Genomic DNA, 72,089 nt, shown 5'->3' on the forward strand with positions numbered 1-72,089 from the left:
TAAAGTAGTGATGGATCATGCATGGATGTTATTATATATGTACTCAGTCTATTTGGTAACTAGTATTTTAAATTTCCTATCATCATCTCTCCATTATGCGAGGACATATATCTGCGATGTTTCTTAATATCATGTTTTCCTATTCCCATTAACTGTTACTAATGCGTAGGTAAAATGAATTTCTTACGGAGTTCGTACAAGGGGAAAAGATCTTTGTTTGAATCGGGTTCCCCTGCACGAGATACATCCTCCCCTAAAAAATCATCTGCAACTCCGAGTAAACAATTTGGTAGCCCAAGTAAGAGAAATGCCACACCAAGCAAAATTAGAAAAAATACAGGTAGTAGGAAATCTGGTCGGGTTCAATAGACGGACCAAATGGACAATGCACTAGTGGATGCACTAGTGGAACAAGTGAATCTTGGAAGAAAGAGTGATATCGGTTTCAAACCTGAGGCCTACAAGACCACAATAAATGAAATCTCTAATAGATATGGTGTTCATCTAGAGAACAAACACATCTCAAATCGCTTGCGTACATTGAAGAGATTTTATTGGGCCGTCCAAGACATGCTCAACGCTTCCGGGTTTGGCTGGGATAGTCAGATGAAAATGGTGAAAGCAACTGATGAAGTATGGGATGGGTACATTTCGGTAAGTAATAGCTATAACTGTTTTGTATTATATATACTCAATAGAAATTGCTGAAAAGTTGTTAACGAGACCACATTAACTCTGTTTTGCAGTCACATTCATTCGCTGAAAAAGTCCGTGGGAAACATATTGAAAGATACATTGATCTAGTTTTCATGTTCGGCAACGACTGTGCCCATGGCTCATTTGCGAACACCGCTTATTCGTCACCATTGTCTGGTTGTCGTCGATCTAGAAATGAATTCAATACTGACTCTGAATTCGATAATTATGAGATTGAGACAGTTTACCTTTCCTCTGATTCTGGGGATGACCACGACAGTGGTTTAGCCTTTCGTGCCATCGATGGATCACAGCGGCTGCACAATGTTAAAACAGTACCTGTAAAGACCTCTAAGAGCTTAAAAAGCACTAATTCAGCCGCAACAAGCTATACCCGATAAAAAAAGGGAAAAGCCGAATGATGTCATCGGTGACAGAATGGGTGAAGTGACTGAAGCTGTCAAGTCCCTTACTATCACAATGTTTCAAGGTAAAACAATGACTAAACTGCAGAGACTGTTGGACATACTTGAAAAAGTTGATGATCTCAGTTCCGAAGACCAAATACAGGTTGCCCGGTTGATGCAGGGGAATCTTGTTAGCGCTGGATATTTCTTGAAGATGGGCCATGAGAGGAGAAATGAGTGGGTACAAAAACTCCTTGAACGTAGTAGCCCAATCAGATAATAGAAATTGCGTTTGATAAACATTAGTAAGGAAGTTGATGAAACTGAACTTTTACTTTGTTTTTGTTTGTTTTGCAAAACTGTTATATTAGAATGGGTTTGGATGGATAGTGAAGGTGGATTGGATGGGTTCTTATTGGAGCACAGATTACTCTGGTTATTTGTTAATTTTGGATTGTGGTCATGCTGATGGTTGCACCATCAGTAATTTTGATGGTATATATTTATATCAATCTGTGACTTCTTATTTGCATAGATGTTACTACATTTCAATTGACTTAATATGATATACCAGGCAATGTATGTAACTTGGTTAATGCACTGACTTGCATTTAAGTCTGTCTGAATCTATTGCAGAGGTTCTACCTATAGTTTTGGAGATGTTGGATCTATTACAGAGGTTCTACTTGTTATTTTGGAGATGTTAGTTCTTATAATGTTTCATTCATATATATTAGTCAAATGCTATGGTTGTTATAATCTTAAATACCTCTGTTGATTTTCTGCATCTGATCAGTGTAGGTTTTTAAGACTGATTTCATATCATCTTAGAGGAACTTGAATAATTCTTCATTCAAGTAAGCGGGGTCTGTAATATTCTTTTCACAACAATCAGGATTTGAATCCATCCGTCGAATGGGTATTATTATGTTAGTTTGGGTGTGAAGGGTCACTATCAGGTGAGAAAGACTTTATTTTGTACATAGAATTTCAATTTGGTTTTTTTGTTTATAATATTCAATGCATCATTTTCAAGAGAGATGTTTTTATATCCGTATTAGTTTGAAAAGCATAGCTTCATCAGTCATTGCACATCCAAACTGACGGTAATATAGTTTTTTATAGGTACAAATGGGGAAATTCTATGTGGTATTTGTCGGTAGGGTCCTTGGAATTTGTGAGAATTGGGAGCTTCTTCGGGCACAAGTAGAGGGATATAGTGGGTGCAGACACCAATCATTTAAATCGTACGCACCGGCTGTGACAGAGTGAACGAAATTCAAGGTATGGATTTTACTTTCTTCTACATTGGTCTGTTTCATTCTTCAATATTTTTTTGGCTATGACCAGCTTTATATATCATATGATATAACAAAGTAACAGATGGACATTCGGCTTCAATGATTATAGGCCACTTAGCAGAATGTTAGATCTTCAACCAATCCACTTACTCCGTACTGTGCATCAGCAATTAGGACCGAAGGCCACACCAAAAGAGTCAAAAAAGTGAGTCTGCTTCGTTTCATCGTTTGCCTTCAAGACCTACAGATGAAGTTGGGATGCACCTTCTTCATGAGCTGAACTCGAAAGACAATGGGGTTAATACAAGAGGGATAATGCATGCCATTTTCAAGGTGCTTATTGGAGTGGTGCTCATATGCGCAATGATATCTTGGTTTATTTCCTCGCTTTCATGATAAGGATGTGGAACAACTGCTTCGCTGGACGACTGGGGCATGGAACACATAATGTAAGGACTCAAAAATAGCCTTTTTGGGTTTAACTTATGATGAACTTTTTTTATCTACTTTTTTGTTTTAATGTTTTTTTTAGTTAATGGAAATACGTAATTAGGTATTTATATTAAATGTATTATATTTCTGTTATTTATAATCAGGTAATTATTTTTTTTTTCTGGGGTTATCTATGTGTTGTGGATCGCATGGAAATTAGCCGGTTTTTTGTGGCTCACACCCTGACATATGTGCTTCAACCATTGATCTTCGTCCGTACAACACAGTCTAAATGAAGGATTCATAGGAGAATCAGCTTGATCCAGATGTTTTATGACCCCAGCATGTTTTCTAAGGTGTCGATTGATTGAGCATTGCATCGTGGACAGTTTGGATGAAACACATACATCATGTTGGTGCCCCCCTAGAGCATTTGAGACCATCCATTGGCTGGTGTCAAGTTTTAGTAACCAATCCGTGGTCCATAACAACTATACATGTGGTCTGTGTTATGGACTTTTCACACTAGGGAGTCCGTTCCTTGAACAAACATTGAATTCGGTATATTCGCTGATTACATTTCCAAGGTCACTCCATACCAAATATTCTATTGATCAATGATAATACTCATGAATACAGTGTACAATGTCCAGAGTATAAGCGTTGTGCAGTATTACATCGCAATACAATACTATACGTGAATCTAAACACGCCTTTAGGGAGGAAGTACATGATCTTTGTACGTGGTATTCCCTACATTTTGTACAAGTGGCCCATGTCTCGGTGATCAAGGCCATTGATATGACGGAACAACCGGACGCAGTTTGGCTAGTGACGCTGCCCTCAGCTAGGTGGCTAGTGGTCGACTGGTCGGTGCTATGTGGATCCCACCCTGATGTACGTGTTTTATCCACGCGGTCCATCCATTTTGAACGATAATTTTATGGCTTGATCTAAATCTCAGATGGACCACACCATGACAGTTCTGATTGAATATCCACCATTAAAAACCTCCTAGGGCCCACTGTAATAGTTATTTGACATCTAACCTGTTGATTAGATCATACAGACTTGGATAAAGGGAAAAAATATATATCAGCTTGATCCAAAACTTTTGTGGCCCCAAAGAAGTTTTTAATGGTGGACGTTCAATCAACACTGTGCGGTCCATTTAAGATTTGGATCAACCTCATTTCTGGGATCAAATCATAAAATGATCTGGAAGAATTGTTGGACGGCATGGATGAAACACACATATCATGGTGGGGCCACAGAGCAATGCTCTACTAGCCATTGGCTTAGGCCCTTCTTCTCGTGAATTACCGTGCCCTCTGCCGGGAGGTACTAGCCGGAAGCTACGTGGAGCCTACCGTGATGTCCGTGTGAAATCCACTCCATCCATCAGTTTCACTGGCTCATGTTAGAGATGATTAGAAAAGAAGAGTTAGATCCAATACTCAAGTGGGGCACGTTATAGGAAATAGCTGGGATTGAAAGCCACCATTTAAATATTTTTGGGGCCAAGTAAGTTTTGGATCGGGATAATTTTATTATTTTTCAGTTCATCCCAGTAGGAATAACCTTATTAACGGTTTGGATGGCACATAAACTTCACAACAGTGGCCCTGAATGGTTTCAACTGTGGGCATCTCTATCCCCTTTCTTTCATATCTTGTAGCCCACTTGAGATTTGAATCTGTTTCATTTTTAGGCTCATGTGTTAATTTGAGCTGGTGAAACTTTCGGATGGAGTAGATTTTTGAACGACTTCCCGGTGGAGCTCATATTTCTTCTGCTGCGGGGTGCACTATGGTCGGTTAATTGACCTGGGTTGCCCACGAAACTGAAGAGCTATGGATGGCTGAGATCTATGGTGGAAGGAATCCTTAGGCACTCACCAAGCGTACGTGTGGCTGAGATTGCTACATTAGGTAAACTTGCCGTGACCTAAAGAGGGTCATCGTGTGAGGAGGCCGAACTCGTGTTAGTGATCCGGTTCGATGGCATACGTGTCAGCATGGTATTAAGAATCCGACTCGTCGAGTCGAGTCCATGGACCTGTTTGGGAGCCTGGATGTGGATTTGGCACCCTGGATTGGATTGGGAACCCCTTGAATTTGGATTCCTCCCATGCCGTTTGGCACTTGGATTTAGAATTTCCGATAATCTAAAAGTAATTATGCATAATATATTTATAGAAATTTTAATTTAATTACTAAATTAATTTTAAAATCTCTAATTAGTGTAATGTTTAATGCAACGTTGTGATAAGCCTGTTGAAATATATACTATGCTAAAAAAATAATGAAATTTCAAGTCTCAAATGTGCCACAAGCACAATATCAAATTTGAGTGACTAACCAACGTTTTTTAACTGTCAATTTATATGGATAATGTTTGGACAACATAGATTATCTTATTAAACCAAATACAGTGATGTGGTTGATAATATGATTGTTTTGGGATGTTATAAGTGGGCCATGTGCTCAATAAATTAGTAACCTAGTGACACACATGTTACTTACACAACTCTAAAGGATTTCAGGTGTAATTCAAGCTTACACCTTGGATTTCAAACCCTATTGGATTTCAAGCACCAGGTACTTTTTGGTACCGATTATATAAGGGGATTTTAAATTCCATTAAATCCCCCAAATTGATGGTGCCAAATGACCGCTGTTGGGATTTGATACCACCTGATCCGACTCCATTGCCAATGGTCACCCTTGACTTAGGCAAGTCGGGCTGATTCGGCTGACTCAGGTGCATCTTGACTGTCCAAGTCATTGGCTCTTGCAGCCATATGAGTCATTGATTAGGAACATGCCGTGGACCAAAAATTAGGGTAGCATGCATGTCTCTTGGACTTGGACCGCCGGACTTTTTCTCTAGCTGCAACTTTTCCTGACCCGCCTGATCTGCTGACTTTTGGAACAAGGCATGTTTAAGCGTACCGTAGTTGATGAACGACCCGGACCTCTAACATATCTTGCCATCTACGTCCTTCATTAAACAGAATCCAACTTACATAAATGCGATGGATGATACACAAGTAATTAAAAATTCCTTAGAAATTGCATATGCAGCATTCCAATAAATCAAACTTAATTGCCTATAACATGGGTCCAATTTAGATATATCATGAGGACGAAAGTTACGGTTGTTTGACCATAAGAGTTGGGCTATTTGATAACACGTATATTTGGGTTAATTAAATGACCTAGATGTCTAGAGTTGTCTTCAAACCTCTAATACTGTGATTAGTTGCTTAGAGCGGAGATCCATTGTTGAAATTTTGATATAATTGTTCAATCTTATATGTAGAATTGCAAAGACCTTGCTATGCATCGGATATAGAGATCAAAAGAATTAAATAGCATACCTTATTATGACGCCATTATTGTAGACCGGATGCTGATGTCTTATTTTCCTTGTACCCTTGTGAAGCTATGAAGGGATACTTGCTGCTATGTTGAATTGGAACTAGCTCTAATTTATAATTCAATAGAGGAGTTTGAAACCTATCAAAACTCTTCTCCCCAAAGGTTACTCTCAAATTGCAATCCTAATTTCCAATTAAATGCTATATTTGTGTTATAGCTCTAGCATTTCACACCTACACAAATTTCTGGATGTATTATAATTTAGTGAAATCCACTAGTATTCTTAATCTCATTATCCAGCCCTTAGGACAATCCAAACCGTTGATCAATAAAGCTCACCTTATAGAATTCTTATAATAGCATGTGATTGAACTGGTTGTAATCCATGACATGCTGTTCAACCATAAGATTATCATTTCATAAGTAGAGATCTCGAGGCAGTCCATCGCCCAGTCTTTGTTGTTGACTTCCTATTTTACCATACAAGGCACTTCATATTCCACATAGATAACTTCAAAACATTCTCAAGCTTAAATCTTTTTTTAATTGCAAACTCGTGGGTAGGCTACGGTGGGTGGACGATTCAAACCTTCTTAATGGTCCAAATCGAGTAGAGGTCTTTGTTGTTGAATTTTATTTTATCATGTGAGGCGTTGTACATTCCACACTTGGTCATTAGAGGAGAAAAAACTTCAAAGCTGTCCATTGCGCAGTATTGAATCTTTTGTTTTGGTTGTTAACTTGCGGGAGGACTATCTAGGACCATCCAGACCCTTTGAATGGTACTAATGAAGGAGTAAAAGTCTTTGTTGTTGACTTCTTATTTTAGCATGTGAGAGGCATTTTGAATTCCATGCTTGATCTTTAGAGTAAAGAACTTCAAAGTGGTCCATTACTTGGTCTTAAATCTTTGGTTTGGTTGCTTAACTTGTGGGAGAATTACGTGAGACCATTGAACCTTGCAAGTGAAGATGAGTTTCGAGTTGGTTGTTGGCCGAGCCGAGTTTAGCTGTGCTAACCTTGACTTGACTCGATGTCCGGCTCTACTTGAATTGCATTGTCCTAGTGGCATATGCGATTTTTGAACTGAGTTTATGTGATTATATCATTTTTGGTTACCCCAGCCCCCTATGCCATAGTGGAATTTTAAGTCCCATGTGCTCTTTTCTTTTATCTTTTTTGCTCCAGCTTAACGCATTTAGAGAGTGAGTTAGGCACCAGTGAAGACCAACCTGACCCGATTTGGCCATATGGCCCATCCAATAGGCCAGGCCAAATGACCTGACCGGGCCTGACCTTTGACCTGGTACAAAACATCCATTATATAGTTTTTACTCAAATGAGTTGGCAGTACCTTATCCGATTTTAGAGAGAAGAAAACCCGAATGTTTTAACCCGTGAAACTTCCGTAGGCCCACTATGATATACTTGTTAGATCTCCATTTTTTCTGACCATTTTAGAGCATTATCCAAAGAATGAGGCAGATGAAATCTTAAGTGGACCACACAACAAGAAACAGTAGGAATTGAATGTGTGCTGAGGCCAAAGCAAGCTGATATTTGTATTTCACTTCATCAAAAGTTTGTGTGAACTTATGAACAGGTTAGATAAAAATTAAAAATAATAATAATAATTTTTTTAAAAAAAACATCATGGTGGGTTCTGGAAAGGTTTCAATGGTAGTCTTTCAATCTTGCACTTCTTTCTGTCTTGTGGTCCACTTAAGCTTTGAATCGGATCTAAAATGACCGGAAAAATGGATGGTCGGTGTGGATCTAACACATACGTTATAATGGGCCACAAAAGTTTCACACGTGAAAACATTAGAATTTCGTTATACAGCGCGCAATCCGATTCCAGCTCGTGACAGACGCGGCGGTACACGGATTTCCTTGCGGAAGCTTTTTGCATGGAGTTTTTCCCTTGGATGTGAGGTGGGACTTACCATAAGCTTTTTGTTTGTGGGAAATCTATCCTGTCTGTCCGTTTTAATACATGTCATGTGAAATTAGGAAAAGAAATACTTGCCGTTGAACCTTCCTGCAGTCCTCGTGGATGTTTATATGCCATCCACCGCCGGGATAAAGTGCAAACATGAAAAACTTAGCCTAATACAAAAAAATAAATAAAAATAAATAAAATAGCCATACGAATGTTTCAATGGTAGTCACTGAAAATCCGTTGTTTCCTGTACGGTGGTCTGCTTTAGTTGTGGATCCGTCTAATTTTTCTTTTCGAAAAAATTACCATTGTAGACCCCACCTTCTATCCAGCGTCTTTTACAAAATATCCAAAACTTACCTTCCCAATTTAGACCTTGCACGTACGGACGTTTTAGTAATTTTTTGTTAACTGAATATTTGGAGACATTTATATTTATAACCCACCCAATTGCCAGCTCAGGTTCGACACATGCAACCAATGTACCGAAATCTACATCTTAGGCTATAAGGTATGGATTTTCCGAGTATATATTGAATTTTAGGGAAGCGGATTGCGTCCTGCCTAGTCAGGGGCCCTGTGGGGCCCACCATGATGTATGGGTTTTATCCAGCTCCATCTGTCCATTTTTTTAGATTATTTTAGTCTATAAGACTTTAAAAAAGAGCCAAAGCTCAAGTGGGCCATACCACTGCAAGCAGCGATGATAATGATACCCACCATTTAAACGTTCCTAAGGGCTACCATGATATTTATTAGCCATCAAACCTGATAATAAGCTCGAATAGACCTAGATGAAGGGAAAACACAGATATCTAAAATTTCTGCAGCTCCCGAGAAAGTTTTAATGGTGGCCGATCAATCCCCAATGTGTGATCCATTTGAACCTTGGATCTTGTCTCATTTTTCAGTTCGCACTTAAAAGGTTGGACAGCGTAGATAAAACCCATACGTCAAGGTGGGGCCCTCAGAACCCTGCCAGGACGGATGATGGTCCTGGCAGGGGCAGGACGCATTCTACTTTTGAATTTTACATGGCATTGGTATATGGCGGGCATCTCACTTTTAATAGTAGCACATTAGCTTATGGCCATATCAGGTCGGTTGAGCCCGACCCAGTTATAATTAAATGGGTCAGGTCAGGTTGGGCCAGGGCTCTACTAATTTTAAGTGGGGTTGAATTAGATCCTGGGCCATGGGTTGCAGGTTGGGCTAGGGCCAGGTTTCTTCTCCCATTTGCTAATGCATTGGGCTTAGACTGATACAGGCATTTTTTTTAAAGAAGGGTGCTACCATATCCTGCGCACGTTACTTGCTTACCTAACTACTGCTAATTGAGGGTATACTGGCGTAGACCTTTCATGAGACACACCACGCCCATCAGGTAACATGCCTCATGTTTATGGAACCTGGAAATCATGATGATCCAACACTTACGTAGGCCGTAGGAAAGAGTTAGGATGGGATGTCCACCATTGGTACTATATAGGGTCCACCATGGTATTAATATGCCATCCAATTCACTCATTTGATGTGCCTCAATCTTACTCAAAAATCAATGTTTCAAAACTTAGGTGGGATACTATGTGACTTAGGGCTCATTTGGAAACCACCAAATAAGTTACTTTTTAACTTATGTTTATTAATTAAGTTATTATCTTTACTTAAGTTAGTTTGGTAAGTATCAATGTAAAAGTAACTTAAGTGCCAAAAGTTATTGGTATATTAAGTAATTTTTTTTAGCTTTTTAACTCATGACTTTTCTATCTCTTTCTCTCACGGTGCATGTCCATGGAGACTACCTCACAATCCATATCAAAGGAGGGCCTATATGATGGATTGTCAATATTGAAGGTGGGGATCATATGGTGGACAGTCCACATAAAAGGTGGGCCCCACATGATGGCTGACCTCAATTAATGTGGGCCCACATATGGATGGCTCACATCAAAGGTTGGCCCATAATGATAAAATGCCCACATCTAAAGCAGGTAAGTATGACAAACAACCCATTTCAAAGGTGGGCTCCACATGATGGGCAATTAATAATGGTGGGCCCTAAATGATGGACGGTCCACATCAAGGTGGGCCCACATGATGGGCGGTCCACATCAAAGGTCAACCTTAATTATGAGTGGCCCATATTCAAGGTGGGCCCTGCATGATTCACGGCCCACATGATGGACTGTGGATATTGAACTTGGGTGCCACATAATGGACAATAACACTAATGGTAGGCCCCACTTGATGGATGACCAACATCAAAGGTGGGCCCTATATAATGAATAGTGCACATTAAAGGTCAAGCCATAATAATGAATGGCCCACATCCAAGGTGGGCCCCATATGATAGACGACTCACATCAAAGGTTGGCCCCATATGATGGATGGTAGATGTGAGGACCAAACCAACTTGAGAGATAATTACTTATGATGGAAATCAAACATGCTTTTCTATTTTTTGATTGATAAGTATGTTCGTTACTTATGGATTGAATAAGTAGAAATGAAGATAAGCAACTTATGACATAAGTAGCTTATCCAAAGTAACTTATGATCCAAATGCTCCCTTAAAGTTTTTTAGATAATTTTAAATTGGGTGAGCATAGAGTCAACCACATTCTAAACTGTGGGGCCTGCCGTGATGTATGTGTTATATCTATGTTGTTCATCTGCTTAGCTGGCTCATTCTAGCGCATGATCCCAAACATGAGGTAGATACAAATTTATTGCAAGGGTATGTTAACGTATCATCAAACTGCCTCCTTCATATGAAAAGGCAGTTCAAGTTTAAATTGTTTGAATTTCAAAGTCAATCAAATATTTATTATGAGTATGTCATCCTTATTTACCTGTGTGTGTCTATATATAGACATGAAACTCTTAAATCCAGTGCAGATCATTTTAATCTACTTATACCCTTGTTTACATGATTACCCTTGGAAAATTATTTTTGTTCGTCATCTTTCCTTTAATGTGGATGGATACATATGCTGTAGGCTAAGTGAGCCTCACTTATCTCAAGGGCCACACATTGGCATCTATATTTTGACAGGTTTTTAGGTTCTTTGTAATGTTGAGCTTTTGTAGGGTAATTAGGGGCTGTCAAAGGGGTGACTCGAGCATGGTAAAAATCCAAATTTTGAATAGACTGGATCAAACAGTTTAAAATCTGAACCAAGGCCAACCTCATGCCCGGGTGTTGACAGCCTTACGGGTTGTGTTATTATTTTCTTTCTTTCTTTGTTTTTGTAAGGTTCTTAGAGCTAGTTTTGATTGAGGGTTGGTTGTAATTTGTTGTTCTATTAATACTATGTTTGAGGGATTGTAGAAGGCTTTTCGAATCTTAAAATGAAAGTTGATTCTCTCATCTGAGTAGAGAGAAAGAAGAAGAAGTGAGAAGAGATTTCTTCTCTCGCTCTTGTTGAGATTGGGTTCGATCGACGCTTGAGATGATTGGGATTGCCCGTTCTTGAAAATTTTTCAATGGTCTGTGCTAAAGCCGCTCTCTGAACTCGAATTCCACGCTTTGGAAAGCCGCACTGTGGTTTCAACACCAGTAAATTTTGTAATGCTTTGCAATTCTTTACACTCCTCTTTCTGAATCCACCTTTAAGGGCCTCTTTGGAATGGAAAATTCTGAACTTGTTCAGATTTTTCATACCCAGTTTTTCAGAAAATGTGGTGGTCTGGAAGCACAAAGGAGTGAAAAGAAGCCCTTTCTCCAACTGGTTTCTGTTCATCTCTCGCTTGAAACGTAATGCATGGGATAATACCCTACAATACGACTGACACTACCACATGCTAACAGGCCCTGATTGTTTATATGGCCCATCGATATTATCTTTAACATATCTTGCACATTCAGTTTTCTATGTGCACTCTGATATTGCAGATCACAAGTCACAGAAACTGAACATCTTCAGAGCTTGGGACTCTGCGATTCATCTTTATCTCATGGAGAGGCATCTACAAAGACGGATTATGCCTCCGAGCTCTAGGCATTTCGACGTCAGTTTTGATTCTGCTTGCATGTCTCAGTTCAGCCATTTTGCGTAGCTCAATCTTGAGAACTTAAATGCTGGCCAGACATCAAGATTTCTCAACTCCAGATCAGCAGTGACTTTCATATATCATCACTAACACCGGTGCAATGCCGCTCCTCCAAAACACTGATTATGCCAGAGGTTATGTTAGGCTCATGTTGGCTTCCCATTTAAGTCATTTTGAATATTTTTCTTGGTTATGCCCTTTTGTCACGTTTAAACACATTTGGGCAGAAGGGTTTTATGCCTTTCCCTTCTTTGCTTCTATATTACCTTTCATGCATAAATCCCTCATAATGCATGCTTTGGCAAAGACAGATTTATAGTTAAAGCTCTGGAAGAAAAAGAAAAAGAGAAGAAGAGAAAAAAAACAAAATAATAATGCATAAAACAATAATGAAAGAAGGCTAATTCGGGACTGAACAGAGGCCATACAACACAGAATATGTGCCAATCTAATGTTATCTGCAATTTGTTTTTATTGGGAATGCATGTTCTTCTCTGCAGAGTAGATAAATACTAGAAAATTAATTGTATATACCCACGACATCCAGTTGTCCACGCAAAGGACCAGCTATGCAGAAATGAACGGGTCCGGCAGCATGCATGTCATATCAAAATTTTGAATAGGCCTACCTTTACCAGTTGTGTGGCATTTCACTTTAATAGCGGTTTTACTGATATTGCCAGAACACAATACCGGATCAGGTGTTTAGAAGGCTAAGTGGCTAGTTGTGGTATGCCTCTTCACACTACTCAGAGAAATGTTCTACTTCTCAGTATCAAAGCATTTCTTCATTGATGATCCAACTCTTATTTGGGAAAGAAACTCAATTTCCATCTCCATTAAGCATACGCAAAAGGGTTGAGGTACAAAGAATAAGCAGTAAGTGACATGGCCCACTAAAATGGGCCACTCACATGAAGGTGCATTCAAGCTTTTCAAATCTGGTGACCCAAATATTATCAAGCGGCTGCAGTTGACTTGCTAGCTTCAGTTGCAGGGGCATGCCCGAAGTTGAGTATGCTTGCAAGGCCTCGTCCTTTGGTGGCCAAGTGCTCTAGCTCCCCAAACTTATGTTTAAGAAAGTCTACTTCTCTTGCTAAATCTTCATTTTTTTGTCGCATTGCCTAAATAACCAAAAAGGTAAGATAAGAAGACGTGCGTATATCTAAAAGAGATGAATTTGAACACCTTGCGGAGAAGGAATTATATGATCTTCAGCCTGAGGAACTTCAGTATCCTCAGGTTCTTGGATTTTACAACTGGGCCCCATGATTCTATAAGCCTACAGCGGATGAATCATGCCTCAAACATCTCCCAGATTGGGATATAATTGCCATCCAAGCTTTGGGCTCTCCTGACCTTATTTGTCCTCATATTTGACCTGATTTTCCCACCAAGGCATGGTCCACCCATGGTGGAGGTCAGCAGGCCAACATTCTGATCACCAAACCATTGGGCCCACTTGTAAAACTGGAAATCCAAGCATGATATGCAGAGCCTCATGTCATGGATCGTCATGAGCAAATCCAAATTCTTTGTAGAGCAAACTGATCATTAGTTCCCAACCAAGGGGCAAGTGGAATCCGTTATGTCCAAACCAGTGAAGTAACTCCATCTCCAACCGTCCAAAGATATAAATCTTTATAATATTCTGAACCATTCATGAACATCACAGCAAATACAATTAAGATATTTATTTATTGATAAGAAAAAGAAAAAAGAAAAAAAAAATGTTAATGGCGATTGGATTGATGATAAAATAGAATCTTGGGTTGAGAACAGTGATTCGATTGATGATGAAGAAAGAGAATTCTTGGTTCAATTCTCTACCTTAATGACAGAAAAATGGATTGATCAAATTCTATAGAGTCTGAAGAGGAAATTGTGCAGATTTGGCAACTGCACTGACAAATAATAGGGAGGCACACAGAGTGCAAATACAGAATATTATGGACCAACTTATTAAAGACTTTGAACAAATCCCGAGGTTTCAAACTACCTGTTTTGCAATAAAAGCCTACAATTACTACTAATGAACCAAAATCCCCTACCACACAATTGGCTTTTCTTGAACGAATCCCACGATCCTCTCTATTGATTCTTCCTCCTGTTCTTCCAAATGGTCAGTCAATTTGTATGACTATCGAGGAACCAAATGGTCGGTCAATTTGTATGACCATCGAGGAACCTTTCTACTTGTGCATGCATGAAAAATGAACTAAAATCTAGTGAGTGAAAAATGAACCAAAATCTAGAGAGTGAGAGGACGTCCTCAATGAGTAGTTTCTTCGGCAACAAGAGAACAGAGGTAGTGCCGGTAGTAAATCATCTGGCACATGTTGTGTAGTCAAGATGGGTTGTCTTGTATACGTGTGGGCTAAGAAAATCTCTAGACAGATTGTAAGGGTTGAGCCCTTAGCTCAAGTGGATGGAGCTAAATGTTGCAACCTTGCACTCGCAAGTTCAGCCCAAACTTACTAGGGAACAATCATGCAGATTCTCTAATCTGTACAGTCTAGCCACAAGGCCTACTAGATATTTAGATGGAAATCGAAGTTTTATATTTTGATCATAGATTTGAATATCGGCATCATATCAGCTGATACGGCCATACCATATCCATATCAGCATGAGACGATATGCGATAAGGGGCCATATCGGCCCAATATGGAAAAACTGACCCGTATCAGCCGATACGAGGCGTATTGACACTGATACGGGGCCGATATAGGTCGATATGCCCCGATTTTAAAGTTTTTTTCAAATTTTCACTTGTCTCCTCTTCTTGTTTTCATTTAAAACATGGAGGATGCTAAAAAGTCGTTTTAGGCTAGATCTAGACCTATTTTGAAAGAGGGGCGGGGGGGGGGGATTTGACAAATTAAAGCAAAGTGGACTGTTATGGGAGAATTAAAAGAAGGATAACTTCACTTTCTTTTTTTTATATTTTAACCTTATTTTTGTTGTATTTCAATGTAATGGGCCCTAATTCACCAAACCATGTTTGATTTGTGTTGAATTAGGGCCCATTTAGTTGACCTTCAACAAGTCGAACCAACAGACAACATTCTCATCAAAGAATGGTCCGATACACCATCATTGCATATTCAAAGACCAAAAAAATTACAAATTCTTGAATATTTTATTATTCTATTTTATTTTTTTTACTGATATTTTCCTTAATTCTTTGGCTCTAAAAAAATTTGACCGATACGGCCTGATATGGTCCGAAACAGACTGATACCGATACACAACACCCATATCATATCATTTTTGGCTGGGCTGATACACCCCCGATATCGAAAGATTCAAGAAATAAACTGCAGCTTGTTGAAGGTCGGTTAGCAAGATGACCACTTGTCACTTCATCAGTGCAACACCCTATTAACCTGCTAGTAAACTGAAGACCTGTGGGATGACAATGGTTCCCTAATAAAATTTTATCCAAAGCTTTTGTCAAACACCCTGTCACTCTAGAGAAGAGGTTGTACCCCGCAACACTACTTTACAATCTGCAATCATCAATGCTAATAAAGCACCGTAGAATGATCTAACAGAAAATCCTTCGCTCTACTCTGATCGAAACTGATGATCCATATGAATCAGATAACAATCTCGTTTCTCCATCCTTACTAACAGGCAGATTAGCCACAACAGCAGGTCCTTCGCTCTACTCTGATCAAAATCAATAATCCAAATGAATCGGATAACAATCCCGTTTCTCCATCCTTACTAATAGGCAGATTAGCCACATTAGCAGCATTATCACTGTCAATCTATTGTTTTCTCATAGTTCCATAAAAGTTAGTGGGGGAGTACCTCTAGCTAGCACCTTCTAAGCTTCTACATCTCTCACAGCTAGGTATGGGAAGACATCTCCATCTTCAGGTGAACCCTCGTAATTGGAACTCATTCCATTGGTTCAGAACCATAGGTGAGATAGAGCAAGCACCTTCCTTGCCCCTTCGGGACTCTTTGACTCCATTAGAGAACAATACACTACCCGACCCATCCCCCAATTCCTTCCCCACGCCAAAGCAATCCGTGATCTTTTAGCCCCCGAGACCCAATCTGATGCTAACATACCTGGGTCTGGAAAACTTAGTCAAACAGGATCCTCAAGGACAACATATCTATGGAAAATAATTCCACCCCACAAAAACACTTGAAACTTAATCCCTTCCCTAGACTCATAACCTCTGTAACAAGGAGTCAAGATGCATCATTCTCTAAAAAAACAAACCTATGCAACAACCATGGCACAAAGACGTGTACTGGTAGTAGTAATAATAATTTATATAGCAGTATCATAATACAGTAAAGCCAAAGTCCTTCTCACAGGGTTGCCAGCACAACAGGCCCATCCCTCTCAGACAAGGTATTGAAAAACGGCTACATAACAGTAACAGTTTTAACAATTAAGCATTACGTTATGAGGCTGTAATAGCTGTTACGTGAAAAATGGCCCATGACAGTCCATTATGGAGCCGAAAAAGTTTTTTTTAAGGACGTTACAACCGTTATGGGGGCCATAACAGCCATTACAGCCCGTATAGTAACAGTAACAACAGTGGTCGTCAGGGCCACCTCACCCTTATGGAATACCTTGCTCTTGGACCCCCAGTCTATAATGTGGCCAAGACTTGGCTCCCTCATCCATCTATCTACAACAGTGACGGTCAGACAAAATGCTTGGACTTCTGGTCCAAAGTGTGGCTGCAACTTAGACCCGCCACATGCGTGCATCTCTCTTTGTTTTCTGCTGAAGCCTTACACACCCAGAAGATAATACCTACTAGACGAGCTCAACACTCATCAAGGAGCAAGTTAACATGAATTATCGGGCATGGTCTAATGCACTAACTTAATGACCCTAGCCATCTAATCAGTGGTGATGGGGACATTACGCGCACACGCATGCCCCCCTACACACATATGCAAGGAAGAAGAGGGACCCATCATCGATCTGGATCGATGACAACGTCCAGGGAGAGCCTCCTAATTAGATGACTACGTTTTAGTTCCTTGGAGTAGACCGATCGTCATGTGAATCCCAACATGGGTTCTCATGATCGTGGCCCACTATTTGAAACGATCTAGTGCTTTGAGTTTTAGTTATTATTGTTATTAGGAACATCATGGACAATTTAGATTGCTTTGATTAGTTGTTATTTATGGGTACTTCGTCTCTAAGTAATAGGTTGCGCACATGGCACGACTTTTAGGGTATAAGATTTTATTATAAATAGGCACCTCTTGTAGTCTTTTTTTCTCATTGATGATTGAAATAAAATTTCTGCGTTTTCCTGCTCCTTTTTGAGTTGTAAAAACCTCATTGGGTGCGAAGCCCTCCCTTCTTCGAAGGGCTACTACCATGGTGCGAAGCCACACCCATCCCAATTCGCCCCCATCTCCTACCATCCATATTCACCTTTTCCTATAGCCATCCAACCTTTAAATCCATTGTTATTTTGCAGTCAATCCTTCCCTATAGCAAATTACAAGAATTTGGCCCTGCAAGAGGGCTGAAACTTCGGTGGAGCACCACGCACAGACCGGAACTCGGATCAGGCTGAAACTTGGTAGTTGTGTGGCCCAGCCCTGACCGACCAGACCCAAGTTGGGATTTTTTAGGTTCATGGGCCCCACACACGTGCGGACAACCCTTAGCGCACATGTGTCAAGCCTGGCCTACTGTCCACACGTGCGAGCTGGCTTCAGTTCACTCTCACCTCACTTTTACTCCTTTCTTACTTGAGTTCCCTAATCCTAACCCTATATTGTCTTAAATCCCAATTTTTTATGCCATTTTCTTCGACCCTAAGGTTCCCCAAATTGAAACCTGTGAATCCCTTGGGTTGGGGAAATATTTTTGCGCATGTGTGGATGAATTTACTCTCCTTTGAGCATTGTTTGGTCTATAACTTTAATCGATTCAGCCCTAGCATGTATAGGCCTGGACTCGTATAGATTCCCCTTGATTGAGTGCTTGACTTTATGTGGGATGTGGAATTTTGTGTGATTGTTTTGAACTAGTATGATCTAAAGCCTGAAATCTTGCATATCATGTTTAACTTTCATGTCCTGCATCAAGTGGCCACCAATTGTACTATAGTTAATATAAATAATTGGATTGCCATTAAGCTATGTGTATTATGATGGATAAGTTCTCTAGCAAGCAATCTGTGTATCTTGATGAACTAGTAGGCATAGGCTTGCAATTGGACCAGGCTGGCTATGTCAGGCTGGTCCATTTGTCCTCTAACATAGTACCTAGCTCAATCCAGCTCAACACACCAAGGGCCACAATATGGGGCCCATGTCCGGCCTCTTTTTTTTCTTTTTTCTTTTTTACACACGCACACAAACCCCCACACACTCACGCTGTAGTGGAATTTCACCACCTATAGGTACTCGAACCCTTGACTAGGTGTTGAAACTCCTAAGAGTCTACCACTGGAGGAAGAGGAAAGACCCAGCCCATGTCCAGCCTATTGCAGTCTGAAGCCCAGCCCAAGTGCCCAACACAAACAGTTCTCCAGGCCAGACTTAAGCCCAAGTTCAACCTAAATCCAGCCTGTACCCAATCCAAATCAAAGCGTGTAGTAATGATTAATAATCATTTAATGCAATGCATTTGGACCACCTTGCATAGCTTGTTTCCAATATTCAGCAGCTTGATTGAACCAAGCCTCCGCAATTTCAGAATCTCCGGGTCAATTCCTTTCCTTGGAACCGGCCATTGGGCTCTGGCATGCTAGGTCCAAAATAATCTCCCTCCGTCTAGAAAACAAAGATTATTTGATAAACAGGTTCTAGTTCATTTATGCTGATTAATGTTTGATTTGTGGAGCATTGCTAAGACCAAGCCCAAATGCACAGCTAAACAGTGCCTCACATGCCAATATAACTTATGTGCAGGACATCTGAGCTGTGCATCAATTGAACCCGACTATGTACATAACCAGGCCAAAGAATCGGTCTGGCCATATGAAACTCGGACCCTTAAAAAATTGGAGTACCCAAGTCCAACCTAGGTTGGTACTAGGATAAGGAATCCTCCTTTGCCAAGACTTGAAATCCAAATGAGCAAGACTTTGAACTCTAATAGTAATCAATTATTTAAAATTTGTATTGAATCTCAGATTGAGCAATCCACTCACAATATGGTTATAAAGGTATTTTAACATGATAATGCTTAAGCAATTGCCAATCCTTGCAGTACCCATATCCTCAGAATTTGGCTCTTGAGGATCCACTGAACCTTGATCCTTGGGGTGCCTGATACCTGTAGGCCGGCTCATCAGTTTGGCCACACATGAACGGAAACACTGGATATGTTGAGTAAATTCCCAAGGGTCAACATTCAACATACACGTGGCCACCCACTAAGAGAAGCAGCCTGATTTCTAGCCCAGGTCATCTACAAGGGGAGCCCCACCCAATACATGGCTTGAATGTCCCATGTACATGGCGGGTAGGACGTGCAGTTGCATGTAGAGGTTTGCATGGGCTTAACAAAGCTTTTGAAGTTAAACTTATTACTGTTGGAGGTTAGAAGAGGCAGGACAAAGACAGCCAGATTTCAGTTTCAAGTGGTAATCTCAAAATAACAGCTTTCAATGCTTGCAAGGAGAGGAAAAAAAACCTGCAGTTCTAATGATCAAAACCAAAGGGAGAATCTTGGTATCTAACCTCCAATTCCTGCTTGCGTAGTTCCTCCTTTCTAGCTTCTGACCTAGCACTTCTTTGAACCTCAAAGATCACAAGAACTCCTGCAACCTATTTAAACTAAGGAAGCATGTAAGTAGTGAAAAGTTAATCTAGCATAAAGCTAGTCTGCAGAAATCTGAATGATTACAGAAGAAAAGAAGAAAAGCAACTTCAAGGGGTTACAAACTTCAAAATTTTCCAGACCAACGTTATCTCAACTTTCATCCACATGCAGGCATACTTACATGCACATGCAACAACTCCCAATACACACGAGGTACACACACGTGAACCACCTCACCGAGGGGTGAAAATGGGCCGGAACTGGATTGGTTTGTCCTGGATACTGAGCTGATTGTGTCAGGCATGTCGGGCTCAACCTGTTCAAATTTTTTATTTTGCTCAGCCTGGGCAAGGCCCATCTCTACCCCTAATCAACCCCGCAGAAAGCTGAAGCCACGAGCCAAAACAGAACACCCCCACAATCCAAGCCACCATTCCAACCCAATGGTGTGCTTGCACCCATGTGCGTGTATGGATGAACAGAGAGTCAGAGACATGCAAGAATACGTGCATGCACAAACCTATGCACAAGGAGAAGCAATTTTGAGATCTTGTGACATGTGAAAGGGGCTAAAAAAGAAGAATTCTGCTCGCAAATGAAGATTACCGAGAAGACAAAAAGTTCCCCAATAAGATCTGTAGCAGCTTGGACAGCTTTCTCCGCATCCAAAGGGCGGATCTCAACATTAGTTGCATGACCGTAAATGCGTCTTTGCATGGTCGTTGTGAATCGATGGTTTGCCTGATTTCAATGGAGCATTATCAGGAAGAATACTTTGGAAGTTGTCAAAAGTCACAAAGGTTCTATTTCAAGACAAGCAACCACTGCATAATACAAACATTGCAGCCATCTAACAATGCACTATGTAAAACAAAACACCTCTGATGCAATGGATGAGAGTCGTAAGACCCTTAATAGTCAATGGGAGGCCGTAGGTTCAATTTTCAAGGCCCCCCCAGGAAACACATGCATTTTATCTCTCAGTATTTTGTGTGTGTGTGTGTGTGTGTGTGTGTGTGTGTGTGTGTAACATTATTGCAAATTGTCATTATTGCAAAACACATGCGCATGCCTCAAGACGCACAGAGCATAAGCACTATTAGTGAAAGAAGTATGCCATGTATCTAGCGGCAAATGACAGGAACATGGGTGGTCAATTGACATGGAAGGTAGCTGTCATTTAATTTGAAAGAAAGGGTAACAGACAGCCATACCAATACAAGTCCATTTGAACCTCATCTATCTGATCTACCATCTGAATCAATGCCCAAGATGCATCATTAATCCACTGTGAAAAAAGTTAGGTCGAGTGCACATATCATAGTTTCTGGAGTAGTTGTATTGTATGTTTGTGAATGTCAATTAGTAGCCCCAATAGAGGATAAATTTATGTAGAGCCTACTGCGATGGTCCAGCCACATGCTAAGGAAACCAGACTACCCGAGACAGATTATGGCTGAAGGGTCCGGAAGGAGGATGAGAGAAGACCTTAAAAGGTCATGGATTGAGATGGTAAAAAGAGATATGAAGAGTTATTCACTTTCTAAGGATAGAACCTTGTATAGGAATGATCAGCAAAACAGGAGCCGACCCCAAGTAGCTGGGGACAAAACCATGATGACAGTTGTAATTTGTATGTTCATGAATATCAATGAGTATTTTAAATTTACCAGGGGAACATGACCATATACCCAACTAGTCACATATGATATTTGGAAAGTAAGAGAAAAAAAATTATTGTTGCTTTCTGACCTAATTGTGTGTAGAGTTCTTGTAGCATTGCCTATGGAAAAGTTCAAATTGGAGGTTGTTACAACCACACAACATATCTTTTCAAGTTATACGCGAACTCAAGCAAGGAGATCCTTGATCTGATGGGGACATCACGCACACACGCGCACTCACGCCGCCCCCCCTACGCACGTACGCCAGAAGAAAGAGGGCCCCACCGTCAATCTGGATTAATGACGACGTCCAGGGAGGGCCTCCTAGCTAGAAGACAAGGTTTTGATTCAAAACAGTAGACCCGTTAGTCAAGAAAAGCCCATCATGGGATCTCATGATCCTGGCCTACTAGTCAAATTGATTTCATATTTAGGTTTTGCTTATTAATGTTATTTAGAACATCATGGACGCTTTAGATTTCTTTCATTAGTTTTTATTTTGGTTTACTTCATCGCCAAGTAATAGGTTGCGCACATGGAGCGACTTTTGGGGTATAGGGTTTTCTTATAAATAGGCACCCCTTGTAGCTTTTTTCATTGATTGAAGATTAATAAAAATTCTGCGTTTTCCTACTCTCTGAGTTGTGAAGCCTAATTGGGTGCGAAGCCCTCCCTTTATCGAAGGGTTAACTACCGTGGTGCGAAGCCACATCCATCCCGATTCACCCCCATCTATCGTCATTTCTACTACCCATCTTCTACCATCCATTCTTCTCATCTCACCCCATCATCTACACTTCAAATCAATCATCTATTGTAGCAATTCTCCTCCCCACATCAGAATTTCAAAATCTGGCCCTACAGGAGGGCTAAAACTTTGGCAGAGCACCACGCACAAACCGTACATCGGATCGAGCTAACATTTGGGGTTTTTGAAGTCTATCCCTGGCCGACCAGGGCCAAGGTGGCCTTTTTTCTGAATAGTGGACCCCACACATGTGCGGCCAGGATCGCACGCACGTGCGTCTGGGTCATTGTTGTTGTCCACGCGTGCGGTACTTCTCTGGTTCGTCTCTCTCCTCTCTTTCACTCCGCTTTCCCCCAAAATCCCTAAACCTAACCCTAAATTACTTAAATCTCCAATTTTATGTCCATTTTCTTACCCCTAGGGTTCCCCGAATTGGAATTTCTAAATCCCTTGGATTAGGGACTTATTACTATGCATGTGTAGATGATTATTTCTTATCTTTGAGTATCGTTTGGTTCATAATTTTTATTGATCCAGCCCTATCATGTGTAGGCCTGGACCCACATAGATTCCCCTAAATTGAATGTTTGGACTTTCATGTGGGATATGGAATTTGTGTAATTGTTTCTGAACTAACGTGATCTTAAGCCTGAAATCTCGCATATCATATTTAATTTTCATGTCCTGCATCAAATTTGGTATCAGAGCCTACGGTTCTTGTAGGGGAATTCATTACATGTTTAGGTTTGGTTGTTTATGTCCATTACGCATCAATTCTCATCATATATGGCTGTTTAGAAGTCCATAAACCCTGACATAAGCTGCTGAAATTTTTTATTATCCCCTTATTTGAATTATTTTAGAAATTAACTTAGCTTTCTATTTCTAGGTTTAGAAACTTTCCTTTTCTGTTTTTTAGAAACTAATTTTTTAGAAACTTTCTTAATCTATTTTTAGAAACTAATTTCCTTTCCTTTTTCTTTTTTAGAAAACAGTTTACTTTCCTTTTTCTTTTTTAGAAACTAACTTACTTTCTATTTTTAGAAACTTTTCTTTTTCGTTTTTAGAAACTAGGTTGCTTTTTTTTGGAAACTTTCCTAACTTGTTTTAAATTTTAAAAAAACTTTCATTTTTCGTTTTTAGAAACTAAGTTATTTCTTTAAAAAATAAAAAAAAAAATCTTATATTTTGACAACTATATTGCTGAATTTTGATTGGCACCCTACACTAAACATGGAACAATTGCAAGAGTCACTAAACAAGCTGTCCCAGAAGTTGGAGTTTTTGATTAAGTGCTTGGAGATGGACCAATGCTTAAGCGCTTGGAGATGGACCAATGCTTTGAACAGCTTGATGTACGCATTACCCGACTAAAGACCTTCGCCAAGACAAACCCCACCATTGTGGTAGATGTCCAATCTTAGGCGGGTGGCCTAGAGAATAGACCAATGAATGGAATTGGTGAAAGAATCAATTATGGGTGTACACCCGTGCACCCAACCCATGAAAGACATCAAGACCACTATTTTGAGGGGTACAACATGTGCGGCCTTGTGGCTGGAGAGAGTGCACTAAAGGCTAGTGTAGAGTTACCCACCGAGACCATTCCGACAATAGATGAGTTACGTGATATCTTTCCTAATGATCTACTGGATGAATCTCCCCCTAGGAGGGATATAGAGCACACTAGAACGTGGGACACCGTAATATCTACAACCGATTTTGTGTTTAATAGTTTTGTCGATAGGTCTACAAGTCTCAGTTCTTATGAAGTCGTTACTGTTTATAAACCTAGGAAACCTATTGATCTTGTCCCCGTGTCACTGTTCCATAAGGTGTCAGAGCCTGCAGAGTCTTTTGCGCATCACATTCATTCATGGCATCAAGAAATCAGGCAGAAGATCACTACTAGTAATGAACATTACAAATTTTCTGCAAACCAACATAAACATTTCAAAGAATTCAATATTGGGGACTCTGTGATAGTCCACATCTGGCTCGAGCAGTACCCTCCAAGGGCCGTTCGTAAGTTACACACGCGTAACGTTGGACCCTTCAAAATTATAAAACGAAACGGTCTCAATGCGTATGGGATAGATCTTCCACCTTCTATGGGAATTAGTTCCACATTCAACATGGAGGATCTAGTTACTTTTCAGGGGACCACTAATACTTTGTCCGGCCCTTCGTCTACCCGTCCTCATTCCCCATATTTATCCCTTGAACCATGGCCCCTTTCCGACCCATTTTTCCAGCCTCTACCTCCCATACCCACTCTTCCTGACCTTTCTTCCCAGCCTCTACCTCCCATACCTACCCTTCCCGACCCATTTTCTCAGCCTCTACGTCTTAAACCTACCCGTCCCGACCCATTTTCACAGCCTTTACCTCCCATATATACCCTTCCCAACCCATTTTTCAAACCTCTACCTTCCATACCTACCCATCTCAACCCATCTTCCCAGCCTCTACCTCCCATACCTATCCTTCCCGACCCATTTTCCCAGCCTATACCTCCCATATCTAACCTTCACACACCCAAAAAGGAAATAGAGGATACCCTGAACCATCAGATAGTTTCAACGTCGGACTGCGGATTTCAGAAGTACCTGGTTAAATGGAAGTCACGCCCAGCTTCAGACAGTACGTGGCTCACTGAAGAGGAGCTTCAGAGACTTGATCCTGATATCTTGGAGCGGTTTAGGAATTTTATTTCGCCAGTGGCAAAATATTCGCAGTCGGGGAGAATTGATGGGGACATCACGTGCACACGCGCACTCACGTTGCCCCCTACGCACGTACGCCAGAAGGAAGGCCCCACCGTCGATCTGGATCGATGACGACGTCCAGGGAGGGCCTCCTAGCTAGAAGACGAAGTTTTGATTCAAAAAAGTGAGCCCGTTAGTCAAGAAAAGCCCATCATGGGATCTCATGATTGTGGTCCACTAGTCAGATTGATTTCATATTTTAGTTTTTGCTTATTAATGTTATTTAAAACATCATGGACGCTTTAGATTTCTTTCATTAGTTTTTATTTTAGTTTACTTCATCGCCCAGTAATAGGTTGCGCACATGGCGCAACTTTTGCGGTATAGGGTTTTCTTATAAATAAGCACCACTTGTAGCTTTTTTCATTGATTGAAGATTAATAAAAATTCTGCGTTTTCCTACTCTCTGATTTGTGAAGCCTAATTGGGTGCGAAGCCCTCCCTTCATCGAAGGGTTAACTACCGTGGTGCGAATCCACATCTATCCCAATTCGCCCCCATCTATCACTATTTCTACTACCCATCTTCTACCATCCATTCTTCTCATCTCACCCCATCATCTACACTTCGAATTAATCATCTATTACAGCAATTTTCCTCCCCACATCAGAATTTTAGAATTTGGCCCTACAGGAGGGCTGAAACTTCGGCAGAGCACCATGCACAAACCGTACATCGGATCGAGCTAAAATTTAAGGGTTTTGGAGTCCATCCCTGGTAGACCAGGGCCAAGGTGGCCTTTTTCTGAATAGTGGGCCTCACACAAGTGCGGCCAGGATCACACGCACATGCGTCTGAGTCATTGTTGCTGTCCACGCGTGCGGTACTTCTCTGGTTTGTCTCTCTCATCTCTTTCACTCTACTTTCACCCAAAATCCCTAAACCTAACCCTAAATTACTTAAATCTCCAATTTTATGCCCCTTTTCTTACCCTAGGGTTCCCCGAATTGGAATTTCTAAATCCCTTGGATTAGGGACTGAATACTATGCATGTGTGGATGATTATTTCTTATCTTTGAGTATTGTTTGGTTCATAATTTTTATTGATCCAACCCTATCATGTGTAGGCCTGGACCCACATAGATTCCCCTTAATTGAATGTTTGGACTTTCATGTGGAATAAGGAATTTGTGTAATTATTTCTGAACTAACGTGATCTTAAGCCTGAAATCTCGCATATCATATTTAATTTTCATGTCATGCATCATAATCCTTTTAAGTACAATAATATGAAGGTAAACACCCCCATAATGTTGACAGAAGATTGAAAAACGGAAAAAATTTTAATTTTTTAGATATGGTTTTTGTTAGATTAGCATGCTATTCTGGAATACGGATGCTATGAATGATATTGAATCCAACATTCTGGCAGAAGGAAGCCTGTTGTAGAAAGATTAAAACCATTTCCTTGTGTACAAAATTTTGCTTCCAAAGAATATGGTTTGCTATATCAGATAAATGTGAGTGCATGAAGCCCTGTTTACCCAAATGGGAACTGTTGCAGAAATTAAAGAGTGCACAAGTTGCAACATCTATTGTTTATTGTCTGCTATGTCAACCCAACTTGAAAGGTTTGTACAACTCATGTAGTAGATTTTGTACACAGCAACCTAGATACTGTCAAAAACCTTTTTCTTATGTTGTTTCTTAGAAAGCTAAAAGCTCGATGAGTCAAAAAAAAAAAAAAAAAAAATTTAACTCATAAAGGAGATGGAAAACTATGGTTGGCCATCATCATTCACAATGCAAGGGACCACTAAGAGAGTCAATTGACGATGGAGGAGAGGATGGTGTCAAGAAGGATTGAGAGAATAAGAAGCAACATCAGGGTTACACAAGGATCGGCCAACTTGAAGACAGATCACCACTATAGCTACCCAAGAGGAAAATATAGCTCGATTTGACTCAGTTCGAAGCTGAGTTCGAGCCGAATCGAGCTGATTTTTTGAGCTCAAAAATGAGTTCGAGCCTAGTTCGAGCAGGCCCCAGCTCGACTCGACTCGGATCGAATCCAGCTTGAATTGAACTCGGATCGAACCAGTTCGGTGACTCGGTTACTTTGCCATTGATGTTGCTCACCAACTATTTGATAAAATGACTCAACGAAATGTGGCTGGTGGCAAGGAAGGTTTGTCTGGTGGCAAGGAAGGTATGTACATGAAAAAAACCCAGAATAGCAGGCACATCTTCGGGTCGGGGGTTATATGATAATCAAAGGCTGAGATTCAATGATTCACGATCTATTTGTGATTGCCAGTTTCAGTTATGGAACTCACCAAGTTGGGGAAACCCCCAAAAACTCAAACGCATACATCACTTTCAATACAATTGATAGGTGTCATATGCAAAAGACAAGGATAGTGGAGGATATGAAAAAGATGGACTATTTGGGTGTACATATTGCAAACTCCTGTGTTTGTGACTCGTCTATAGTGTCTTGAACATGGGATGCACGTGGAAAGGGAAGGGAGTGTCCCAATTTGTCTTTATGAGCGGTAGGGAAGGAAGCCTGAGGGTCAGGACATCTTCGTAAAAAATGGTCCCTATGATGGCTTGGACTGGGCTTATTAATTTCAGGCAGAGAAATCAACCCCAGTTCCAACGGTGGGGTTTTGAAGTTGCAGTTCAGGTGTTTGTGGAAAAGCCTCAATGGCGAACTCGGCTCGATCTTGGCTCGAACTCGGCCCAAGCTGGCCCGAGCTGCTGACCGAACCGAGCCAAGCTGGCCAGTCAAGCTCAAGGACCGAGCCGAGACGAGCCGAGTTCGAGCTGAGATCAGCCAGTGTTCGAGCCAAGTCGAGCTGAGGCCAGCTCGACTCGGTTCGACTCGATGTACGCCCCTAATCATCAGTAAGTACGTCCACCAACATCTCCATCTCCAAAATGTTTTTCTATTGTCAGACTATAACAAGTTTGATGGCTCTGAGCTTCGATGAGGACAAGACATATTCCTTCCTCCTACCAGAATGAGGAAAGAAATTGAAATCTAGTAGAATAATGATCTTCCAAAGGATCTTCGCTTTTTGTCAGGACTAAGATTGCATCGTCTTGACATACAATGTGAAGATTATATGAAATTACAGCAAGCTAAACCAAATCCCAAGCTACAATCATATTGTTCGGATTCATGTTGGAAGTTATAGCATAAGTTTGATGTTGGCTGCCAACTTGACGCAACGCTTCTTTATCCGAGCTTAGGACCTACAATGAGATTACAAAACTCCCACAAGCACAATGTAATCAAGGTATTCCATATAAAAAACGGTGGTTGTAATGGTCACCATCATTACCGATACAGGTATTGGCCATAACGGCCTATATGAGGGCGTAATGACTATTGCAACCCCTATAACAGTTTTGTTTTTTTTGCCCTAAAAATTCTAGAAAAAAATATCTTAAAAAATCCAGAATAATGTAAATATTCCAAATATTATTCTTTTTTTTTTTTAAACATCTTTATGGTAGCACAACCAAATGGCTGGTGAGAAAGTTGTATTGGGCTGTCTGGCGAATTTCTGAACATAGCTATGTCTCTAATGTGTACAAATCACAATCAAGCATTAGAACTAGAAATCGGAAAAAAAAAAAAAAGGCATAAATACTATTTTTTATTTTTTATTTTAAAATGGCCCTCAGAGCTTCTATTCACTCAAATAGGCATAAATACTATATTTTTATTTTTCATTTTAAAATGACCATCGGAGCTTCTATTGGCTCAAATCACTTCAATCTACAGTTTCAATCCTAAAAACTATAGTAAGAGTGGTTGAAATCTGTTATAGAATGATCTAGGAGAGATTTTGGAATGAGAAAAGTGAAAAAATGATGAGAAAAATGGATTTAAATAGAAAAGTGGTCTTTTTTTAACCGTTACGGGGGTAACGGTCGTTATGCCCTACAACGACTATTACAGTATCAAAAAAAAAAAAAAAGATTGCCCCATCTCACCCACATATCGTGTAACAGTCACGATTGTTACCTATACATATCAGTCTTTACGATCGTATCGTAACAGATATGGAACACCTCGAATTTAATAGACTCTTATAGAGGTTGATGACAATCAAGTGCTATCTAATAGTCTACTACAAGCATTGATTACAACAACGAGTTAGTCCCAAGTTATGATCAAACATATCTAATCAACTAATGAAACTAAAAAGGTTCTAGAGAAGAGATGAATCATTCCATTGTATCCTAAAAGAATCCTTAAAGGTCTAAGAAGCATAAGCAATTATAAGGCACACTATGGGGTGCAAGACTGATCAAGAATAACAGTAAAGTGCTCGGAACATTATTATTATTAGTTCGAAATATTTGTTCATTCAAAGCATTTGTTGCAAATCAAAGTAACAAGCTTGTAGCCAATGTTGCTAATTTTCAGTGTAATAGTTTGAAATAGAGCAAGAACCCTTGAATGGCCATTGGGAACCAAAACGGTTTGATCAATGGTTTAGGCTACGTTTAGATGCATTACCAAATTGAATTTCATATTAATTTAATGGATAGTGTTGATGACAGTGGATGTGGGCCGTACAACACTTAGATTATGGCCCACCTAGTCTAAGAGAGACGGGGCATGCAACCCTAATCAAGGTATTCCGTATCAGTATCGGTTGGCGTAACGGTGCCCACCATTACCGATACGGATACGAGGGCATAACGGCCCGTAACGGTGTAATTTTTATTTTTTTTTATTTGTCAAAAAAATGAAAAAATATGGATTAAATCCGGAATATTCCAAATATGGATTCGTTTATAATTTGGAACATGTTTATGGTGGTGTAACGGTCCACTCTTTAGTGAGAAGTTGTATCGGTCTGCCTGATGAATTTATGAACCTGACAACCTAGTATTGGCTATAGATCTTTTATATTTAATTATCTAACTATATAATATCAATATAAATTAATTAGAATGAATTTAATACCAAAATATCTCATATTTCATATTTGTAGGTATTGGTATATTACATACCTTGTGACTTGTGTACGTTTTATTTTAACATACAATCTAGGGACTTTTATGTCCAATCATGTAATTCATATATCCAACAAATTAATATAATTCTTCACAATAAATCTTAACAAAAAATTTGAAATTATATTCAAGTAAATATAGTGTTGTCGATTTAGAGCTGATTTAGTGAATCATTCAATACCCCAAATCAACGTTAAATTCATGCAATTTATTGCCACTTATCTCACTAATGGATTGGTGGATATTTATTGAATAGTGAAGAATGAAAAATATCAAATGATCATATTTCAAAAAAACAAATATTTGCAAATTAATGGTGAGAATCATTTAAACAATTTAATTTTGGAATTGTGACTTGGCAACAATATTGCCATAATTTAATTTATTAATTTTGAGTTAATGTATGCCTCATGGACAATTTTTACGGCCATGTACATAGGGCCCACCATGATGTATGTATTGTATATCAATGACATCCATCTGTTTTATCAAATCATTTTAAGGCATGGTCCAAAATGAGGTAGATCCAGATCTAAGGTGGACCACTAGTGGGTGAGGCCTTCAAATTGGGGTCCACCTTGATGCATTTGTATATTCGTGCCGTCAATCTATTTTGCCAACTCATTTTAAAGCATGATCCAAAAAATCAGGTAGATTTAAATCTTAGGTGGACCACTAGTGAATGACGCCCTGAACATAGGACCCACCTTGATGCATTTGTTGTATATCCATGTTGTCCATCCTTTTTGCCAACTCATTTTAGGGCATGGTCCAAAAAATGAGGCAAATCCAAATCTTTGGTGGACCACACAATAGGGATTGAATTCCCACAATTAAAACTTATATTATTATTATTATTATTATTTTTTAAGTTGCGACATGTGTTTTCCTTGATTCATGTCCATGCAACCTTATCAACAGTTTCAATGGTAAATAAGCATTACAGTGGGTCATAATAAGTTTTTAACTGTGGGCATTCAATCCTACTGTTCGGTCCACTTGAGATCTGGATCTGCTTCATTTTAGGGACCATGCCTTGAAATGATCAAGAAAAACTGATGGGTGGCATGGATATATAATATAACACATAAATCAAGGTGGACCACATGCACAAAAACAATGCAAGTGCACGGTGGACATTCAATCCTACTGTGTGGTCCACTTGAGATCTGGATCTGCTTCCTTTAAGGGACTATGCCTTGAAATGATCAGGAAAAACTGATGGGTGGCATGGATATATAATACAACACATAAATCAAGGTGGGCCGCATGCACTAAGCAGCATGCGCCGCAGACTACTAATACAATAAGGTGCCTAGTGCAGATTAGCTACCTACAGGTTGAGAAGTGAGACACACTACTGAAGTGACGTGACCAAGTTCTGTGGTCCCCACCATAATGTATGTTTTGTATCCACACCTTCCATCCACTTGTAGAGATCATTTTAGGGCAATATCCAAAGAATGAGTTAAATCCAAAGCTCCAGTGGACCCCAACACAGAAAACTATGGGGACAGTTACGCCCACCATTTAAAACTTCTAAATGCCACGAAAGTTTTAGATCAAGCCGATATCCGTGTTTTACCTTATTTCATGTCTTTTTTAACTTTTCAACGGGCTGGATTTCAAATAAAAATTATGGTGGGCCTTAGGATAGTTTCAACGGTGGGAATCACTCTCCCCACTGTTTTCTGTGGTGGGGTCCACTACATCTTTTTATCTGCCTCATTCTTTAGCTCATGCCTAAATAATATCTCAAAATGGATGGACGGTGTGGATACAACACATACATCATAGTGGGGCCCACAGAACTTGGTGACATCACTTCAGTAGCCGACTCGCTACTAACCTGTCAGTATCTAATCCGCGTACATTGACTTGAACGCGGATTGCGTCCTACCCTGCCCGGACGGATTAATGGCTCTGTGGGCCAACGTGGTGTAAGTGTTTTAGAAGGAAAGAAAGGGAAAACGAAAGAGAAGGAGAAAACGAGAGGGAAAAAGAAAGAGGATGGAGAGGGAGTTGCACCAGAGGGGAAAGAAGAAGGAGAAGCAGGAGGAGGAGCTGCAGCGTGCCGCGAGGAGCTGCAACACATAGGGAGGAGCTGTGGCAGCGCCGCGATGAATTGCAACAGCGCCACGGAGAAGAAGAAGAAGAAGAGGAAGCGAGAATAAGGTTAGTTTTTTTTTCTCATTTTTTCTTTTCTTTTCTTTTCTTTTTTCGTTTTTTCGTTTTTTCGTTTCTTTTCTTTTTTACATTTTTTCTTTTCTTTTCCCTTTTTTTTTCGTTTTTTCTTTTAGGGTTACTGCTCGTAACAACTGTTACGGGCTTGTAACGGCCGTTATGCCTTGCAACAGCCGTTACGGCCCCGATTTCTCTTTTCTATTTGCTTTCACTTTTATACAATTCTACATGGTATCATAGAGGATTTTATTATGATTTATCTCTTCTATCTCATAAATTCTTCTTTTTTCCTCTTTGCACTCCATTTCTCTCTTGTGCTAAACGTTATCGACGAAACGTCGGGTTTCTTTTTTCTTGTTTTGGTGTGTCGAACCTTTGTAATGGTCCGTGTATAAGATGGTGAATGTTATATTCATGATCATCTCTCCTCTCGCATTCGATCGGAACATGCATGCTGATTGTTTCGCCAAGTGCAATGTGTGCATCATGTGGAACGTGTAATTAGAGCATTCTTATATCCAACGGAGTCATCCCTAATTCATGTAAAAGCACCATAGGATTCTCTTTATTTTCTCTCCTTATGAAGATCAAGGGTGATCAAAGATCTAAGTTCCTAAATCCATCTGATTTTCTACTGATCAAATAGACTCTATAAAACTAAATGAAGCAAATTATCTCCAATGGTCTAAATCAATTCAAATGTTTTTTTATGGCCAAAGACATTAAAATACCCAACTATGGAGAACCAGATGCAAGTGATAGCACGTACAATTATTGGATCCATAAAAATGCTCAAATCATGACGTAACAGAATGGAAAAATCTATTGGCGGGAATGCAATGTTTCTAGATATTACAAAGGAGTTGTGCAATGCATTATGAGAAACGTATTCATTTGATAAAAATATCTCCCGTACATATTGATTTTTTGAAGAGATTTTTACATTTTAACAAGGAAATAAGTCCCTTGGTGAATATTATTTGAAAATCAAAAGAATGTAAGAGGAGCTGAATGTGTATCAACCACTTAATGCTGATCCAAAGAAAAAACATCAGCAACATAAGGAGTTCCATGTGGCTAAATTCCTATATGCCTTAAAACCATAATATAAGCCAGTTGATACACCAGTGGATCTACATCATAAACTAGTTAGTGATCAATTCCTTCTCTCACAGTTTAAGTTCTCACCCTATACAATTCGTTATCAGCCCTAATGATATGAGATGAGGTTTGGCACAATGTTGAGAATAGTTCACAACATTGGCAATACCACCCATGCATCCAATGCATTTTGGGATGCCCTGTTTCAGGAGCTTTCTTACACATGCTCCAATACTGAGATTTTGAAGCATGATCCCCAAAATGCATGGCCATGAAAATTTCCCAGGCTGATAATTGCATGGACCTTTCTGACCATTATCTCAATGACAAAGAAGAGCATAGGATGTTGCACAGGAGAACACATTGGAAGGTTATAATAACAAGTTCGTGGTTATGATTTTACAGGAAAATGTAGCATTTCATGTTGTAGAACTAGTCCTAGACTTGTTGGGAACCAAAAAAAACAAAAAATCGTAAATTTTGACTCTTCAAGAAATCTATTTGCAATATAATAGCCAACAGATTTTACAATCCAAAACACTGTTAGTGGTCGTTTGGATGACTGTAAATGGTTTACTTTGTTTGGATGCAGAAAAATGCATGTAAATGATTTACAGTCTGTAAATCTTTTACAGCTTTCAGCCCTTTTGATTTACAAACAAAAAGTTGGGATTTCAATTACAGGCTCTCCATTTACGGCCTAACAGCTATAAATGGAATGATTGGCTCTCCATTTACAAGACTTGAGCAATTTATAGGCTATCCAAACACACAAAATCATTTACATGTGAATCATTTACAGCTGACAGCCAAATAGGAGAGGTTGTAAATGATTTACACCTATAAATCATTTACCACTTAAACCATTTATAGGCATCTAAACGATCCCTAGAGAAGTGCTTCAGAAATTTGCGCACTCAATGCCAATGTAGTACGGGTGTCAGATCCAAGCCATTCACCAGTGTCCACCACGAACAAACCCACTTGTTGTTTGGGCCACATGTGTTTGATTGTTTGGGCCACATGTGTTTGAAAATTTTCTGAATTAAAAAATAAAAATAAATAAAAATAAAAAAAGAGGAAACCGAAAATAGGCTTGAATAAGTTTGATTGGAACCAGGCTGAAGCACATATTAGATACGTTGTCCTTAAAGCATGATTCGCCCCCTCCTATGTGATTTGAGATCACTGGCAGGTTGCTAGAAATTGCTTCCAAGATACGACAAGCTTTGTTTAATCTTGACTCCCACGTGCAGCAATCACAAAGGGACCACCTTAGGAACTTGGCTAACGGAGTCAGTTTTCTGGCAAGAGACTCTGTGTGTAAAGGTCTAATCGCTTCTACGAGAGGTCTTTGGCCTTCTGACCCAAGTGCTAAGTAGGCTACTGAAGGAGGAGAAAATGAGGGGTTTGAAGTTGTTGATTCTAGTCTCTGAGGAGATTCGTTGCTTGAGTTATCTTTTTTATCCCAGCATCACCAATTTCTATAGATGGAATGAGTAAATTGTTTCACCTGAGGCCATCAAAGTTCAGAACGTTGCAAAAATGTTTATGAACACAGCGCTCATTAATCCAAACGTTTCAAACCGTTAGATCATTAATATGAACGTTGTATTAAAAATCTGACTGTTACAAAATGTTTCACATGCTACAACATTCTAAGTGATTCTCTCTCTGCAAAGGTAAAAAATTTACCATATACAAGGCATTCGGTCAACCAGACTTTACACTCTTCTAGCACTACGATCGCATTGTCTAGATACGGTTCGCGTAAGGTCGCAAAGGAGCGACCACTCGCGACACGATGCGCATGTGTGAAGTGCACCACTAGCACCTTTACAACTACACTACCTTACTGCCCACACCCTCATCTACGCACGCGCGTGCACAAGCTCTCTCTCTCTCTCTCTCTCTCTCTCTCTCTCTCTCTCTCTCTCTCTCTCCATTTTCTCCAAGTAAGTGAACTATGCACATGATAGTTTATAAATGCTATAAAACTCCCATCTCTAAGCAATGTGGGACAAGTGAAAGATTCATTTTTGCACACTTTTAATTTATTTTTATTTTTATTTTTTAAAAAAAAAAAAGAAAGAAAGAAAGAAAGAAGAGAAAATTTTAATTTTGATTTTGAATTTCAAAATTGAAGTGCATTATTTATTTTAACCAATTGAAAAAGAATTCTTAACAATCCCCAACATGGTTAAATTAAATAATAGAAATAGTTGTAAGAGATTAAATATAGTTCTTATGCATAAAGAAAGATATCTTTCAATTTAAATATTCTCTTAGTGTAAGTATTTCAAAGTTCTATTGAAATCCTTGGTAACCACGGCCTTGAACCAGTTATTCCTTAATGACAAAACCAAAAAGACCACACACATAATTGCATCTGCGTTATATGAGTTCCCTTATATTACTCGGTTAGTACATTTAATGACCATGTGCTTATCGTATTTTATGAACGATTTCGAGAGAAACTCTAACTCTCATTGGAAGTAGCATCACCTCTACGCTCACATAGGTGAAATCCTTTCAATGTCTCCATTACTTTAAGACACATATCCTTTAGACTAGATTCCATTAATTGTTTTATGACTCAACCCTCTACCTATAAAGGCTAGCACTATCCATCCTAAATGAGGTTATTTATTTATTTATTTTAGTGCTAAAACTTTTCATGTATCAGTAACTTGTTTTTACTCATTAAATTTCGATTTAGAGATTTTCTAATGTTTGATTGGGTTTCCAACACCAATGAAATTTTTATTGAAGAGTTTCAACCCCATTTATCTAGATGGTCTCCTCAGTACCTCTCTTGTTAAAGGTTTAATGAAAGGATCAGCCAAGTTCTTACTTGACTTCACAGAGGAGATCATAATAAGTCCATTCCGAATCAACTGCCTTACATAATCAAATCTCATACTTACGTGTCTGGACTCCTCATTATATGTATTGTTGTAAACTCTCTAGAGTGGCTTCACTATCACGATGAAGTGAAACAGCCAACATAGGATTCGCATAGAATGGAATTTCTAATAGAAAATCCCTTAACCACTCAGCCTCTTTGTATGTTGTAGCCAAAGCTATAAACTCATATTCCATCGTCGAGTGTATTATGCATGTCTGTTTCTTGGATCTCCAAGAGACAGTTACACCTCCTAAGACAAATATCTACCCTATAGTTATTGTCCCTTGCACTCGATATCCAACTCGCATCAATATATCCTTCCAATATGGCCGAAAATTCTGAGTAGAATAGTCCTAGTTCTTTGGTTGCCTTAAGGTACCAAGAACCCTACGAACAGTCTTTTAGTGTTTTGTACTGAAATTACTAGTAAACATGCTTTGTTTACTCACAGCGTATGCTATATTCGATCTTGTGCACTGCATTGCATACATCGGACTGCCTATAACACTAGCATACTCAAAGTTGTGTAACTGCTCTTCCATCACTATCTTTTTAGCTTGATACTTGGATTAAATGAGGTATTAGCCTCCTTGATTTTCGAGTGATCAAACTTGTTCAATATCTTCTCAATATAATAAAATTGACACAATGCATAACCCCCGCTATGTTTTTTAACTTTAATCCCTGGATGATATCCACTTGTCCAAGATCGCTCATTTTTAAAGATGGAGGATAGATACTTCTTTGTTTTAGTTACACCCTCCATTGTATTACTGATAATTAACATGTCATCTGCATATACTTACAATGTAACCATTACATACTTTAGAGTATATGCATTTATCGGCTATGTTATCATGAAACCATGAGATAGTACCTTTGAATCAAACTTTTTTCATGTCACTGTTTAGGTGTTCGCTTTAATTCATACAAAGATTTGATAGGCCTACAAACTTTATTTTCATTTCTTGGCAGAACAAACCCTTTCGGTTGCTCCATATATATACCTCCTCATTGAGGTCACCATTCAGGAATGTTGTCTCTACATCTCATTTGATGGATGTGAAGATGATGTATGCACGTTAGAGCGAATAAAATCATAATCAATATTATTCTAACCACAGGTGAATACGTGTCAAAATAATCAATTCTGTCTTTCTGAAAGAATCCCTTGCCTACTAATCTAGCCTTAAAGATTTTTATTGTACCACTACCATCAATGTAGTATTTCCTCTTGAATACCCACTTACACCCTAAAGGTTCAGAACATGGGGTAGGTCTACCAGTTCCCACGATTGGTTTGATACAATTGAGTCCATCTCATCATTAATGACCTCATTTCAAAAAGCATAGTCACTTGAAGACATTGTCTCATTAAAGGTTTTAGAGTCATCTTTTACAATCAAAACTATAGGCATCTTCCTAATAACATTCTCTCTATCACCCTCAACAAGTGAAACGAGATACACTGAGAGTCTATTTTATCATGATCAAGACTCTTTTCTACATTTGTTCTCTGACTTTTACAAGGTTTATTAGGAGGTTCAATCTCTTCTTGAGTTCTCTATCAAGATCAAGAAGATGAATTGTTGTGTCATGGTCACATCTTAAATGATTGTTAAAAATTCATTCTCTATTGGTTAAAATAAATAATGCACTTGAATTTTGGAATTCAAAATCAAATTTCATTTTCCCTCTAAAATCTTTCTAAAAGTTTTAAAAAATGAATTTTTCATTTGTCCCACATTACTTAGAGATGGGAGTTTTATAGCCTTTATAAATTATTATGTGCATATTTCACTTACTTGCAGAAAATGGGGAGAGAAAGCTTGGGTTGTGTGTTCCAATGCACATGGGCGTTGGCGTAAGCAATGAGGCAGTGGTTGTAGAGGTGTACTTCGCACGCGCACATCTTGTCGCGAGTGGTTGCTCCCTCGCGACCTTATACGAACCATCGCGAGAAGGTGCAAGAAAAGTAAAAAGTTTGGTTGACCGAATGCCGTGTATACGGTAAAAAATTTTACTATTGCTGAGAGAGAACCGTTAAGAACGTTGTAGCATACGAAACGTTCTCTAAGGGTTTAATCTTTAATCCAAACGATCAGATCTTTAATCCAACGTTCAGATTAAGGATCCAACGGTCTGAAAAGTCTAGATTAATGAGATAACATTCATAAATGTTTTTACAACATTCTGAACTTTGATATCCTTAGGTGAATTAGTCCACTCCCTCCATCTATATAAACTAATGTTGTTGGGATTAAAAAAAAGATGACTCAAGCAACAAATCTCCTCAGAGACTAGAACCAACAGCCCACTCAGCACTTGGGTCAAAAGGCCAAAGACCTTTCGCATAAACAATCAAAACTTTACACACAGAGTCTCCTGCCAGAAAATTAACTGCATTAGCCGAATTCCTAAGGTGGTCCCTTCGTGATTGCTGCACGCAGGACCAAACAAGGTTTGTCGTATCTTGTAAGCAACTCGCCAGCGATCTCAAATCAAATAAGAGGGGGTGAATCACACTTTAAGGACAACGTATATAATACGTGTTTCAACATGGTTATAATCAAACTTATTCAAGTCTATTTTCGGTTTCTAAATTCATTTATTTTTTTTTCATTTCAAAAATTTTCCAAATAATCCTAAAGAATTATTCCTATGAAAACTGAAAGTATCACCTCGATCAAGTTAATGAATCAAGATTTAATCCGACTTGACTGTTTTAATGGTACAAACTTCACAAGGTGTTTTAATGGTACAAACTTCACAAGGTGGCAAGATAAGTTGAAATTCTTTCTCGTTGCACTTAAAATCTACTTTATCCTAGACTTGAATATGCAACCTTTTCCTCCTGCAACCGACAAAGACACGGCAAAACAAATTGTTGCAAGGAACAAACGAGAGGAAGACGAGCTATTATGTCAGACCGTCTGTATGATCTGTATACAGACACGATCTCTATTAAAGAAATATGGACTGCATTTGAATTCAAATACAAGGCCAAAGAAGAAGGAACGAGGAAATTTATAATCGCCAAGTACTTCGATTTCACGATGGTTGATAACAAACTATTGTTACCTCAAATTCTAGAATTGCAATTGATCGTAAATAAAATAAAGGCCTTAAACTTGACCCACCTAAATCTTTCTAAGTTGGGGCTATAATAGTCAAACTGCCTTCACTATGAAAAGATTACAGGAAGAAGTTATTGCACATGACCGAAGATTATTCATTGGAACAAATCCCAAAACATCTTCGAATAAAGGAAGAATCTCGTGCACGAGATAACAAAAATAATACCAATTATGCATCCTCCTCTGAAGCTAATAAAGTTGAAAGGCCATCCCAGATCAAGAATACCCATGAAAATGATGAATCCCTGAAACCCAATAAGGATCAAGAGAAATTCAGAAAGATCCAAAAGAGTGAGAACGAAAAATTTGAAGTGTGCATATGGTCGAAGATGACGAAGAAACTGTTTCTGAGTGTTGAGAGATCAACTCAAGTGATGGACCTAGTGCACACTAACATATATGAGTTAAACGGCATTCTTACCCAAGGAGACAAAATGTATTTCATATCATTCATAGATGATTGCTTTAGCTATGTGTATGTGTACCTGTTGATACAAAAGATAAAGCATTTAATGCATTTAAAATCTACAAGTCCAGGGTGGAACATCAACTAGATAGATAAAAAATCCTTTGTAGTGATAGAGAAGGTGAATACTTCTCTAATGATTTCTCTAGCTATTGTGAAGAACATGGCATAGTACACCAGGGCACATCACCTTACACACCACGGCAAAATGGTGTGGCCGAGAGAAAAAAAATAGAACTGTAGTTGAAATTGTCAACCCATGCTAATACAAGCAAAAGTTGCCATTTAATCTGTGGGGAGAAGCACTACCAGCAACGTGTCATGTCCTAAATAGGATCCCATCTAAGAAGAACGGGACATCTCCATAAAAGATATGGAAATGAAGAAAACCAAGCTTAGGATATCTTAGAGTATTGGGGTGGTGTACCGTGTATTTCAGAACACCTGATCCTAGAAGAAACAATTTGGGATAAGTGCTCCTTTGTGGGTTATGCACAAAACAGCAAAGCCTGGTCAGATAGTATTTTTCTTACAATTTCCTTTTTATTATAATTTTCGGTTTCTGTTTTCTATCGAGAAAATAAACTCCCAACAGCGTGTGTATGAAAAATAAAAATGGATGGTAAGAACGGTCAAATATTCAGCTTGCGCGCGTGGCCTACCAGATGAATGGACCGTTTTGAATTTTTGGCCAGAGCACGTATAAGGCGCTGGCTCCCAATGATCGTTCCGGATCCCACACGTATTCCCCGTGAGGAGGGAAAGAGAGAGAGGGGGAGGGAGAGGGAGAGGGAGAGGGTTAGACCTGGGCTAGATTGATGATGAGTTGTCGGAACCTGGGTTGGTGGCCAGCCTGTTGCTTGAGCCTGGAAGCGATGGGCTTGCTTAGGGTTTTGAGGACCAGCGATCCCAATTTCACCACTGGGAGTATCATTTTATTACCTCCTCTTCCTGTTGCTTCTCGAGGGTATTTGAAGAAGGTGTCAGGACATTCTAGTAATTTGCATTGCTGCTTTCGAGAAGTAGCGTCAGCTGCCCGCTGCAGCTCTCTTGCAGCCGTTGGGGAGAGGAGAACGATGACTTTTCTCTTTTCTGAATTCCGCCCCCCGGGGGTGACTTCAAAAGACACGCGCGAGGTTGTTTGAATCGTCTTTTGCCGAGTCGCCCGACCCACCGAGGCGAGTGGGACCCTGACTTCGGGGCTCACAGCGATTCATGTGTTTTAAATCCACACCGTCCAACCATTTTGAAAGCTGATTTTACGTCATGATCCCAAAAAATGAAGCTGACTCAAATCTTAAGTGGACCATACCACAAGAAAACAGCCGTGACTGAATCCCACCATTAAAAACTTCATGAATTCTATCGCAATGGTTACTTGACATACAACCTGTTGACAAGGTCACAAACACCTGGACGAAGAGACCACACAAATATCATCTTCATCCGAAGCTTTTGTGGCCCACGAGCTTTTAGTGGTCAGTCACCGTTGTTCCTATACTATGGCTCATTTGGGATTTGGAACTACTCCAATATTTGGATCATGCCCTAAAATAAGCTTTCAACATTTTTGGATCCCATCTTAAAATGAGCTTTCAATGCGGATGGGTGGTGAGGATGTAGTCACATACATCACAATGGGCCGCACAGTAAGGGCCCCACCCACCTTGGTGGATCTGGTCCCGGGGATTAGGTGAGACCTCCGTGGAGGTGGGTGGGGCCGCAGTTGTAGGTTCACAATGGTATACATGTTTGAAATCTACTCTATCCAACCATTTTGAAAGCTCGTTTTAGGTCATGATCCCAAAAAAAATGAAGCTGGCTCGAATCTTAGGTGGGACTTACCACAGGAAACAGCCATGATTGAATCCCCACCATTAAAAACTTTTTGAATTCTATTGAAAAGTTTTTTTTGCCATCCACCCTATTGATAAGGTTATAAACACCTAGATGAAGTGACCACAAATATCATCTTGATCCAAAGCTTTTGTGGCCCACGAGAAGTTTTCGGTAGTGAATTGCCATTGTTCCCTTTACCATGGTCCATTTGGGTTTTGGAACTAGTTCATTTTTTGGATCATGCCCTAAAACGCGCTTTCGATACAAATGGACGGTGTGGGTGTAGTCACATGCATCACATTGGGCCCCACAGTCAGGGGCCCCACCCACCTCATTGGATTCAAGGTCTCACCTAATCCTCTCCCTGACACGGATGGGCTGCCGAGTGTGGGGCCCACCTTCATGTTTGTGTCTTGACCTTAGAAAGCATATTCAATGCTAAGTGTGGGGTCCACCACTATGTTTGTGTCTTGTCCACGTCGTGCATTTGTTTTTCCAGATAATTTTAGGGCATGATCCCAAATTTGAAGCATATCTAAATGCCCTAATGGACCACAACACCGGAGATAGTGGGAATTCAATCCCTACAGTTGGAAACTTCTTGGGGCCAATTAATTTTTTGGATTGAGTTGATATTTGCATTTTCCCTTCATCCATGTACATGCGACCTTGTGAACAAGTTGAATGACAAATAAACATCAATGTCTACTGCATGAAGGTTTCAACAGTGGATGCCATTGTTCCCACTCTTTCCTATGGTGTGGTCCTCTTTAGCTTCAAATATGCTTCAATGTTGAACCGATAGACAACATGGATAAGAGACATACATCACATATGACCTCCACATGGTTTACTATAGCATTTTGAGTTGCTCAGCACACAATTCACTTTCCCTTGTTCGGGCTCAACACAAGCAGGGGCTCTGAGTCCGTCTATCAATTTTTACTTGTGATTTCGAGGTATCATTGAAAAAAAATTGAGGCATGTTGGGCCAGCGCCAGGATGAGGCATATCCAAGGCTGAAGTGGACCACGCCACATGAAACATTGTTGATAATGACACCTGTGGTTGAAACCTCACTGGGACCCACTATGATGCTTATTTGCCATCCAACCAATTTGCAAAGTCACAGTCCCATACAAGGGGAACACATATCGGCTTGATCCAAACCTTCAGTGGCCCCAAGAAGCTTTCAATGAGGTTTTTAATGGCTACCACGTGGTCCACTTGAGTGCTAGGTATGCCTCATTTTTGGGCTTTTATATGGTAAAATGATGTGGAAGAATGGATGGATGGAGTGGATAAAACCCATTAGGGTGGCCCCTCATAGCCCTTGCCTGTCCGAATCTTGGGACAAGCAGGGGTAGCACCCAATCTGCGTCTCTCCAAGGAAAGCACATATGACTAGATGTTCTTTATGAGCCCCACTATGATGTATGTATTGTATTCATGTTGTCCATATTGGGAATTTATGCTGCGAAATCACACAGATCCAAATCTAGGATAGCAATCCAAGAGCACCGAGCAACACAAGAGAGCACAAAGATTTAATGTGAAAAACCCTTACGGGAAAAAAAACCACGGCACAAGGCGACAGATCTTCACTATGAAAATATAAATTACAAAGAGAGAGAACTTATCCGATTCCAACAACCTTGAATCTCACCCTTGCTATACCCTTTGATAACCTTAAAATTCATTTAGAAACCCTTGGAATACATTTAGGAAGCCTTATAATACTTTAGAAAGGTCCTAGGGACCCCTATTTATAGTTTAGGAAACTCCACTTACGCACATTTCTGAAACCGTCTCAAATTTACGCAGTCCGCGCAGCATCCGTATAACCCTCGACTGGTTGAGCACCTCAAAACTCAACTACATCACCGCTGGACTTCAATCGGTCGAAGGGAGCTTCAACTAGTCGAGCAGGCCTCTCGACTGGTCGAGTAGGCCTCTCGACTGGTCGAGCAGTGCAGGCGGACAGAAGATTTAAGACATCTTCTGACAACAATTTTCACCATGTCTTCGATCTTCAATCGTGCAGCTATTTGACCTCTTCTATTTTCTCTGCATTGCATCATAGCTTCCATGAATGCTTCTCGTGTACACTCCGTCCTTTTTTTACATCATTGTCAAGCCCAGAGAAGTTGCACAAAACTTGAACTTTTCTGTAGGAACGATCTTGGTGAGCATGTCCGCTGGATTCATACTAGTGTGAATCTTCTCCAGTGTTACACATCTTTCCTCAAGCACCTATCGGATAAAGTGGCAACGAACATCAATGTGTTTAGTATGTGAGTGATAAACAGAATTTTTAGCCTAATTGATAGCGCTCTCGCTATTACAGTTAACCGGCACGGCCTCCTGCTGAAGTCCCAACTGATTTATCATACCTCTTAACCAAACACATTCCTTAAATGCTTCTGTCACTGCCATATATTCTTCTCCGGTCGTGGAAAGAGCCACCACGGATTGAAGCTTTGACATCCAACTAATTGCTCCACCCGCTAGTATAAATGAGTATCCTGAAGTAGACTTTCTGGAGTCCACACTGCCTACGTAATCGGAATCCACATACCCTATCAATTTTGTCCCTATCTTTTCAAAAGTTAAGACATAGTCTTTCATATCTTGAATATATCGAAGTAGCCATTCAACTACTTCCCAATATTGTTTGTCGAAGTTTGACATGTATCTATTCATAACACCGATTGCCTATGAAATATCTAGTCTCGTACAAACCATGACATACATTAAACTACCAACCACATTTGAATAAGCCATATGAGACATGACCTGTTTTTTCTCATTTGATTTAGGTCATTGTTCTGAGGAAAGCTTGAAGTGAGTCACGTGGGGAACGCTCACTGGCTTTGTCTGGTCCATCTCATACTTAATCAATACCTTTTCAAAGTATTTTGTTTGTGATAACCAGAGCTTGCTCTTCTTCCTGTTTATATGATTATCTATACTGAGAATCCTCTTTGCAGCCCCTAGATCTTTCATCTCGAATATCCCTGATAACTGAGTCCTCAGTGCGTTGATTTCGGACATATGATGACTGACAATTAACATATAATACTAGGATGATGAATCTGTCATCACTCAGTGTCTTGTAATAGACATGGTGATCGTATTCACTTCGAGTAAATGTCTAACTCACCATGAAATAATAAAATTTTTTATATTATTGCCTAAACGACTGTTTCAGGCCGTATAACGACTTCATTAACCTGCAAACCTTTTTATTTATCCTTTAACTTGTACCCCTTTGGTTGCTTCATGTAAATTTGCTTTTCCAACTCCTCGTGCAGCAATGCAGTATTGACATCCATCTGTTCTAACTCGATATTGTATTGGGCAACCAGTGCCAATACGAATCTGATAGACACCTGCTTAACCACCGGCGCGAATATCTCTGTGAAGTCGATTCATTCTCTTTGAGCATAACCCTTTGTTAGCAACCTTGCTTTGTATCTATCCTGTTTCCTTTTAAATAATCACTTACATCTGATCGCTTTTCGGCCCACTGGAAGCTCCACCAACTCCCATGTGTGATTTTTGTATAACGAGTCCATCTTATCGTATATAGCTGCCTTCCACTTTTCTGCATCAAGCTCAATGAGTGCCTCCTAAATAGTAGATGGGCCCCCCTCATCTGTAATGAGGGCGTATGCAATATTAGAGTTGTCCATATATCTTTCCAGTAACCTGCGATCACGTGGTGGGTTTCTTCTCACATGTGGTTACTCCACCTGATCTTATAGCTCTGTCTTTACATCTGTCTCTACCTGAGTATCATCTGTGTCAATTTGGACGTCTACAATTAACATTTTTTATTTCTCTTGCTCCTGATCATTCTTGCGAAATATAGAGCTTTCATCGAATCTGACGTCACGGCTAGTGATGACCTTGTGTGTGATTTTGTCGAATAACCTGTAACATTTCACACTAATGTCATAGCCAACAAAGATGTACTTTTTGGTTCTATGGTCTAGCTTATCTCTCTCAACTGACGGTACATGAGAGTAAGCCTCACAACTAAATATGTGTAGATCTAAGTAGTCAATTTTCTAATCACTCCATACTTCCTTTGATATTTTACATTCAATTACCGTATAAGGAGATCGGTTCACCAAATAACAAACCATGTTAACGGCTTCTGTTCATAGGTCATTGGCCAACGTGACATTACTTAACATGCATCTGGCACTTTCCAGGAGAGTTCGATTCATTCGCTCAGTTACACCGTTTTATTCGGGCGTGTGACGCACTGTGTTGTGCCTAATGATCCCTTTATCCTTGTAATAATCATTAAACTCAGTGGAAGTAAATTCTCAACCATTGTCAGTCCTTAAAACCTTTATTTTTCGCCGTTACTGTTATTACACCATTGTCTTCCATTGTTTGAATATGGTGAAAACTTCGGATTTATGTTTCATGAAGTAAACCAAACTTTCCTAGAGTAATTGTTAATGAATGAAACAAACCATGATGACCCCCTAATGGAAATCTCTGGCGATGGCCCCATACGTCAGAGTGCACATAATTAAACACTTCCTTACATACATATTTTTCAGATCTAAAAGATAATCTAGATTGTTTACTATATATACAATGCTCTCATATATCTAAATAATAATTTTTTTAAATTGGAATCAAACAACGATCAGATAGTACCTTCATACCTCGCTCACTCATATGGCCCGGACGAGCATGCCACATTCGTAGAGACGTGGAATCTACAATAGTTGTTGCTACTCCACCTGCTGAAGTGTTCTCAATCAACCTGTAAAGGTTTCTGTGCCTCTGCACTCTTATAACCACGAGTGCCCCTTTTGAAACTTTAAGGACACCGTCAATACTAGTGAACTTGCACCCTATAGCCTCGAGTGCACTGAGAGAAATTAGACTTTTCTTCATATCAGGAACGTGCCTGACGTCAGTCAAGGTACGCTCCATTCCATCAAACATATTGATGCTCATCGTACCAATAGCCACAACATTCCAGGCATTGTTATTACCCATAAAAACCTGTCCACCATCGCATTTTCTGTAACTGCCGAACTAACTCCGATGAGGAATCGTATGATATGACGCTCCTATGTCAATGATCCACTCATCTCCATGATTGTCGTGCAAATGTCCGATCATGAACACAGATAATACATCACCACCATTTGTCTCTTCATCAGATGTGACAACATTGGCCACCTTGGAAGAAGCCGCTGAATTTTTTTCTTCGCTTTAGGATTGGTACAATCCTTCTTTATGTGCCCAGATATCCCACAGTTTTAACACTTTAGTTTTCCTTTATCCTTACCCTTGGATTTGAATCTAGGTCCTGAAGATACTGTATCTCACTTATAATTCCTGTCTCTAGTAATCGGTGCATCAGAAGATGTCCATGTGTCGCTGTTTAGCTTTCACATGGCCTTCCCTTAAAAGACTAAGATAATGACGTCGACACTCAGGGTTTTATTTATTGTGTACATTGTGTCCTTGAATGACTCATACGATGCTGGAAGAGAATTCAACAACATACATATTTGCTCCTCATCTTTGATCACTTCCTTCATATCCAGCAATTTGTAAACTAATTTATTAAAGTTACAGATATGAGCCTCCAGATCTCCATCCTCTACCATCTTGAAGCTATACTACTGCCACTTCAAGTGTAGGTGATTTTCAGAGGATTTTTTTGTATAAATATTCTCTAGCTTTGCCCATAAAGTAGTCGTAGTTTTCTCCCTTAAAACATTACAGAGAACATCATCCGTGAGACATGAACTAATTGAGGATAAGACCTTCTTAACAAGGGTATTCCATTTATCGTCAATCATACTGAACTTTCTCACCTTAAGAGCACCATCTTCACCTTACTTGGTTAAGGAACTGATCATCTTGATCTTCTATAACTCAAACTTATTTTTTCCTGAGTACTTCTCAATATCATACTTACTACTTTCCATTATTGCTAATCCTCCAGATTCAGATCTGTGCCCCAATGATTGCTCCGATACCACTTATTGGGAATCTGTGCTGCAGAATCACACAGATCTAAATCTAGGATAGCAATCTAAAAGCACCAAGCAAACACAAGATAACACAAAGATTTAACGTGAAAAAACCCTTGCGGAAAAAAACCATGACACAAAGCAACAGATCTTCTCTATGAAAATAGAAATTACAAAGAGAGATGACTTACCCGATTCGAACAACCTCGAATCTTACCTTTGCTACACCCTTTGATAATCCTAGAACCCTTGTACAAACCCTTGGAATACTTTAAAAAGGCCCTAGGGATCCCTATTTATAGTTTATGAAATTTCACTTGCGTACCTCTCTAAAACTGTCTCAAATTTATGCAGTCCGTGCAAAATCCACGCAGCATCTGTGTAACCCTTGACTAGTCGAAGGAGGGCTTCGACCAGTCAAAGGGACCTTCAACTAGTCGAGCTAGTCCCTCAATTGGTTGAGCACTTCAAAACTTAAATACATCGTTGTTAGACTTTGAGTCGAACGGACTTTGACCGGTTGAAGGAAGCTTCGACCAGTCGAGCAGGCCTCTCGACTAGTTGAGCAGTGTGAGTGGACAGAAGATTCAAGACATCTTCTGACAACGGTCCATCCATTTTTTCCATTATCATTTTAAGGTGTGAGCTCAAAAATAAGGCAGATCAAAATCAAAGGTGGACCATGCCGCATGAAACAATATTGATCAAACATTACTGCTAAAAACCTTTTAAAGGCCACAAAAGTTAGGATCAAGCCAATATTTGTGCATTTCCTTCATCGAAGACTTTATGATCTAATCAACATATTGGATGATAAATAAACGTTATAACACGCCCTATGAAGTTTTTAATGTTGAGCATTTAGTCAACATTGTTTTCATGTGGTGTAGTCTCCCCAAGATTTGGATTTGGCTACCCCCTCCCTTGAAAAATAAAATAAAAATCGAAAGTGGATGGATAATGCGGATAAAATGCATCGTTGTGGGAACCATGGAACACTGTTAAACGTAGTGACATGGCTACTACCAATGTTACTACACAATCCACATCCAGTCCATCCATCATTGTCCCATAATGGGCAAAAGTGACCAGTCACAAAGTGGATACCATGCTTTTTGGGGTTCAGATTGTGTGATGCAAAACACGGTGCCGAGGTTGATATTGTGTTGATGTGGGCTAGCAAATGCTGGGATATTGTTTGTGTACATATCAATTATATTGTCTGAGGTGGGGTGTCTATAGGGCTGCACTTCTTAGGGGCCACAAAAGTTTTGGGTTAAGTTGATATTTGTGTTTTCACTTCATCTAGGTCTATGTGACTTTGTCAACAAGTTGGATGGCAAATAAACAACACGGTGGGCCCTAAGAAGGTTTCAATAATAAGTGTTGTTATGGGAAAATATAGTCCGATTGCCTTCGAGGTTAGCTCAGTCCGTGGAAGCTCGTCCCTGAAACACCTCACATAGGAAAGACACATAAAGTGTCCACTCCCACAAATACAACCTTCAACAAAGCTAAGGGACCATTGAGAACAGATAGATCCGACGAGAGATCACGAATTGATTTAGTCTTGATTAGATCAACTCTTCGGCTGACCAATGGAGCTCAGCTCAGGTAAGCTCATCTCGGATCGTCATCGGTCGATTGATAGAGCTCGGCTCAAATTAGCTTGGCGTGTGATCCTCTTTAGTAACACACGATTCAAACGTAACTACCAACTCCCATCATTTGCGCATAACCGCCTAACACATGATTTCAGGGTAACTGTCGACGCACATCACTCAGGCACATATCACTTAATGGCCGGGATAGTGCCTTAATTTATGGGCCATGTGGCTTATGAACTCTATAAATAAAGGACTCGTTGATAAGGATAGGTATGTAAAATCTCTCGCCTTGAACCTCTCAACCCAACCAAACCCAAATTCCTAGCCCTACTCCAGACTACTCTAGGCAGGGTCTCCTTGATCTTCTTCTTGTGCAGGTGCTTGGAGGACGAAGAAGGGCGGTCCTAATTCTTGCATCAACAAATGTCATTGTCTCCATCACTTTTTGTGGCGTGGTCCACTTGAGTTTTGGATTTTCTTCATTTATAGGTTAATGCCCTCAAATGACATGGCAAAATGAATGGACGGCATGAAGGTAACAATACATCATGGTGGGGCTACACAAACAACGGGGATTGAATGTCTATCGTTGAAACATTCATGCGGCCACATAGATTTTGAGTTAGGTTAATATTTATGTGCTTTCAATTCATCCAAGCATGAATGACCTTATGATCAATTTTCTTATTTGGGAGCAATTACAGGTCTTAGGAGCTATAAAGTTTCTGGTGACTTGAAACTGGTTCCGTGACCCAAATTGCTCACATGAGATTTAATTGCTCCGAGACATCACAGTTGCTCCAGAGCTTGAAATCGCTCCTGTGGCCTAAAATTGCTCCAAAGACTTGTAATCCCCTACTTGTTGCATTAAAAAAATTAACTTGTAAGCTTCTAATAAAAAATGAACAGTTCTAATAAGATTCGTAATATGAATACCTTTAACACTTTGTGGAGAGGTAATGTGTCATACTAAAATTCTATTTCATAGTACAGCGACCAAGATTAATGATGCCTCCATCATCGCTCACGAGACCTGAATTTGTTCATGGAAGTTGAAATAGCTCATGGAACATGTAATCGCTCATAGGGACTTGTCTGGAAGCTGAAATCGATCCCGAGGCCTGTAATTGCTTATAAGATGTGTGATCACACCTTCGAAGTTGAAATTGCTTCCGGGACTTATCCAAATGCTGAAATCAATCCCGAGACCTGAAAATCACTCCGTTCCTGGACAATAATTGGTCTAAAGACCTAAAATTGCTCTTGGGACCTGTAATCACTTTCAGGAGCTATAATTGCTTAGGGCTTGTTTGGATTCCCGCATAGTATTGTATTGTATTGTATTTGGGTACTGTTCATGTATACATTAGACGGTTTTCAGAATACATCCAAATCAATCAGATACGAGTCAATGTTTGGATAGGAGGTATTGTTTGGCATAGTATATAATATGTTATACAGGTCAATGTTTGGATAAGACGTATTATGTCTGCGTATTGTACAATCTTAATTGGGTCGGGTGGCTTGTTTGACGTATGAAACTTTTCAATTTCTAGCCCGGATGATTTTCACATTGAAATGTACCAAATGAATGGTCCCGATCTTACACTGCATAGGTACCAGATATCTTGTAATCGTACAAATTTCAAACTTTCATCCGCTGCTGAATATAACGCAATGAATATGAAGTATTGACGGCTACAGAACCCACTTACAATACTCTACCATCGGTTCGAAAATTTAGCTGGAGTTTGTATTCGTACGCATGGGATTCAGCTCCTATTCACTCTAATCCAAACACGGTAAATGTCAAATCATAACTTCTAATACGATACAATACATCCCAAAACGCGTATCCAAACAGGCCCTTATGAAGTTGAAATTGCTTATTGGGACCTATGATCACTCTCATATTTGAAATTGCTTCTGGACCGTCCCAAAGTTGAAATTGACCTCAGAAGTTGTAATTGCTCCTTATACCTGTCTAGGAGTTGAAATCACTCCCAATACCTAAAATTGCTTTCTGCACATATCTAGGAATTGAAATCACTTTAGGACTTGTAATCAACGTGGGGATCTGAAATCACTCTGGGACTTATTTGGAAGTTGAAATTGATCTTGAGACTTGTAATCACTTTAGAGGGTGTTTGGCGCATGGTATTGGGAAAAATTAGGTGGGATGAGATTAAAAAAATGTAATTATTACATATGACATGGATTGTCCCCTGTTACCATAAGATAAGCTTAATTGTATAATATATTTGTAATATGGTGGGATTCATTCTTTGATTTTTCGTGCATTGAATAGATATACCCACCATAATTTGAAACTATTGAGAATAACAAGTGTTTTATCTAAACCATTCATCTATTTTGTAACCTCATTTTATAGCAGAGGCCTAAAAATGAGGCGGATCCAAAACTTATGTGGCCCCAAAGAAGTTTTCAACGGTAGGCGTTCGATCTCCGCTGCTTTATGTGGTGGGGTCCACTTGAGCTTTAGATCTACCTAATTTTTTGGGCCATGCTATAAAATTATCTCGAAAATTGGGTGGATGGTGCAGATCTAGCCCACACATCATGGTGGGACCTACACAACTTGCTAACATTGAGTGGAATTGGCATGGACCAAATGCAATTCCATCTAATCTAATTCCAAGCTTTTCCATCCTTCCCAAACATTGAGTGGAATTGGCACGGACCAAATGTAATTCCATCCCACCTAATCCCATCTAATACCATGCGCAAAACGGCCCCTCAAAGACTTGAAAATTGCTCCCAAGACTCGTGATCTCTCCTGGGAGCTGAAAATTGCTTATAGGACTTGTCAGGAAGCTGAAATCAATCTCAAGAGCTATAGTCACTCACGTGAATTATAATCGCTAGTGGAGCCGAATGGGCACATGGTGACTTGTAATTGCTATCAATAGCTGTAATCATTTCCAAGAGTTTAATTAACGCCTCGGATCTATGCACAACTCCAACATCATATGTAGCAATGGGAAGCAGATTAGCTACTGAAAGGTTGAGTAGTGAAGACTGGCTACCGAAGTGATGTCACCAAATTTTTTGGGCCCCACCATGATGTATGTGTTGTATCCACACCATTCATCCATTTGGAGATATCATTTTAGACCATGATCCAAAGAATGAGGCAGATTCAAATCTGGAGTGGACCCCACCATAGAAAACAGTGTGAAGAGTGGCGTGCATACTTGAAATCCTTCTAAGGTCCACCATGATGTTTATTTGAGATCCAACCTAGTCATTTGTTAATGCCGACATATAAGAAAGGAAAACACAAATATCAGCTTGATCAAAAACTTTTGTGTCCTTTAGAAGTTTTTAATGGTGGCCATCACTCTCCCCACTGTTTTCTGTGGTGGTTCCAATTGAGCTTTGGATCTGTCTCATTTTTTGAATCTTGCCCTAATATGATCTCTCCAAATGGATGAACGGTGTGAATACAAAACATACATCATGGTGGGGGCCACATAACTTGGTGGCATCACTTCAGTAGCAGTCCCGCTACTCAACCTCTCATGGCTAATCTGCGTCTACTAATCTGACAAATGAGTCATTGTTCATCTTGGATTATGCCGCACAGGTGCCCCCGTCATATTCTCTTGCGCCCACGAATGTATAGAGCATCTCACACCCATCACCATTTATCTTCTTTTGCACCCCACATGTGTTACCGCGGCACAATTACCATTATTCATCTTATCCTATGCCTACATGTGCACATCATTCAACATGTGTTAATATACCACACGTGTCACATATGCATCCTCGATCTTTAATGGCGCAAAGTACGCCACGTACCAATGGTGCTAATATGCCCAAGCATTGCTATCTACCTTCAAGTGCTCAAATGTCAAATGTGCCAATGTTAGTCATAAGTGCCCAAATTCAAATGTGATAATACTAGTCTTGTGCCACAAATGCTACTTACACAAACTTAGAGCACCTCACATCTACTACCGTAATTAAGCTTCAAGTGCCCACACTACATATGCCGCCATTCATATTCAAAATTCCACATGTGCTCCATCTTCAAGCATGTACGTATGACATGTGCTAATCTGATTCATGCTAATATTAGTTAATTTATTTTTCCAAGCAAACTTTTATTCATCCAAACAACAATTTTGAAAAGGGATTATAATTTTTGAAAAAGTGGCAAAAAAAAAAACAAAACAAAAAGGCAAAGGGAAAAAGAATTGTTCCCTTTCCTACCGTTTCCTGAAAATAAGGCTCCCAAAGAAGCGCTATTTCTTTTTCTATATCAAACCGTACGAGGGCTTGAAATAAATGAAGATTTCCAAAGAAAATGTCACCGGTCCGAGTTTATGAAGTACGATGTTTAAGAATGTCGGATCAATGCATTTATCGCGTCATGGCCCATCCACAACAGGAGCACAAATGGACAGTCTAGATTGATGCATTCGCACGCCATGCTTTTGCGAGAACCGACTGATCAGGACCAGATTATCTACGACCCTCATTTTTGAGCAGGTCTAAAAAATACCCATACCCTGCAGGGCCATCATGTTATATATGTGAAATCTACTCGGTCCATCAGGTGGAAACCCTTATTTTGACCGTATTTATAGAATATCGTTAAAAAAATAAAATAAAATTAAAACTCACATGAGCCGGAACAATGGGAACAATGTAAAACTGCTCTAAAAACTTTTAAGCTCACGCCTGTGTGACTTTTGGATCGCTCTGATTTTTGTATCATTTCCACCATGCTGGTGAATCACACCTGATGAACGGTTTTGATGAAGAATCCATGCCATGGTAGCCCCATAGTGGGTCCCATAGCATCATTCCATGTCGTATGGACCACCTGATCAGTGATTAGTGTATCTGGCTGATTTTTTAGCCCGTAACATCAAAGAGAGCACCTGATGGGCGGAGTGGATTTCACATATACAATATGGTGGGCTCCATAGAGCATAGGAACAGTTGTTTGTTGAGGATTCTGGTCCGACCGATGATTGGTCCAACCTAGCTTTTACGGTATGATATTCATGTTGCGGCCTACCGGTGAATCGCCGAGGCTCCACATACTCCATGGTTGCAAGTGTTGACGTTTGTGCTTCTACCTTATTGATGTGCGGCTCAAATTGCATCCCTCTTTTAATATAGATGTGGTCTGCCTTTCATTGATCCAGGCCGTTGATATGATGTATGTGAATAATTGATTTTCACATCACATGACTTTAGCAATTTTTTGGTCCCTTTCCAGACAATCAATGCATTTTCTTCTCAACCATCTATTTCGGGCAACTGAATTAAGGGATGTGATCTCCCAATGCGGGAGATTTTTGGTGTATCCACTTTCTATCTCACAGCTCACCAGATCAACAGTCTGGATTACTGAAGCATGAAAGCTTCACCCATTCAGACTTCCTGCACCGTGACACACTTCCAGGCCCATGCATGATCGGGCCCAATCATGGGACTGGAATCCTCCACATGTTTTACACGGCACGTAAAACAGCCGTGCTATGGGCCCACCGTGTTGTATACGTGAAATCCACTCTGTCCATCAGGTGAGTCCAACAACGTTATGCTGTAGGACCAAAATTCAGCTAGATAGAAAATCCAGGTGGGCCACACCAAAGGGAATAATGGCGATGGGTACCAACGATTGGTTTTTACGTGGGCCCCATAGTGTGTATTTTTCATCAAACCCGTTCATCATGCGTGTCTTCAAACGATTAAGGAATTCTAAGAAAATCAGACTCATCTAAAGTCAGGCCGGTCACACACGGTGACCTCAGAAGTTTTATACACAATTTTAAATTGTTGCCATGTGTGGCCCATTTGATTATTTGATCAGAATGATATTTTATATATGGTTTTCATAAGGGTTATCACGTGATGGACGAAGTGGATTTCCCATATAAAGAATGGTGGGCCCGGCAGAGCGTGTGTGTTTTACGGACACGTGGTGCAGATGATTCTAGTCCCTTGTAATATATCCGTCGTCATTTTCTACAAACGCGATGGCATTATCGTCATTTCGCAAGCTCCTCTGGCCCTCTCACACGAAACAAACACAAAAACAATATAAAAGCGTAATCCGCGATCCGCGTGAAGTACTCCGAATCAACCAGAGCCGTCGATTACCTCTACGGAGCTTACGGCCAAGATCCCTTCTCTCTCCCGCGGCGTTTTGAATTCTACCTATAAATTCCCTCTCAAACTAATTCTCCTCATCCCATCAAAATCGTATTTCGCCGCCTTTTGCAAAACCCAAATACTCTCGCTTTCACACACACTCTCTCTATAATGGCCCGCACGAAGCAGACGGCGAGAAAATCCACCGGCGGCAAGGCCCCAAGGAAGCAGCTGGCGACAAAAGCCGCCCGGAAATCGGCACCGGCGACCGGCGGTGTAAAGAAACCCCACCGATTCCGGCCTGGAACAGTGGCGCTGCGAGAAATCCGAAAATACCAGAAAAGCACGGAGCTTCTGATCCGAAAACTTCCATTCCAGCGTCTGGTCAGGGAGATTGCGCAGGATTTCAAGACGGACCTCCGATTCCAGAGCTCCGCAGTTGCAGCATTGCAGGAAGCTTCTGAGGCGTATCTGGTAGGTCTCTTCGAGGACACCAATCTCTGCGCGATCCACGCGAAGCGCGTCACGATCATGCCCAAGGATATCCAGCTGGCTCGCCGTATCAGAGGGGAGCGCGCTTGAAGGGAGATTTACACCGGGGGTTCAGTGTAAATGCATTTTTAGGGATTTTAGGGCCTTTTGTTTTAGTTTTGTGTTGGTTAGGGTCTGATCGGTGTATGTGCTTGATCTTGTTTTCAATGAAAAATCCTGTGGTGAAATTTCTGGTATTTGGTTTGTAGCCCGCAGGGCCTCTCTTCCCCAAGCAGACGCGACTTCTCTCTAACCCGTTGTTACAGGTGGGCGCTATATGCCTAAGCTCTGTTACTACCGCGACTTCTTTGTTATATCTGGTCCGTACATCGGTTGCGACGGCTCGGATATGAGTCCGAAAATGAGTTAGGTTTTAAAGTCAATTGGGCCAGGCATAAGAGACAGTTCGAATGGGGATGTTCACCGTTGAAACCTTTGTGGGACACACCTTGGTGTTTTTATGCCGACCAATCTCTTTTTAAGGTGATTCCTAATGGGTGAATAGAAAACATATATATTGCCCCAAGAAAGTTGATTGTGGTGTGGCCCACTAAACCATTGAATCTCTCTGGTTTTTTAAGATTGTGCCAGCGTAATCGATGGATGGTTGCTTCGGTGGATCATCCCAGAATTCATACGAAAAACATGGCGTAGATGCCAAAGGTCATGCGTTTTAGCTTTGCCCCCTTCCCCAATCCCTTTTTTTTTTTCTGGTTGTTTTTTGTTTTTCAAGGGTTGGGCTTCGGCTGATTCGCATCGCATGGGTCCAGCCCATTGGCCACTGCTTGGACCAGGCATAGCATCTCCATATGCCACGGAACAGGCAGCTACAGTATTCAAGCTGTTCATCATGGTTCTGACTAACATAGATTCCCTTTCTTGAAAGTCAAGCTTGCACGCTCATCAGGTGGACCACAAACGGATGGTTAGATTAATTTTCTTTTGGGCGAGCTTTATATTTATTTTCTGCCACTGTTCCGCCAGACTGGTGTACTCATCTGGCTCTTGGGCCATGGTGTCTAAGTTGTGGGGTCTCTATCTCAGATGGATGGATATAAGTAAAGCTCTGTTCTTTGAACCCCCTTATTTTTGTTAGATCATCTTCGTGGAGTAATCGATCACAGCAACTTACTTTGTCAGCGTCTGACCCTGCCTGGACCATGATCTGTTTAAGCAGGGCTGTAGGGTCCATTGTGATGTGTGGGTTTTATTTATGCTGTCCATTCAATTTTATTTTATTTTTATTTAAATTATTGATGTAGAGCGGGTCGTGGCCAGTTTCATAGCAAAGATGGATCAGAAAAAGCTCAGCCAATGACAAAAGTGATTTGGACTGTTTGACTTTAGATCGGGCGTATCTTACAATTTGGAATGAGTTTATCAGGTAACTAACTTGGTGTAAGCTGTGTTACCCACATGTAAGATTTGCAAAATTCCATCATAAGTTTTAATTTGATTATAACTCTTCATTTGTTAGGCTTTAGGAGTTGTGTCCAGTGCTTAAAATAATTAGAAGAATAACATGGCTACATATAGAACTCTTATAAAAAGTAAATTTATTATTTATAGTAAGTTGCGAATTATAGGAGTTTTAGTTATAATTTGCTTCTGATTTCTCTCCCATTACTTGGTATCCCTATTTTAGAGGGTTTATTTTCTATATTGTAGATTCGAGAAGTCTATGTGAGTAGTCCAGAGAAGTTTTATGGATTTGAAACAATTATCCTCTTGAGGAAGATGGTGCTCGACCTCACCACGTTCATCCCTGCGTCAATCATGGACCATGCAGTGGGGATTGAACTCTTACCATTAAAAACTTCTGTGAGTGGCAGTAGTTGGATCAATATGATATTTTGTGTTTTCACACTCATTATTTCCTGTGCTGTAGTCTACTTGAGCTTTGCATTGTATTGCTTCAATTTTGAATTCATGCCTTCAAATAAGCTGGAAAATTAAATGGACAGCATGAATATAAAACATATACATCATTGTGAGACCCGATTTGAGTTTGCATGTGTGCATGTGTGTATGTGAGTATGCATTCCATCTATTTTGGTCTTGCGGTCCTACCGGTCAAATTTCGGCGACTCGCGACCCTTGGATTGTGTTTGCAATCATTCTTGAATCTGGTCATATAGGCTCGACTTGGATCGACCCTAGATCTATGCCATCTCGATCGTATCGTCGCCGCGGTTCCAACGCCGTGTCTCATGTGTAAATCCGATGTGTTCATCAAAAGTTGTAGGCCGCATATTATTTTGGGCCATCAATCATGATGTAGAGCCCACTTTACCCATGTGCACGTTTTTTTATGTAAGCCCACCCTAGGTTCTATATGCCTAGTCTAGTCTAGTGCCTAGCCTACCCTACACCTTCCTATAATTAGCAATGATAGAAGTTCTTTAACCTAAGCAAGGATAGCCTCTTTTCTAGAAACTCATGATGTGTTGCTCTAACCCAAGTCCTCTTTTCTAGCAAAAATTTGGAATGTTCTCTTTTCAAGAGAGAAAACTCATCATTCTCATCTTCTTTCTAAAAATCCCATCATTTCTTTGCTATATCTCTCCCATTCTTCCTCTTTCTCTCTCTCATTCTCTCATTCTCTTTTCCTCCTAGCAAAAACTTTCAGCCCCTTCTCCCCTCCTTTCCAGCCATTTCTTCCCTCATTTCCTCTCCATCTATCCATTAGCAACCCATTTACAACCTGTAATCATCTTCCTCTTGAAGCCTAGTACTTAGATCTTGGAGTTTGAGGGCATATTTTTAAATGAGTGCTCTCCTTAGCTTTTTCTCTCTTTCTTCTCTTTTCTTTCTTTTCCTTGCATGCATGGAAGCATGTAGGACCCATCAATCCATGGTGGAGGTCCTACATGGTTCCTAGGATGAGGCCATGGGCCTAGATCCTCCATATTTCTATCCATGGTGGGCCATTCTCCATGGACCCACCATGATGCTTTCTCCTTCTCATTTCTTGCACCCCATGGGCCATCTAGGCCTTACATGCATATGGAAAAAAAGATCCACACCCTCCAGCAAGTTCCTTTGATGTATTATAGTGGCGGGACCTTCCACCAATGGCCGATTGCTTCTTCCTTCTCCTTTTCTCTCTATTTTTCTCTTGTGTATTCTGATGATGTGTGGCCCACTAAAGAGAGGTTAGCAACATCTCAGACCCCTAGCTAAATGGGAAGTCCAAGCCCACTTTGACTAAATGTCCAAGCCCATCATGCATGCATGGTTTGAGTGGCCTCCAAAATGGCTTTTTCATAGATGCCTAAGTGAACTCATGGGTCTGGAATTTTGTTAACCCATCAAGGTGGACTCCACATGTTGAATCAGGGCCATAAATCCTTTGATTAGTTTATAAGAGCTGAAATATGGACAACAAATGTTGTTGTCCAGATTTCAGACCTAGTTTGAGCATGACTTTTGAGCTAATGTTTGGATTTGTTTGCATGCCCTTTTCTCCTAAATTTCCTTGGGAGTCTTCTGAGGTGTGGACCCCTCCTTGATGTAGGATGGGCTCCACATCATTTAACTCTTGATTAAGGCCTATGGGATGGGCCAAAGTAGGTTGGACATCCAGAAATTTCTGAACAGTCTAACAATGTTGCATGTTGGAGAGGAGCCTATTGTACCATGAATTTGGGGAAAATAGGCTGCTCTAGTGGACCCCACCTGCTATCCATACATGGGAATACCAAACCCATCTATTTTCCCAGTGAATTGAGAGATATATGCCCACCCCATGAGGTGCCAATCATGGGGACAACAACATTGTATAGTAGCAGATTTTTTTTTGGAAAATATTGCTGTCCAGAATTTTTGTCAATTAAATAAAATACTTTTACCACTTAAAAAATTCTAAAATTTTGCAGGGGGATGGCCCATCTAGAGTAGGACACACCTACAAAATTTCAGGGCCAATGGATACCTGTACTCATCATGGCAATAGCTGAATCGACCCACTATATTGTGGTGTGCAGATCAGGCAGAATCTCAGGACAGATTGTTTTCTTAAAATGAATTAAAAATATTTCTAGTTGTTCAAAAATTCTGAAATTTTGCAGAGAGGTGGCCCACTCATGGTAAGACCCACCTACATTTTTTTGGGGCCAATGGACCCCTGTGCACACCGTGGCAAGGGCTGGACTGGCCCACCACGTTGGGACATCTAGGTCAGTCCGATTTTCTGGACAGACTGATCTCTACAAATTAATTAAAATACTTATAGCTTTTCAAAAATCACAAAATTTTGTGGAGGTGTGGGCTACCTATGGAAGTATCACCTTGCAGAATTTCAGACCCAACGAATACTTGAACTGATCGTGGTGTAGCTGGGAGTGGCCCACTAAGCAGGGACGCTTAGGCTGGGTCGTCCAGCTTGGGCTGGCCATCTAGCCTGCTTCGTGGGCCCACCTTGATGTGTTGTGTAACGCCTTAAAAATCGAGGGTCGAGTAGGTACCCAACTCCCGAGTTCCAACGGATCACTTATGCAACATATATAATGATGATTTGATATTTCCATGTAAGTTCATAAAACATGAATGAGATTAAGCTAAATTAGCAAATCATACTCCAGAGAGAGTTGAATTTACGCAAGCGGAAGACTGTGATCAGTGTATAACATATATAAATCATTGTAGGTCCCCAAAGTATGAGCGCATTGCCAGGTCAAATAGTTACAAGTATTGTTTCAAAATACAAACTATCAAAAGTGATGGTCCACTACAAGCATAAGCCTTGAAGCCCCGCCGATCAGAACGGTCTATAGAAACCCGCCTGAATGTTGTATATATGAGAATCCCTCCTCATCATCCTCAAATTCTGGCTCTGCCTCGCAAGCTGCGCCATCATCTGAAACTACAACAGGGTCTGGTTGGTGTTTAAAACACCGTCCCGTAACGTGAGAGTGAGTGATCAACTCAGTGGAATAATAAAGTAAAGGTTAGCATGTTATCACTTCAGTCAAGCAGTAATGATAACGCAATACAACAATCAGGTCCTAAGCACTCTTGTTAATGCAAGAATGATATGAAATAATGATGCATGCCCTCACCTGCGCTCCCTCAGCGACTTCACCTCACGATCGCGTATGAAACACTTCCTCAGTGCTTGACCTGCTACGCTAAACGCACACGTAATGCGGTGCATGAGCGTGATTACCAAGTTCTTATTAGTCCTTTTCATACAGCAAGATTGGGAAGCTAAGGTACCTCCCTTATATCATTTTCCAAACGATGATCCATTATAGGGCCGTCAGTCCTAGCTAGTCTCATATGATGTTGCGGTTTTAGGTCACTACAAAGAGCTCGTCACCTGATCAGTGTAGGCCTAGTTTATACTCTAGTTGCTACGGAAAGACTCGTCGCCTCTGCGCAGTCTTAGAGTATGCTCGAGGTCACTACGAATGGCTCATCACCTAGACGTAGGCTGACAGCTCGAATACAGTGTACCATACCACGTATTCGGCTTACGAGTCTGGGTTGCTCACTGGACACTACGGGGAGGCTCGTCACCCCAACGTAGGCCAATAAGTCGACCATAGTGTCCCAAACCACCATGCCCGGCTCATGAGTCTTAGCGGATCGAGGTACCAAGGTTAAAGGGGTTTTCACTGATGAGTTTGGTACCTTAGATTCAAGCAGTAGCATCCATACATGGTGAACATATATCGGGTTAATCGGGTTACTTGACGAGCTTGACAGGTACGAGTGCACGTTGACTTGATCGACATGGAGTGCGTAAGCATTCCGCGTGGCCTAACCACTGTTGACAACCCAAGTACGACTCGGATTCATTGAACACGTCCGGTGTGGCGAAACAACCTCAGCCACAAACTTAGGACCTATTACCGATTGTCTAGACTATATAATAGTCCTAATCACACTCAATTCCAACAAGTAATTACATGAGATAGTTAAAACAGTAATAGACAAATAATTCAAATACTACAATTATTTGAGCATTTATAAAGACATATATTGAACATGTTATCCTAGGCATGTATTTCATACATAAATCACGCAGTTAGATTTTAGTCACATGAAGGAATTTTTTTTACATATAACCAAGGTAGTTGAGAATCTCATCTCAACACCCTTAAAAGTACAATTCAACAAACACTTACTCCTTCAGACATTTTTTTTATTGAACACTTAGACTACACCTTTCAACATACATGATGTATGTCGGTTATAACATATATTAGGGCAAATCCTTTTACCAAGGAGTTGTCTAATACACATCAATCATGTTCTTACATTCCATACACATGGTAGGCACAAATCATGAATGCGTATTCATTCAGCCATTTCAACAAACAATGAGAATGCAATACAATTAACATAGTTTACATATATGTGTAATATACGGGAAACATCGTAACTAAGCATATGAGATTGCAACCAAGTCAGTCATAAATCATTACTGATATTGAAAGCCTTGAAAACCATAACCTAAACATTTATAGTCCGCACCTTACGCCGGTAAGCAAGTATCGAACTCAGTTTGTATACTGAGTCTTTGTCTACGGCACAACGACAACCTACAGTATGAAATTGGTTAGCTATTTCATCATTTACATGATTTAAAATCCTAAAATAAGTTAGGGTTGGGTTTTTCTTACCTAAGAACGGCGTCGGAATCGCTGGAATAGCAATACAGAAATTGTGGTTAAGCACGTGGAACGTCAGGGAAAGATCCCGACAACTAACTCCCACTCTTCACTCATTTCTCCTCACTTTCTCCTTCTCTTTTCTCTCTCTTTTCTTCATAGGGTTTGGAAATTCGTATGTGGTGAGAGAAAAGTGGGTTTAGGCCTTTATATAGGCCCAGGTCTGATGGAAATGGCCTCAGGGCCAAGGTATACTTAGGTTATATCCAAAGGGCGTTTGTTTCAGTCCAACGGAGCACTTCTGGAGGCCCCTTTTTTACGTGCGATCAGACTTAAGCTCCCTGACATTGGATCTAGGTCAAGCTAAGTTTTCGGTCCGATCGGATTTACAGATCGATCGTGGCGGTTCAGTTTCAGTTCGACGGTCATCAGTACTTGATCAAAGTCACCAGTGCACTGACATGTGTTGGACATTTTTCCTGATCCGAGGGTATAATTGGGTCAGATTCTGACGGTCTGAATCCTTATATTTAGACTTGTAAGTGAACAACTCAGTTTACTTAAGTTTGGATTTATCTCTTAAAGGTATTCGCGTTTCTCACACACTTCGCTCCGGGCTCAAGTTGTGCGTTTTTGGGTATAATTAGGACTTGATTTTCGAGATGGTTGTCGAGTCCAACGAGGCGGTCATATTCGTATAGTTTCGTAGTTATCGGACTTTCGACGTGCGGTTCAGGTCCGATACGGAGTTTCGATGTACTCCCGAGAGCACCTGGGTTTAGAGATTGATTCTAGATTTCAGGGTAAGGTGGCGTCAATGATTCTACGAGTTTTGGGTCTTGCAGATCGTATTAAAAGTGATTAGTGCTAATTTCACAGATAATCTAGTTTAGCACTAGTTATTTCCCGCCTAATTTCTAAAGGTTTTGGTCCTGTGTGATTTCTGCCTGAGGTAGTGCTCGGGTCTTTGTACGGATTTTTCCGAGACGTTATAACCTACCCTCCTTAAAGAAAAATTCATCCTCGAAATTAGTACCTTTTCGTACTCCTCGAGAATTTGAGGGTAGTTCTTTCGGACCTCGGCTTCTGTTTCCCAAGTAGCCTCTTCTTCAGTGTGGTGCGTCGACAACACTTTCACAAGTAGGATAACCCTGCTATGCAGCACCTGTTTCTTCTTATCCAGGACACGAGTCAGTCACAATACATAAGTAGCATCTTCGCTCAACTGTACCTGCTCCCATCTGATAATGTGAGAAGGATCGGGAACGTATTTCTTCAGCATAGATACATGAAATACGTTGTGCAGGCCTACAAGTGGAGTGGGTAAAGTAAGGCGGTATGCTATGCCCCCACTCTATCAAATATCTGGAATGGGCCGATGAATCGCAACATAAGCTTCCCCTTCTTGCCAAACCGAAGGACTCCCTTCATGGGGAAAACTTTAAGGAACACAGTCCCCAATCTCGAACTCTAGTTGCCACCGCCTTGTATCGGCGTAGCTCTTTTGTCTGCTCTGTGCCGCTAGAAGTTGACGCCTGATAATGTCGATCTTCTCTGAGGTCACTTGAACTAACTCTGGGCCAATCAAGCTCTTCACGCCAACCTCTGCCCAGTAATGCGACGATCTACACGTGCGCCCATACAGGGCCTCATAGGGAGCCATGTCAATGCTTGCTTGAAAACTGTTGTTATAAGCAAACTCTGCATACGTGAGACAGTCATCCCAACTGTCATTAAAATCCAGCACGCAAGCTCGTAACCTATCTTCCAGAATCTGATTCACCCGTTCCGTCTACCCATCAGTCTGTGGGTGGAGCGCGGTGCTGAATTTCAATTTCATACCCATTGCTTCCTGGATGCAAGTCCAGAAGATAGATGTGAATCGCTTGTCTCGGTCCGACACGATCTCCAAGGGAATTCCATGCAGACGCACAATCTCCCTAATGTACAGTCTCGCCAACTCGTCTGCTGAGTTTGAAACTTTAATCGGGAGGAAGTGAGCCGACTTCGTCAACCAATCCATGATCACCCATATGGAATCATAACCCTTCCTCGTCTTCGGTAGTCCCAAGATAAAGTCCATAGAGATGAAATTCCACTTCCATTCAGCTATGGGCATGGGCTAAAGAAGTCACACGACACCTGCTGGCATGTGAGACAATGGACATGTAATAGGACACGTAATCTGCTATGTTGGCCTTCATATTGTCCCACTAGTACGATCTCTTCATATCGCGATACATCTTCATACTTTCAGGGTGCATCGCCATCTTCGAATTATGCGCAGCCTCAAGAACTTCCCGCCTCAGATCGTGAAGATTTGGGACGCATAGGCGGCCACGGTAACGTAAGCCCCCATCCGTACCAACTCTCCAGTCGGCGTCCTTCTCGCCGCTAGCCTGCTTCCAAAGCTCAGACAATCGTCCATTGCCCTTCTGGGCCTCAATGATCCTATCATCAATAAGTGGCCGCACATGAACGTGCTCGACGCTCTCGAACGGCTCCTCCACAGTGAGCTTCTGCTCGAAGTCTCGCATGAACTCTACCATACCCTATTCTGCTACCATTAGTGGAGCCGCAAACTCTATGGTCTTCTTGCGGCTCAATGCATCAGCCACAAGGTTAGCCTTACTCGGATGGTAGGAAACCTCGAACTTGAAGTCCTTTAAGGTTTCTATCTATCGCCGTTGTCTCATATTCAGGTCCCGCTGAGTGAATATGTATGTGAGGTTCTTGTGGTCGCAAAAGAGCTCGAACTCCTCTCCGTAAAGGTAATGTCTCCAGATCTTCAAAGCAAAGATGACGGCTGCTAACTCCAGGTCGTGCGTAGGGTAGTTTTCCTCGTGTTTCCTCAACTGTCGCGATAGGTAGGCAATAACCCTGTCCTTTTGCATCAAAACACCGCCCAAACTGACGCGAGACACGTCCGTGTGTATCGTATACTTGACCCCTTGCTCTGGCAATACTAGCACAGGGGCGGACGTCAACTTGTCTTTCAACTTCTGAAAAGCTGCCTCAGCCTTTTCATTCCAGGCGAACTTAAGATCCTTCTGAGTCAACTGAGACAAGGGTCTGGCTATCTTGGAGAAGTCCCGAATGAATTGTCGATAATAACTTGCTAACCCAAGAAAACTCCTTACTTCAGTAATCGAACCGGGCTTCTCTCAGTCCTGAACTGCGGATACCTTGGCAAGGTCCACGGCTATCCCTTCCTTGGACACCACATATCCCATGAACTTGACTTCCTCTTTCTAGAAGTCGCACTTCTTGTACTGTGCGAACAACTGGTTCTCCTTCAGAGTATCCAAGACTGCTCGCAGGTGTTCCTCGTACTCTTCCCGACTTTTAGAGTATATCAGAATATCATCAATAAACACGATGACGAATTGGAATAGAAACGGCCGAAATACCCTTTTCATCAGGTCTATGAACACGGCCGGTGCGTTCGTAAGGCCGAACGACATTACGAGAAACTCATAGTGTTCAAAACTGGTCCTGAAGGCCGTCTTCTATATATCCTCATCCCTAACGTTCAACTGGTGATATACCAACTGTAAGTCAATCTTCGAGAAATACTTTGCCCCCTTCAACTAATCAAACAGGTCATCTATCTTGCGCAAATGATACTTGTTCTTTACCATCACTTGGTTCAATCTGCGATAATCAATACATAATCGCAGAGATCCATCCTTCTTCTTTACGAACAATACGGATGCTCCTCATGGAGACACACTGGGTCGTATAAAACCTGCATCCAACAGATCATCGATCTGTTTCTTCAGCTCCTCCATCTCACACAGGGCCATGCGATAGGTCGAAAGAGATACAAGTGTCGTACTAGGCACTAGATCGATGGTAAAATCGATTTCGTGCTGATGGGGTAGTCCAGGTATCTTCCTGAACACATCTGAGAATTCTTGGACCATAGGAGTGTCCTCAAGTATTGGACTATGAACATCCTCCAGCATGGAAGCATAACAATTAATGCGATAGGGCCAACTGACCTGCACTGGGAATGTAAAGGTCGTACCCTCTGGTCCACAGGCTGTCACCACTCTAGTATCGCAGTCGATCTCTGCCTTCATCTCTGTGAGCCAATCCATTCTGAGAATGACATTATAATGATGTAATGAGGTGACAATCAAGTTTATGAGCATTGTCCTGCTCCCTACATATATTGAACAACCCTTACAGATCCTGGTAGCGTCCGAGAAAGTCCCTGTGGCGGTAAGGATTCTCACCCCGACCATAGGACTAGTTTTCAACCCCAGCCGCTTAACTACTGCGCACGATATAATAGAGACAGTGGACCCGGTGTCCACTAATAAGAAGACTGGAGTACCTTAGATATGTGTCGTAACATCAAAAGCCATAGGTGTTGTAGGTGCTGTATCTGATGCTTCAGCTGTAAGTGAGTGTACTCGAGCCTGCTGAGAACGGTTGGGCTGAGGTACCGTAGGCCGTTAAAGCAGCCTAGATCGAGGTGCGGGTGACTGGAATAATGGATGAGCTGGTGCCAACCGTAGAATTGGTGCTGATATAACTTGGGAAAGCTGACTGTTGATCCTTTGGGGCGGTGAGAAGCCGCTATCTCTTATCCTGGTGAAGCAGTTCACCTCTGTGTGGCCAGGCCTCTTGCAGTAGACACACCATATATCAGGTCACCTCACTGGGGCAGGTGAAGCCATCAACCTCGGCGGTGAGTCTGTGCGTGACCTTTTGCCGAGGAACGGTCTGCTCGAAAGATCTGGTCACGGCCTAGGAGCCATCGGTGCTTGCATACGGGACTGCCTGTCCCCATCCTCCTCCGCTCGCATAGACATGCTCACTAGCTTGGCATAGCCGGCTATGCTAGCGTAGCACATCTTCGAGCGGATCTGGGGTCGTAGACCCTCAGAAAATTGCCGCATGCGCATCAGCTCATCGGCCAATATCAACGGAGCGCACCTGCCCAGCTCCGTGAATCTGTTCTTATACTTCGCCACTGTCATCCCTCCCTGTCGGAGGTGAAGGAACTCACTCTCCTTCTCGTGGCAATAAGTGAGGGGATAATATTTCTCGTGTAAGCGGGTCTTAAAGTCTACCCAAGTCCATACATATCCGGCAGTAACAGTCTGAAGGACATTGTCCCACTAAAGGCTGGCCTCCTTCTCAAACATAAATGTGACCAACTCTACCTGCTCTGCTTCAGTGTAGTGCAGCGGCCTTAGCATCTTAGAGATGCTGTCAAGCCAATACTCGGCCTCCTCGGATCGGTGAGTACCCACAAAGGTAGGAGGACGCAAGCGCTGGAATCGCTTAAATGTACCGCTGGCACTCGTGTTCCTAGCAGGGTGTATAGGTGATGAAGGTGGAGTCACGCCCATACTCTAGGCAAAGATACCAGCCATGGTGGTCAAGAACTGCTACTGCTGCTGCTGCATCAAGAGCATTATCTGCTCCAATCTATTAGTAGGAGGAGCAGACTGGGGCATGCATGGCGTTGAAGTCGACGCACGGTTCTGCTCTGGAACCGATGGTGCAGCAGGTGGTGCCGCAGATGGTGGCACAGGTGTCGGCCCATTACTAGGGCTAGTGACCGGTTGAGAATCAGGCATAGTGTCAGAGGAAGATGGGCCCGAACTGGGGTCCGTATGACTATCGCTTAGGGGAGAGGCCCCGTCAAACGACTCGCTAAGTGTATCACGTGCTGTACTCCGGGTTGCCCGAGGTGGCCTTCCCTAATATAGTATAGGGCGTAACCCGTGTCATATACAGCATAACAATACTCAATTCTATAAGCATTCAACGCATCCTATATCAAAAGAAACGACATGTATTTCATTTAACAAAATTTGTCACAATGCATGGAATAAAGTTCTACATTAATTATGACAGGAACGCATGTGGCTATGCTAAGCCCAAACTACCAATATACTTATTACACTACTAGACCTATCAACATTAAAACACAAACATCCTATAAAGCAACAGAAACAAGCTACAGGGCGATAACATGGATGACTAGACATCCAAGTCTGTCGACGGAGGAGGGGCACCCTTATCCTGCAGGGAGCACATGATAGCCTTCAAAGTGCGAGTCACCTTCTTAAACTTGTGCTTGACAAGGGCTCGGGTATTAATAATCTCCTGCCGCAGGGCAGCCTGACCCTCCTCAAGTCGAACTAAATGGGCTTCCTTAGCAGCCCGATCAGTGTCATGCTCCCGTGCTGTAGGAGGAGAGCTCTCATTCGTGCCCTGAGCCTCCTCCTCTTCTTCCTGTTCCTCCTCTATCTCTTCTCTGCTTTCCTCCTCGTTTCCATACTCCTCACTAGCCGTCTCGTCCTCACTCTCCTCAAGTTGGGCTTGCCGCTGCCGTGACCTAATTTCCATCTGATTGAGAGTAGTTTCATTGATGTAATGAATTGGCACCGACATTTTCGTCCCAAGTCTGTAGCCAAACTCACGTACAATCTTGCATATGAGTAGGCCGAATGGGAGCGAATCAGACGCTCTAGTAGAGCATGTAGTAAGAACTATCTGTAGCAGAACATACGTAGGCACGCACAACTTCTCTCCCTGTTCCACTTGGTACAGGAAATTAACCATTAGGCGCATGCACTCGTTGCGATTACTCCAACTGGGGTAGATGTTGAACGTGAAAACGTGGTGAAGCAGGCGGAAGTCGTCTGTCATATTAGATGCCATGAGACTATTGTTTGGTTGCCAATGAACCAGTCGGCCACAAAGGAAATGCGTGCGGCGATCCCTTTCATGTGCACTCTTCAGATTCCTCTTGCTGGCATGGACCTCGCCAAGCGGCACCTTCATAAGTCGAGCTATCAACCCAACGTCGATTGTGGCCTCCCGATCTCTGGCCACTGGAATTTTGAACTACAATGGCTCCAGCGTAGGCTCTCGAATATGGGCGTAAAAGGCTTGGACAGTGCCCACATTTGCACGGTACTCGCCCTCAAATACAGGACCTCACCCGGCCCCGACCAGGCAGTCTATTAACAGGTAGTCTCCAAAGAGCTTTTCGTCTATGTGGGCTTCAAAAAGAACCCTACGACCTTGGAATCTTCCATGAGACAGATCCACCAGTAGGGCCCTCTTAAGGGAAACCTGGGGATCGAGATCCCGCTTCGTCCTTATCTCACGATCGACGTTTGCACTTGTGGTGGCGTCTCTCGGTCTCCTTACACGAATAGGGCGACTAGGCTCGACTTCATCCACAGAAGCCCTTTTCTTTTCCATGATAGACAGAATGGTGGAAATAGAGAATATGGCCGTAATAAGCTCGAATAAGGCTACAGAAAAGGGAAAGAAATGGGGAAATAGAATGGTTTACGGGGTTCTCCCGGATTTGAGACACAAAGTGGGGTTTGAATGCTCAAATGAAAGGAGATAAACAACTATGAGAGAGAGATTTGAAAGGTTGGCGTTAGTGGTGCATGAAAATGGAAGGAGAAGCACTTAGAGGAGCGATTTGAGCGAAGATTTCTAGTTTTTCATGAGAAAAGGAGAGCTAGGAGGGGTGGATTATGAAGAGGGGCAGCCATGAGAGTGTTTTAAAACAATTCCACCCAAAACAGTGGGCCACACAATGCCCTAGGGGCGTCGGCCCGTACAGTCCGCACCGGCCAGGCCCGCCAGACGGCGAGGCCTCGCGGAACCGGCCAGGTCCTCGCTGACCTCTGGATAATCTGGCGAGGGGTCGCCAGTGGGGCGAGGTCCTCCTACCCCCCGGGTCCCGAAAACATGTGGGTCCCACTCTGGGTCCTCCTGGGGGTGCCCCGTTTGGCCTCCGACTCCCTTTTGAGCCGTTTCGGGTCATTTCGAGTTTCAGCTTGCGCACATTCACGTATTTTTGGTTTGTTGAGTGTGGGACCAGTTAGATTTTCATCTAAACCCGTCGATTGACGGTCTAGAAGGGCGTTGGGATCATTTCACGTGATCGGGAAAGCCTACAGGTTCAATTTCTATGGTCGATTTCGGTCGATTTCGCCAATTGGTGAAACTGGGAAGCCTAAGCCTGTTTCTACGTTTTCTCGCACCCTTCTACGTCAAAATGTGTCAATGTACATCGTGTGACCATAACCCAGGTCCAGTTTAATCCAAATCATGCTCTGATACCAACTTGTAACGCCCTGAAAATCGGGGGTCGAGTAGGTACCCAACTCCCGAGTTCCAACGCATCACTTATGCAACATAGATAATGATGATTTGATGTTGTCTATGTAAGTGCATAAAACATGAATGAGATTAAGCTAAATCAGCAAATCATAATCCATGGATAGTTGAATTTACGCAAGCAGAAGACTGTGATCAGTGTATAACATATATAAATCATTGTAGGTCCCCAGAGTATGAGCGCATTGCCAGGTCAAATAGTTACAAGTATTGTTTCAAAATACAAAATATTAAAAGTAATGGTCCATTACAAGCATAAGTCCTGAAGCCCCGCCGATCAGAACAGTTTATAGAAACCCACCTGAATACTATATATATGAGAATGCCTCCTCATCATCCTTAAAGTCCGGCTCCGCCTCGCAGGCTGGGCCGTCATCTGAAACTACAAAAGGGTCTGGTTACTGTTTAAAACACCATCCCGTAACGTGAGAGTGAGTGATCAACTCAGTGGAACAATAAAGCAAAGGTTAACATGTTATCAATTCAGTCAAGTAGTAATGATAATGCAATATAACAATCAGGTCCTAAGTACTCTTGTTAGTGCAAGAATGATATGAAATAATGATACATGCCCTCGCCTGCACTCCCTCAGCGACTTCATCTCACGATCGCACATGAAATACTTCCTCAGTGCTTGACCTGCTATGCCAAACGCACACGAAATGCGGTGCATGAGCGTGATTACCAAGTTCTTATTAGTCCTTTTCATACAGTAGGATTGGGAAGCTAAGGTACCTCCCTTATATCATTTTCCAAATGATGATCCATTCTAGGGTCGTCAGTCCTAGCCAGTCTCATACGATGTTGCGGTTCTAGGTCACTACAAAGGGCTCGTCACCTGATCAGTGTAGGCCTAGTTTATACTTTAGTTACTACGGAAAGACTCATCACCTCTGCGCAGTCTTAGAGTATGCTCGAGGTCACTACGAATGGCTCGTCACCTAGACGTAGGCCAACAGCTCAAATACAGTGTCCCATACCACCGTATTCGACTCACGAGTCTGCGTTGCTCACTGAACACTACGGAGAGGCTCGTCACCCCAGCGCAGGCTGACAGCTCGACCACGGTATCTCATACCACCATGCCCGGCTCATAAGTCTTAGCGGATCGAGGTACCAAGGTTAAAGGGATTTTCACTGGTGAGTTTGGTACCTTAGATTCAAGCAGTAGCGTCCATACATGGTGAACATATATCGGGTCAATCGGGTTACTTGATGAGCTCG

The 72,089-nt window shown here is 41.2% G+C and overlaps 2 protein-coding genes and 1 long non-coding RNA gene across 4 annotated transcripts; 1 reads left to right on the plus strand and 2 right to left on the minus strand.

The window, feature by feature from the left end:
- Positions 1-13,096: 13,096 nt before the first annotated feature.
- LOC131241111 (OPA3-like protein) lies at positions 13,097-41,071 on the minus strand. Of its 2 annotated transcripts, XR_009168957.1 has the most exons (5): positions 40,753-41,071; positions 20,598-20,732; positions 19,910-19,996; positions 18,861-18,997; positions 13,201-13,338 (listed from the first exon to the last, which is right to left on the minus strand). XR_009168957.1 is itself a non-coding variant. In XM_058239783.1 (4 exons), exons 1-4 carry the CDS (start codon positions 40,879-40,881, stop codon positions 13,174-13,176), a joined length of 516 nt encoding a protein of 171 aa, XP_058095766.1. In that variant the 5' UTR covers positions 40,882-41,070; the 3' UTR covers positions 13,097-13,173. The 2 variants fall into 2 exon arrangements, 1 of the variants encoding a protein (XP_058095766.1); XM_058239783.1 differs by lacking the exon at positions 18,861-18,997 and having other exon boundaries at positions 13,097-13,338; positions 40,753-41,070.
- On the minus strand, positions 32,523-34,420 carry LOC131241112 (uncharacterized). The gene is made up of 2 exons (XR_009168958.1): positions 32,673-34,420; positions 32,523-32,642 (listed from the first exon to the last, which is right to left on the minus strand). It is a non-coding gene; the product is annotated as an uncharacterized LOC131241112 (long non-coding RNA).
- A 14,565-nt stretch (positions 41,072-55,636) lies between the features above and the next one.
- Positions 55,637-56,273, plus strand: LOC131241113 (histone H3.2). Its single transcript, XM_058239784.1, has one exon. It carries the CDS (start codon positions 55,717-55,719, stop codon positions 56,125-56,127), a length of 411 nt encoding a protein of 136 aa, XP_058095767.1. The 5' UTR covers positions 55,637-55,716; the 3' UTR covers positions 56,128-56,273.
- Positions 56,274-72,089: the final 15,816 nt, after the last annotated feature.

Source organism: Magnolia sinica, chromosome 3, assembly GCF_029962835.1.
Source record: "Magnolia sinica isolate HGM2019 chromosome 3, MsV1, whole genome shotgun sequence".
Classification (NCBI taxonomy): Eukaryota; Viridiplantae; Streptophyta; class Magnoliopsida; order Magnoliales; family Magnoliaceae; genus Magnolia; species Magnolia sinica.

Coding starts and splice junctions, on each gene's coding strand:
- LOC131241111 (XM_058239783.1), bottom strand. CDS start 40,881: ATGATACTCCCAGTGGTGAAATTGGGATCGCTGGTCCTCAAAACCCTA. Junction 20,733..40,752: donor TCATCATCAATCTAGCCCAG/GTCTAACCCTCT, acceptor CATTGAAATCAG/GCAAACCATCGATTCACAAC. Junction 19,997..20,597: donor GGGAACTTTTTGTCTTCTCG/GTAATCTTCATT, acceptor TAGTTTAAATAG/GTTGCAGGAGTTCTTGTGAT.
- LOC131241113 (XM_058239784.1), top strand. CDS start 55,717: ATGGCCCGCACGAAGCAGACGGCGAGAAAATCCACCGGCGGCAAGGCC.